This window comes from Halichoerus grypus, chromosome 11 (genome assembly GCF_964656455.1).
Source record: "Halichoerus grypus chromosome 11, mHalGry1.hap1.1, whole genome shotgun sequence".
Classification (NCBI taxonomy): domain Eukaryota; kingdom Metazoa; phylum Chordata; class Mammalia; order Carnivora; family Phocidae; genus Halichoerus; species Halichoerus grypus.
Window position 1 is genome coordinate 34,382,266 of NC_135722.1, and position 72,089 is coordinate 34,454,354.

Sequence of the window (72,089 nt, forward strand, 5' to 3'; positions counted from 1 at the left end):
TTACTACCCACTTCTCATGTCACAATTCCAGAGTAATACCACCCATGGCTCTTTTTCACATTTTGTTTTTAATTCCACATGTTAGACTCATAAAGCAATATGTATTTGAGTTTAAGCAGAAAGGTCCAAGATTACACAAATTGAATTATAATATAAAACTTATAGGAATAAATCCTTATGCATTTGCTGTTCATTTTGTCCCAAACTTTTCCAAAGGAAGTATTCTTAATAACAATCTTGTACAAAATCATAGGTTTTGTGGTTGGAAGATGTGTGTGTGTGTGTGTGTGTGTGTGTGTGTGTGTGTGTGTGTGAAATGACAAGTAATACCCCTTCAGTTTCAAAAAGGTTTATTTGAGATATAAAAGAAATAATAAACTCATCTAACATAAGCTCATACTGTCTGCCAAAAGGGGAAAACAGATAAATTATAACCCAAATGTTAAGTGTTGTTAACACAGTGAACTGAAATCGATTCATTTCATTCTCTGATGTCAAAGAATACAAGAAAAAGAACACAAATCATCATTGCCTGAAACATCTGCATCATATTATATTCATTGCAGGGTCATTTTCCATAATAAACACTCATCATTCCCTGGAAATTTCACCCATTTTAATCCCAACACTAAGTGGATTACATCCGGCCAGTCCATTGTTATTATACAACATTTAATATGGGAATATTGATTAATGAAAATAACCCACCCAAGAAAATGTATGACTTTTAATGGGTTTGCTCCTTTGAAATCGAGTTATAAAAACTGAGAAGTTATATTTACTGACTTAGGGGACAGAGTTGTTCTAAATGCAATAAATACAGAAACAGAGTAAGAGAAAGGGCGACAGTGAGAGAGGGACAGAGAAAGACACCGAAGAGTCTTGCTCATCTAGAAGAGGATATAAGTTTTCAAACATTTATTTATGAAAAAGAAACTACTTGGGCAGATGCCTTAAGAGAAAGCAAATATCCTGTTTAAAATTTGGAAATAAAAACAATTCTAAATAAGGATCACAGAAGCATATCTGCTTCCGAAGCAAATGACAGAGTTGAGAAGAGTAGTATAATTTTTAGAGTCCAAAATATGAAAAATAACTTTTAAATGTAATGCCTCTTCATAATATGGTTGACTAGATCAGGGTTTATTGACTAGTTTTCCTAGTTCTAAAGAATGAGTCAATGAATAACTTTCAAAGCAAAGGCTCCCTTCTAATGTTATTTCTGGGTTTATTTAAATCACTCGTTTGAATCTTCATGAAAGTTATTTCAGAAAGAAATGGAAGGAAAATGGCAGTTAATTTTACTGCATTGGCAGGCATGGAAAAAAATTCAGATATTTCAATATTAGTATTTGTATTTGGTTCTTTTTTTAGTTTTGCTTTTCCTTTTGAAATATCCTGCCAATTTTCTTCTAAACTCTTTAAAGTAGTTATAATAATTGATTTAAAGCCATGGCTGCAATTTCCAATAACTAGGTGACCTGTTGGTCTGCTTCTATTATTTTCCTTTGAGTAAGGTTACATATTTCTATTTTATTTCATATCCGGTCATTTTTAATTATATTCAGAACACTGTGTATTTAAAAAAAAATTCTGGAGACTAATGTATGGATACTTCACAAAGAATGCAAGGTCTTTCCTTTATCTGGCAGTTAGGATATGGGCTAATCTTTCTCATTTCTTCAGGAGTTTAGTTATTCTGGGCTGGGTCACAGTGCAATTCTAACAGTGATTATTCCAACCACCAACCAACCCACCATCCCAGGAGTTTCCTTCTTTTCTTTCTTTCCTTTTCTTCCTCCATTCCTCCCAGCCTACCTACCTTCCTTTTCTTCCTTCCTTCCTTCCTTCCTCCCTTCCTTTTTTTTCTTTTTTGCTTGTTTTTACTTTGATAAAATATCAAAAAGAGGAAAGTTGCAAGAATAATATAAGGGACTGCTTTTACCTTTTAACTGGATTTACCAATGGTTCAGACTTGTTCCACCTGTGTCCTCTTTCTCCCTCCGTCTGTCTGTCTGTCTGTCTGTCTTTCTCTCCCCAACTCCTGGAAAATGTGTTTGTATTTTATGTATTCATTTTGTTTTCTATGAACATTTTCGACCACTTTTTTTTTTCTGAACGATTTGTGAATAAGTTGGAGTCATTGTATCTTTTTAACCCTAAACACTGACTTGTGTATTTTCAAAGCAAAGATGACCACAGTATGCTGCATTTATCATTGATTTAACATCGATTAAGCAATATCGTCCAGTCCATAGTCTTTCGTGACTATACTTTTTAAAGTCCACAATCCAATCCTGTATCAAGCATTGTATGGCCATGTCTCCATAGTCTCCTATAATCTGCAACAGTTTGTCAGCCTTTTTGTGTTTTTCCTGGCTTTGATATTTTTAAAAAGTACAGGACAGTTGTTTTGTAAAATATTACTTAATTTAAGTTTATTTAATGATTTCTCATGACAAGACTTAAGTAATGGCTTTTTTGGCAGAAATATATTTTAAAAATGATATGGTATCTTTTTCAGTGAATCCTATTAGGAGGCTTATGACGACAATCTGTCTCAATGTTAGTGGTTAACTTTGTTATGGCGGTGTGGGCCAAGTTGCTTCGCTGTAGAGTTACCATTCTCTCCTTGTGATTGTGTGAGTTGGAGTCTTCTGAAAAAGAGGATGGGACTAGATGTGCAAGAGGCTATTGGGAAAACCATATTTGAGAAAATAAATGGAAAGAGTTGAAGAAGGCAGGGGGAGGCATTAGATCTGGATTGAAGGAGAGGGAGGAGGATGGAGGTCTGGGCAGGAGACTCAGCTACAGGAGAGTGTAAGAAATTTTCTTTTGAGCCAATGGCAGGGATCTGGGAGCCAAAGCTAGCCTTACAGGGATCCAAGTCTTACAGGGTGAGAGACTTTCGTTGTGGGAGGCAGTCCTGTGCATCACAGCATGTTGAGCGGCATCCTTGGCCTCTATCCACTATACACCAGTGGCATCCTCCCAGTTGTGACGATAAGAAAACGCCTCTAGGTTTCACCAACTGTCACCTAGGCAGGGGATAAAATTGCTTCTAATTGAAGACCGTTGTTTTACACAGGTAGGTCTTCACCTGTCGTCTGATGAAAGTTAGTATCTCTGAAGTCCCACCCTTTGCACACATGAGATTTCCCCTAAAGTTCTCTCTTCTTGCATGATGAGGTATGATTTGTGATTTATTACTAAAGCCTTGCTTACACTCCTTGTGCATGAAGCTTCTTTATAACAGATGTGTCCTCTGGTGTCTAATAAGGAGTGATTTCAGCCTAAAGCCTTCCCCACACTTACTACAGATATAAGGTTTTTCCCTTGAGTGTGTTCTCTGATGTGTGCTGAGAGTTGCCTTATCACTAAAGCCCCGTTCACACTCCCTGCATACAAAAGGCTTCTCCCCAGAATGTGTCCTCTGGTGTCTTATGAGAGCTGACTTCTGGCTGAAGCCTCTCCCACACTCCCTGCACTCAAAGGGCTTCTCCCTTGAGTGGGCCATCTTGTGCCTGACTAGATTTGCTTTCTGGCTAAAGGCTTGCCCACACTCAGTGCAGACATAAGCCTTCTCCCCGGAGTGTGTCCTCTGATGACTGATGAGGTGTGACTTCTGTCTAAAGCCTCGCCCACACTCCCCGCACACAAAAGGCTTCTCTCCTGAGTGCGTCCTCTGATGTGCAACAAGAGTTGACTTATGTCTAAAGCCTCGCCCACATTCTTGGCACGCGTAAGGCTTCTCTCCTGAGTGTGTCCTCTGGTGTGTCCTGAGAGCTGACTTAACACTGAACCCTCGACCACACTCTGCACACATATAGGGGTTCTCTCCTGAATGTGTCCTCTGGTGTGTGGTAAGATTTGACTTATCACTAAAGCCTCGTCCACACTCCCAACACACAAAAGGCTTCTCTCCTGAGTGTGTCCTCTTGTGTTTTATGAGGTACGATTTCTGACTAAAGCTCCGGCCACATTCAGTGCACAAATGAGGATTCTCCCCTGAATGAATCCTCTGATGTTTGCTGAGAGTTGATTTGTCTCTAAAAAGCCTCCCACAATCTCTGCACACATAAGGCTTTTCCCATGAGTGGGTCCTCTGGTGTGTGATAAGGTTTGACTTATCCCGAAAGCCCCGCCCACACTCCGGGCAGACAAAGGGCTTCTCCCCCGAGTGTGTCCTCAGGTGTCTGATGAGGGTCGACTTCTGGCTAAAGCTTCGTCCACACTCCTCACATGCGAAAGGCCTCTCCCCAGAGTGTGCCATCTTGTGGGTGACTAGGTTTGACTTCTGGCTAAAGGCTTGCCCACACTCTGTGCAGAGGTAAGGCTTCTCCCCCGTATGTGATCTCTCGTGTGTGATGAGAGCTGATTTATAGCTGAAGCTTCTACCGCACTCACTGCAAAAATAAGGCTTTCCTCCTGAGTGGGTCCTCTGATGAACAAAGAGTGCTGATTTCTGGCTAAAGCCTAGCCCGCAATTTCCACAGTTCACTACTTCAAATCCCGAGAAATCAACCCACTTTAATACTTTGTCTGTTTCTAAGCAGTTTGCCTTCTCAGCTGAGCTGAGCTTTATTTCCACCGCTGTCTTGCCTTCCCTCAAGCTTATTAGCTGTCTGTCAGGCGGGCTGAAGAAAGCTCTGGAGGTAAACCTCCCCCTTGTCCTCTCAAACAATGATTTGGAGCCCTTTTCTCTGTCTTCATCTTTCACTTTGTCATTGCGGAAGCTTTCGTGAGGAAGTGGTTGCTGCTTCTGCTTCTGATAGGCTGGGCAGAGAGTGCCTGCTAGCAAGCCCGGGCAGATCAGAAGGCAATGATCATGTAGCACGTGTTGGCATAATGGCCGACTGCAGAAGTCCAGAGCGGAGGAGGAATCAGGTTGAATTTCTGGCTTTGCATCTGCCGAACAGGGGCTGGGCAGATGTTCACTCTCCTCTTTCCAGGGTTCTTCCCCCTGCTCTAGCAGAACGACAAGTGTTGGCTTGGGAAATGGAGTTCCCAGGGAGACCAAGTTGCTGTAGTTTTCCAGCATCACACGCCTGTACAGCATCCTCTGAGCGTGGCTCAGCAGCCGCCACTCTTCCCGGCTGAAGTCCACAGCTACGTCATGGAATGACACGAAGGCCGATTCTCTCCTGGCTCTTAGCCCCGAGGCCATTTTTCTGGTCTCCTGAATGGTCTCCCTGAAGAAAAGCGAGGTCTTGTCTCAGCTCAGCTTTGGCTCCTGTGCAGTAGCTACCCCCAGGGCAGTGTCTACATGTCTGTGTAGCTCCCGGATGTGGGGACTTGTCACTGACAGAGAGGCTAAAGCTGGTGGGGACACAGTTGCAGTGTCTGTCCCACGGCAGGTACAACAACTGTAAGGGATGACAGATTAGAGGCAGACTCCTACATCACCTATCTTTCTTTTAGAAGTTTTATAATTTTAGCTTTTACGTTAAGGGTGTGATCTATCTCAAATTCATTTCTGTGTTTGGCATATAATAGAGATCAGTTCTTTTTTTTTCCATATGGAAAGGAAGTTTTCCCAACATTTCTTAAAGAGACTTCTCTTTTCCCTTTTAAGTGCATTTGAAGTGTTTGTTGAAACCAATGGGTTATATAAGTATGAGTCTAATTTTTTACTCTAGTCTGATCTCTGCTATGTTCTGCTAGCTTTCAGTGGTGTCCATACTTGAGCTGGAAGACTTGGCTGCATTTTCAGATAGGCTTGCTTTGTTACTGGTTTCAATTCCACAAAGTTCTGGAATCCAGTCATTTAGAGAATGGCCAAGACTGGGTGACTTCTCTTTACTTACCAGGTCTTTATCCACTGTTTTTTCTCAAGGGTGGGGTGGGGAGAGAGGCACAATTACTTGGCTGAGCTGGGGTTCCTCCAATCTACAGTCCATTTCAACTAGCTCTCGGCATCCTCACTCCTCCCATGGTACTCTGAATCCAAACCTGGCAATGACCCTCAGTAAGAAGTAGCTACTGCTCTCTCCTCTTCTCTGAAGGGTTTGTTTCTCTATAAAATTCAGTTCATTTAGCTTCTTTCAATCCTCCACTCTTCTCTACTTCATAGAAAAATATGATTCTTATATTTTTGGTCTATTTTTCTTGTTGTTACCATTAGAACAAAGCTTTTTCTCTTCTTTTATAGTCTAACTGACAGCAGAAGTATTCCTGGTGGGGAAAAATGAAGGGAGAGATTAGAATTGCTTATGAGGAAAATCAAAAAAGAACTCACATTTTGAATCTTTTGTGTTACCAATTTTTTTCTTCTTATCATAGTTATCATAAATTGGCTATACTTTTGTCTTCAGCCATTGAAATTTACTCATAAGCCTTTAGAATTATCTAATATTTAACTTTAGTAACATTATTCTAGGATCAAATGTCAAAGTTTTACCTTGCTTTTGTGATAGGGGAATAAAATGGAATGATAGAGGTCCATATAACAGTCAAAACAACAGGAGTCACCTTAGCAATTTTTTCTCCTCTTATTTTTATTTGGCCATTTAATATGCTATCCAAACAGGTCTTCTCAATGACCCTTGAGAAAGTTCTTTTCAACAGAGACTGAGGAATACAACAGGTCAGAAGTTTGTTCATTATTTCACAATTAAAAAGGAGCATCATATATATCATTTAAATAAGAAAGAGAATGGTGACTATGACATTATGAAGTGCAGAAATAAGATGATTTTTTTAAAAAAAAAGTAAGCTAGAGAAATGATTCCTGTTGGTTTAAGTGACACAGTGAAGCTTAAAATGAGGACCCAAGAAGCTGACAGCAGTAACATTTAATTTGGGTCTGGCACAGGCTATTGATTCAGAAGTAAGCCTTGGTCTTGGATTCTAGCTGGTGGCATTTGGACAAGTCCAGTTAAACACAGCTTCACTAAATGTACGGATTGTTTGAAACTGTTTTTGTTTTATTAAAGACAGCATTCACTGTGGTGCTCATACAGTCTTTCAAGGCATATAAGAGAAGTGAATAGACAATCTGAAGGAAGAAAAGAGTCTCCTTGTGTGCTTTCCCTGTTTTTCACTTTTTTACCCATATTTACCCTCCCCTAGCAATGTTTGAGCATTCAGACTACACAGGGAGGGTATCTGAGTGGCAGCACTCTTCACATAGAGGGGCATGATTAAATGATAATAATAATGCTTAATAATAAGAATGACAATAATAAAAGAGATTTCTTAATGTTTAATGTAGAAGCCAGCTTGTAGGCATTCAAATACAAGCAAAGATCATCCAAGAATCTAATGCTCACTGTAGAATTCTCTCTGGGTAATATGAAAAGACAAAATGCATATTCTCAGTATTTGAGCCTCAGAATTGATACACATTCAGCCTAAAGCAAGATGATTCTCAAAACACCAGTGTAACTCAAGCTACAAATAGGAAGAGGGAAATAGAGGGAATTCTGTGATCCAATAAGTTTGAAAATGATTTGGCCAATCCATTTATACATGTTTCTTAATTAAAAATCTCAGATACTTCAATATGTCTAAATTCACTCTCAGGCACCAAGATAGAGACACAGGATGTAGTGTTTCTGAAACATATTTGATGAAGAAATTCCTTTCCCTAGAATATCTTATGAGACAATTGTTCTAAAAAACATGCTTCAAAAAAATTGGTGTAATTTCAATAAAACTTATGTTGGGTTTTTTTTGGTCTTTATGTTTTTTCAAAGAACTGCAAGATCTGGAGTTCCTTTTATCCAAAAAATAATCAAATATGTCCAAAAGGAAATGCCTTATTACATTCATAGCTCTTTGAAAATTTTTATGGAAATTGAATCATTTATTTTATAAGAAGAATCCAGATGAACTCAAGATATATGGAGAAAAGTATATAGTATAACATTCATAAAAGATTGGTCTTTGTCCTTGGTTAGTGCTCAAGGGAAGTAAGTTATTAAATAGTGGCCCTTGCTTCCCATATTTTCTACGTGCAACATGCTTCATACCCTTGTCAGGATGTTTTGAGGTAGTGTTGTGTTGTTAGTGTTACTGATATAGATATGTATACGTGTGTGTGTGTGTGTGTTGTGCATTTTAGAACATCTGATGAAACTAAACAGTGAGTTCCATAAGGGAAAAGACCAGCTGTTACAATTTTTTTTTTCAGACCTATAACTGTGCCTATAAAACAAACAGAAGCTTTGAAATAAACCACTTCGTGTGTCTAAACCACTTCATCTAGGTCTTTTTCAAATCAGTATCTTTTGCATTCTACAGTTTCATTTCATTCTACAGATCATTTTCCTATGATATGTAACAATAAATATTTATTAAGTGTATAATATGGCCAGGTGATATAGGCTACATGCTAAGGATTCTTCTATTTCCACTGGCCATTTATCAAGGAGCTTAAAAAATTAGAGCACAATTAATTTCCTAATATGGAGGTAGTTTGAGCTTAATAACTTTAATTAAGAAACCTAAACAGCTGTGAAGAAACCACTACTGCAGTATCATTTAGGTTACTGAGGGCTCTCTGCTTGATCAAGAGAAGTAAAGGCGTTCATTCACCCTTAACCACCTGGAGAGCAATATATCAAAGGTATAATTAGAGAATGGATAGAGACTAATGCTTTTCTTTCCAGGTGAACAATAATAAATGAATGTCAAGTTCAGCACAAGGTTTAGGGATTAAATATAAAGAGCAACTTATAAATATCTCAGGTACCAGAGGACCTCTGAATGGCACACCAAAATTTCAACCAGGGGACCGTGGTGGTCAGTGGTGGGGGCAGGAATAAAGGCAAGACCATGTGGGAAATGAGGGTGAGGGTGGGAGTAGAAGTAGGTTCAGTTAGATCAAATGGCAACAGAGTAAAACTGAAAGAAACTAAAAGAGTGAAATAAAGATTCATATTCTCATAATAGTGCATTGGCAAAGGAATGAAGTTTAATATTTAAGAATGAGTCATAGCGATCCTGGACAATGATCTTGGCAACACTAGTACACAGTACCTTCTATGTAAAATCTGTCATTCTAAGTTTTCTATAGAAATAATATTGTGTGTGTGTGTGTGTGTGTATTTATAATATGAGGTATATGTTATCTTGTTCCTTATCTGAGGAATGAGGCCCTGACATGGTAAGGTTAAGTCATTTCCCAGAGTCTTAGAGTAGAAGACAGAAACAACATGAGACAGAATCTCTTATTATATGATAATTGTCCTTCTCTGCTTGACTTACTTCACTTAGCATAACCCTGTCCAGTTCCATCCATGTCGATGCAAATGGTGGGTATTCATCCTTTCTGATGGCTGAGTAATATTCCATTGTATATATGGACCACATCATTTTATCCATTCATCTGTTGAAGGGCAACTCGGCTCCTTCTGCGGTTCGGCAAACCCTTGTGTTAAGGACTGACTTTCAATAAATCACAGTGTGGGTGTTTTTAAGTATTATTAGTGAATCTCTTACCACTTCTATGCAATCTGTGGTTTAATAGTTACAAAACACAAGTCCACTTGGATTAAAAAAAACATTCTGGGGAAATTAAACCACTTTCCCAAGGTCATGCTCCAGAGCCCATGCGCTTAACCCCTTTACAGTAATTCCTCCCGCTATGCAAAGTGAGCTTGTGTTCCCGGTAGGAATCCCAAGCTACTGCAAGAAGCCAAATTCCAAAATTAAAATAAAATAAATTGAAGTATAATAGCATGGATTAATGTTAAGTACACTTGACTTTCTTTGGAAATGAGCAGGAAATTCTTTTGAATTTAGCCAAACTAAGTGCACAAAGTTTGGCATTTGCTTACTTCCCATGTTAGGCCATCCTTTCCCTCCTAGATCTATCTTCTTTCTTGAACTTTTCTCTGAGTTCCTGCTCCTAATTTTCAGTACCTGATTCCCCATAGATCCATGTTCTACACCAGTATAGACCAACAGTAACTGGTATCAGTTGACCTTTTAATAGTCAGCTTAGAAATAGCAACCGACACAGACATGTAACCACCAATATAGGTTTGAGGTTGAAAGACGTGGAGATTTTGCAATCTGAGATAACACTTCTTAGATACTCACCTACTCTTCCTTGACCCTTTAGCTCTAAAATTCTCTACACCTTTTAAAAAAATCTCACTGTAATATTCCAAAAGACAAAACATATTTATTGGAGGAAAAAACATATATATATATATATATATATATATATATGTACAAAAAAAGAAGAAAGCAAGGAAACCCTCCAAACTCTTCCTATCTGGAGACATCCATTGTTAACCCCTTGGTGCACTGATTTCTAGATCCTTTGATGAGAGATTAGGTCCTCTATCCTCTGAGTCATGACAGCTCTTTGCGCACTCAAACACAATTATTTTGAGCTTTAGTTTTTCTCCACTCAAAATTTAAAAACAAACAAAAGCCAAAACAAAAACCCAACACATTTCTTCTTAGCATTAAATGTTTAGAACCATCCCAATACATCCCAGTGTCATTTTGCCAGTAAAAGGAATAAGAGATATTTTCTGTCCCTTTGAAAAAATTATGATGAAGCAAGGTTTTGTATATCTAGCAGTCTCTCTTACTGAGCTTTGTCTGAGCCAGGAGTTCAAAAGTGAGGCATAACAAAACAGTTTAGAATGTTGACACATATTTAAAATTGGACTTTATGTAATTGTTTGACATATAGCTTTGGGGTAAAAACATAATAAAAATGAGATTTCTATTTATGTTTTGCTTACCTTATGTAGGGCAGTAAAATTAATTAGTTAATTGATAAGAATTTGTGACAAATAAATATTTTATCTTTCCTCATTTTCAAGATATGGTAAATTGATGAATATTTCTTCTAATGAACACTATCCAATAAAAACAACTTGGAATAAAATAATGTAAGATGGTGTGAAAGGAGAATTAGGGAGGCTCATTAAAATCTGTACATCTTCCAAGCATGTACAGTGTTGAATAATTCATTAGCTGTCTAACACATTTACACACCCTTAAAAACCATACAAACTGATTTTATTACTGGGTTTTTATTATTTCATTTTCAAAAAGGATTATATATTTTTTCATCTGTGAGGCTTCTAAGGTTTAAATGCAAAATAATTAACATTGAGTTCTTGCTAATTAAATCAGCAGAGGAGATTTAACTGACCCTATGCTAGGTTCTCAAATTAAAAGACTGTCTCATTGCATTAAACAGAATGCATTTATCACAAATAAACTCTCAGCCTATTTATTTGATATGACAGTTAATGGGTAAAGAAAATGAATCTTCCCAGTGTTGTAGGTAACAAATGCACAGTTGTCTTGCTTCTAATTGTCTGATCTAGAATGTCTGAAGCAAAAAAAAAAAAAGGATATAAACACTATTGTCTTTAAACTGAACTGGAATATAATAAAACCTAAAGAAAGTTTCATTTCAATAAGTTGAGTAGTGCTCTTGAACTAAATAAAAAGAATAAGAATTTTCAAAATGTATGCATAAACATATATAAGCTCTACTCAAACATGATTAAACACCAGGGGATGTATGGTAACTTAAATTATAAAACAGACATAATATTGAAACAGCTAGGGTATCCTGTGCTTCTTTTAAATATCATAAAATATCTCTATCCTAGAAATTCTGTCACCAATTTCTTTTAATATATTCACTTATTAATTTATTTATATTTATCGAATTCCTTTTAATGCCAGCCACTATGCTAAATGCTACAAACATAAGTATAAGGAACAGCATATATCTGTTGGCTCAAATTCTTCCTTGTAATGTACTCTATGGAAAATTTCTGAGAATTTTGAGTATGAGTAAAACAGATATGAACTTATGGATGTAACTTACAATCTGTCTCTGTTAGGATATAAGTCTATTTTGACTGGCACAGAAACTGTACTTAATATCAGTGGCTTAAATAAATACCAATAATAGATTTCTAAGTTTAATTTTTAACATATGCTTGAGAGATTTCCTCTCAAAATTAACTAATTTTAGAATTGACCACATTCATTAAAGTATTTTCTTCATATTTTTAAAAATATCATAAGTTGATTTTCTAAACTGCCATATTCTTAACATTCAACTGAATTTTTTTAAAGTGATTTTTTTTAATGTATCTGCATTAGAATATACTTAGCTAACTCAGTTTCACATGACTTTGATTTGCTACTGAGTATATTTTATCAATATATCACATAAAATGCCTTGATTTTCAAGCAAGGGTCAAGAAAAAACAAATAATCTTCAATGATCCTGTAATAATTTCAGTACCAACATGATTTAAGGTTTGATCAGAGTCAGGAATGTGGATTTGTAAGGCAAACAAATCAAATGCTAAAACAAAGCAGTTTGAGTATTTATAATAACTTTGCTCCTATAATTCTGCAAAAATATGTTTCTATGCCATAGAAAAATGGGGAATGGAAATAGTAATAAATCAGCATTGTTATAGTGGTCTTGGACATCATGCAAGCACCTAAAATAAATTGTATCTTACGCTAACAGAACATATTTCTCTTATTGTTGATATTTCACAATGTTCTCTGACAGTTAAACTAGTTCAGTCAAGTAAGGTCAGCCTAGCAAATAGTAAATATTTTACAGGGTTTCCATTATCAGGAGAATAAACTAGAAAAGAAAGAAGCCCTTCACATATCTTTTGTGATCCGCACCATATTTATATAGCATTCCCCAGCTGTTCCATTTCCCTATTGATATACTGACTGATATTTGTGACATTTACCATATTCACAAAAGAGTGCTTTACCACATTCCATCCCATTCTATTCCATTCCATTCCATTCCAAGTTTTAGCACATGACTGAGGCCAGAGCAAATAAGGGATGTTTTGTACTGTAGTAATGATTTGCCCTGGGTTTGATAATAGAAAATCTGGCTTTGAATCTTAGCTCTGCCCCTTTATAAATACAGATTTCTGGTTACTACAAAATATATTCTCCCATTTCTTTTTTATTTATCTCTTACTAGAATTCTGATTTTGATGTAGTAGCAAAGTGCTCAGATAAAAAGCTGTATTCCCCAGACTTCTTTACAATTAAAAATGACTAAGCCATATATTTCTGGCTGCTGATACTTCAGTGGAAGTTTTTGGAAGGGGCTTGAGAAAGCATCTTAAAATGGTGAGATAAACTCACTTGGCAAGAAACTGTCACCTTCTGGCCATTCCTTTTTCTTTCTAAAAGGAAAACCAGATTCTGGAATTTAAGAAACACTATTATTATTTTTTATTACTATTATTCTTATTATTATTATTTTCACTAGGGAGACAATGGACACAGGAGTAAAGAATTAGGTATATAGAGATATCAAAGTCCAAAATCCTGATTTCATCAGGGAGCCACCATACTAGTCCTAAAATGCCTAATTTTAGACTTCTCTTTCTGTGATAAAGAAATGAAATCCTTATTTTGTTTAAGCTATTGTTTAACTTTGTTGGTTTTTTTTAACTGAATGCAATTGCTATTAGTACATTAGCTTTACCCTCATGGGTATGATATAAAATTCAATCAGAATTTTAGTTTAAAAATTAAAAAAAGCTTTATTCATAAATGAGTACTAATAATTATTTTAATAAGTGAGAGGATCAAATAAGAACAGAGTGGTAGGGGACTTATCACAATGCCTGTCACACAATTTGTAGCCTGTGAATCACCATAATTATTGTTATGTGCTATTTGAGAAGCAGCGTTTTTCATTTCTTTTTTTCTTTTAATTTTTTTCATTTTATATTACACCTGAGACACAAATCAGGCAATAAAAGAGTTAATGACTTGATTTTTTTAAGATAAATGTAATTGTGTTTCTTCTCAGGTCTTTTACTCCTCCCCCCCCCCCACCCCAGAGGGGGAGAGAGAGAGATGGTGGTGGGGAGGGGCTGAGGGAGAGAGAGAATCTTAAGCAGATTCCACGCCCAGCGTGGAGCTGACACAGGGCTCAGTCTCAGGACCCTGAGATCATGACCTGAGCTGAAATCAAGAGTAGGACACTTAACCAACTGAGGCACCCAGGCACCCTCATGTCTTTTTGTTCTTAAATCTAACATACAAATAATCACAAATTATAAACACAATCATTTTGCTGGATGCACTGGCCAGCATATATGATACACGGCTTTTAAAGTTTATTTTTCTAAAACTTGCACTGAATTTAGGCCTTTGAAAAATCCTAAATGCACTTACCTGTTTATGTCAAGATACTGGGGTGGGGGGAGTGCATTAAAATTGGATGAGCTAAAGCTATCATGAAAACAAAAGAGACAGAAAAAAAAGGAAAAAATGAGAGAGAAGAAAGAAAGAAAGAAAGAAGATAGAAAAAAAGAAAGAAAGAAAGAAAGAAAGAAAGAAAGAAAGAAAGAAAGAAAGAGAAAGAAAGAAAGAAAGAAAGAAAGAAAGAAAGAAAGAAAGAAAGAAAGAAAGAAAGAAAGAAAGAAAAGAAAGAAAGAAAGAAAGAGGAGGGAGAAAGGAAGGAAGGAAGAGGAGGGAGAAAGGAAGGAAGGAAGGGAGGGAAGGAAACTATTATGAGTTTAATTTCAGATTCCATGCCTTTTAAATAAATGTTTGGCTTTTTACAAGGCTTTAGAAAGACACAATACTGTCAGTTTATTTAGGAAGAAAAATAGAGTGCAGACTTTTTCCATCTGTAATCTAAGAGATATCCCATGTTCAAGCTCCCCAAGGGTCCTTGTGTCTGTGGTTTGAACCACTAAATCTGTATAAAGAATCTTGGTTTGGAGAGAGGATCAAGCCAAGTTTGTCAAACTGGTTAGGTCAGTTGCAAACCATAAGTAAAGAAATTACCCAGAGGGTCTTCAGGGAGTTTATGATCTTAAACATCACATTTTGAATTTAACAGTCCTTATCTTGCCGAAGAGTCAAAAAACCAGACACATAGGCATCCCTAGAAATAGAGCTTTTCTAGTGTAGCTTTAAATCCACATGTATGTTTATGTTTAAAAACAAAAACAAAAATGAAAACATGAACATAAAATAGAAACTTGGTCTTACAAATTTTCCATCCATAGTTAATATGTTTATTTAAAATTTCACTAATCAATAACAGCCATTATTTTATGCCACTTGACTTGACATAACTATTATTTAAAAATATGTTCCATTAAAAAATGTTCCATTATTGACTTTTTTCTTAGCTGTATAATTGATACTCTTTTTGTCAATGTCTTGTACTTTTAATATACATTTATTTGACACAAAATATGGAAAGATCTTGTTTTCTTTTCACTCTCTTGCTATTAATCTCTTTTTCTCACATTTTAACCCACTTTTTCTATTTGAGTGAATTCCAAAGAGATATTGTCTCACTGACTAGTCATCAGTGTCTAATCAAGACGGTGTTTCAGCTGCCCCAGACTACTCAGGGTCTCTAGCCCTGTTATCCCTATGCCACTAGTTTGGATAGTCTATATTCACACTCTAATAATTCTCAATACATTAAGATGCTAATGAATCTAGTACTCATTTGCTTATTCATTCACTGAACCAAGAATAACCGCTATGCTCGTACACACTCCTTGGCAACCACAGTGCTGAGTAATGGAGAAACAAGAGCAATAGGGCTCCTGCTCTCATGTATTTCTAGGCTGATAGAGAATACAGACAGGAAAATAGGAAATTATAAACAAGTGTGGTAATACCACAGTGTAATTCCTGGTCGATTGAAGCACACAGGAGGTATGCAAGTTGGAGTGTCAGGGAAGATTTCCTGAAGGAAATAGTAGCTGCAGCATAAAGAATAAAGAGCAATTAACTAGGGAAAGATAGGGTGGTGGGGCAGATAGCGATATAGAACATTCTGGGCAGAAGGATCAGAAAGAGCTTAGCAGATGTGAGAAAGTAAAATTAATACTATATGTCCTGAGAGAGAGAGAGAGTCTGGTAAGAGTAAGCACAGGAGGGAAACTCTAATAGAGGCTGGGGTAATGAGCTGAAAGAAAACCTCAGAGGGCATTACATTGGTAAACAATGTAAATAATAGAGATGAATGTGACTTAAGTTAGAAGAGGGGTCTGGTAAAGGCCTCTAATTTTCTAGGCTTCCGTAAATCAGCCACAGAAGAATGGTCAATAGAGCATAAACACAATTCTCCACATTAGTGTGTTTTTCAGACTCTTAACTCTTTCTAAGGTGCCTTCTTTCATCTCTCTCCAAATTTCACACCCTCTTTGATGTAGCCATCAAATGCATCCTCCCTCATGAAGCCTCCATTGAATTAACTGAATAAATGTATTTCTCCTTTCTCTGATTCTGTACAACTCTGTTTAGTTATTTTTCCCCCTTATATAATATCTTGAACACATATTCTTGAGCTGTATATATTTGTAAACTTACCTTCCTCTCCCACTAGACGAGGAAAGGTCTTAAACATCTTAGAATCCCCTATAATATGGTCTTTCATATTTTTATTATTAAATCACACATTATTAAATTAAATAACACTAATTAGGCATGGGGGAAAACATTAAAAAAGAAATGTTATGGTTTTTCATAAGGCTTACACATTATAACAAAACATTATTTCACCAAATGTGTAAGCCTGTTTGGGGTGGGGAGGTTGGAAACTCACACAAGGTTATTTTATTTGTTTATTTTTTAAACAATCATCTGATTCTTAACTGTCAGTTTAGCTGATACTACTGAAACTATAATGTATGATCGAATGTATTTTTTCAGTTGGAAGAGCACCACCATTCACCATTGATTAAAAAAACTGAAGAAAACACTAACTTGTAGGTGGATTAAATGGAAGAACAGACTCAAAGAAAAGTAATTATGTCTACTTGTGAACAGCATTTCTTTCTCAGGAAGATGAGATTAGCCACATATTTGAATTCATTTCTTTAATCTGAACACACTGGCTTAAAATAATTTGAAGACAACCGTTCAACATATCTGGGGAACATAAAAAATACTTTTATTTTCTATTTAGATAAGATTATAGCTTTAGATAATTATCATTCCTTGTTTATTAGCAGAGGGTCAAATTCCCTTATCATATAAAAAACACAAAACATAACAAAACATAGAATTCCACATACACTAGAAGTCGTAATTATTGATCTTGTCTCACACACACACACACACACACACACACACACACACACACTCCCCAATTTGAATCGAATACTGTGTCATTGAAGTTGACAATTTATCAGTGTAAAGGCAAAGTGTACTTCATGTGTAAGAGTACAGTAGTAATTATAATCACTGAGCACTAAAAGTACCACACCCTCCGCATGTATTATCTTGTGTTTCTCTTATAACTATACAGAGCTCTGTCCTCTTGCTGTTTCAGTTTTGCAGATGAACAAAAGCTGAGGCCAAGACTGCTGAGATAAATTGCTCAAGGACACACAGCTAGAAAAGAGCAAAGCTAGAATATGCACTCATATCAGTATGACTTCAGAATCCAAGTTCATCACCAATATGTGCTCTAACTTTAGGCTCCACCCTGCCGTGCAGGGAACAACAGTACTTCTCTGTCGAAGCCTCTGGCCCTTTAGAGCCTCCAGCTTCCCTTCAGTTTTGTTTTGTTTTTTTCATCCTTTACTATAACATAAAACCAGATTTTTTTGAAAAGTTAAGAAATTATATTTTTTAAAAATCAAAATCCAATCAGATTGGTATTTATTGTAAATGAGTATGTCCTATTTAGTCCTTTCTATCACTTTAACAAAAGTAAAGGAAGTGTAAAATCTGAAGATTAGGGGCCTGCAACTTTGTGCAGAAAGAAATTGTTTTAGCTTTTGCTTTGTGTATGCATGTGTGTGTGTGTGAACAAATTTATAGATTTCATACTCTGTGAATTTGAAAGAACCTTAAAAAAATCTGATTGAGCTGACAATCCCTCAATTCCCTTGAACATATCCCTGTCAAAAGATGATCTAATAGAGATGGGGAACTCGCTACCTGTCAAAACCTACAATTTTCATCTCTGGGTAGCACTAAAATTCTGCCTCCTACTGAACGCAAACTCATCTCCCTAAATTCTGGCATTTGATCTTGATTATACCATTATGAAGCCAAAGAGAAGAGTTTACAACTCTTTCCTTCGTGATTATCTTTCAAATATCTGAGACTGACACAACATCTTCATCCTGTCATCTAATCTTCTTCAGGGTAGACATATCCAGTTCCCTCATCTCTTATTCAGAATGCTTTCCAAATGTCCTCACAGCCCTGAATGGGTTCAGTTTGGGTTTTATTTTTTCTTAAAACTCAACAGCCAGAAATGAATAGGATGCTAAAGATGTACCCTTGGCCAGCCAAGTGGGAGTCCCAGTTTCTTTTCTGAGATACTGTTTTTCTATTAATTCCGAGTTGGATTATATTAATTTTCTTGGCAACTAAATTCCACTCGTGTGTAACCAAATGATCAGTTAACTAAGATGCTTAAGATGTTTTCAATATATGCTACATGCAGAGGCACATAAGATACAAGATAAGGTAAATTTTAGTCTATTGAAATCCTTTTAGATTCTGAATCTAATAATCCTTGATGGCAATGAATAGCCAACACTGAGACTTATGAGCATTTTGGTAGACAAACTCAGATACCCCACCAGGCATTCATAAAATCAATAACATGTCATCTGTTAATTAAAATATTTTAAAGAAACAAAGTCAAGATTTTTTTTGGTAATTTAGTGAAAACAATAGGGATCAAATTGTATTTTCAAAGGACTTAAAAATAGGCTAAATTGAAACACTTACAAAGGAAAACATTTTCCTAATAAATACTATTAATAAAAATTAAATCAGTAGTTTAAAGTTATATACACAGTATGAAGCCTAATATTTCTTCACAAAACAATTTCACATTTTATCATTTCATCTTAAATGTACACCTTCTAAAATAAACTTTATTTTATTACGAAACCTAGTAAGACATTTCAAAACAAGAAAAATTAATGTGTTACAAGCCTATGACCAAACAGATCCGAATTTTCATTTTCTTATTTTTTTAAGCTTTTCATTCTCTTGTTTTCTCTTAGTCTTGATCCAAATACGTGAATAATATGTACGCATATTTTAAAATATTTTCTTTACTTCTGTGACTGTATTTCACAGGATATGTCTGACATTTCATACATCTATTTTTAGAATGTTCAGGAAGTAAATCAGCCTAGTAGAAAAATCAAGCTCTGCCTACCCGAATGATTTCAGTTTTCTGAAGTCGCAGTTCTCAATTTAGCCTTTCATGTTCTCCCTGTTGGCACTTTAGGCTGGATACGGAGCTGAAGCGCGGCCATCGGCACTTCCGTGTCCCATTTACAAAGAAAAGCAAACATCAAACTTCCCGTCTTCTGTATGCGACAGAGCACTTGCGCCAGGAGGAAAAACAGTTTCCGGTGTGGCCTGCCCAAAATCTTTCTTCTTCAGAACTGTAGACAAAAACACTCTCAACGTCTTCTCAGTCCCGGGAGAGCCAGAGGACTCTCAGGACTATGGGAGTTTTACTCATCTCTTCTCAGAGAGAGAGAGAGTTACCACTCAGGGAAATGGTCTGTTTCAGTAACTTAAATGTGAAAATTGATTTTTTTAGCATTTAAAATGTAAAAGTGGGGGAGGACACAGAAATGATGTGGGCACGGATGTACCGCAGCCCAGCTCACAACTGACATTCTCATTTGGGTCTCTGGGTATCTGAAACAACGTGCACGGAATGGTAAATAAACCTCCAAAAGAAAAAAAAAAAAAAACTACCTTTAAACAAGAAGGTTTTTGAAAAAAAAGAAAAAGATTTTTGCTATAAAACATATCTGGAATTATGAGAAGAGTCTTTATATTATCCCATAGCTATGAAGTGATCTAATTTACCTAAAGGCTTCAGTCTAAAAATCAGTTCCTTGTTAAAGATTTTGTATGAGTACTTGCCTCTTCTAAGAATTTAAGAATTTAGAAGTTAACATCGGCATCTAGACAAAAATGAAAGAGAGCAAACTTCTAATGTAATGAAGTTTCAGATGTACATATTTTCTGTTTTGTATAGGAAATGTATATATTCCCTATTTTGTTTTTCATGAGCTTCATTTTAGTAATGGGAGAAATAAGGGGCTATACTGAATGTGCATTATGAATGAAGCAATTTCAGTGCATTTTATCATTTATTTGTAATTATAAGTATTAAAGGTATAAATACTCCCATTTTGAAATTAGGCTGTTTTAAGCAGGTCAAGTAACCCGGATAAAATTAAACAGTTGATAAGCTTTACAGCTGAATTTTAATTCAGATGCTTTGATACTAAGTCTGAAAACACTTTTGGCTTTGATATATAAACACTAAGTATATTTATACAAGTGTCCCCCAACACACACATACTTAAGCTTAAAACAGCGTTGGCAGACATTTTTTGTAAAGGACCAGAAAGGAAGTATTTTAGGTTTTGCTGGATGTATGAGCTCTGTCACAGCTATTCAGTGTTGCCAATATAATGTGAAAGCAACCATGAGCAATATGTAATCAAATGAGCAAGGTTGTGGTCCAATGAAACTTTATTTACAAAACTGGTTGAAGGCCAGATTTGGCTTATGGGTGGTAGTTTGCCTACCCCTGGCTTAAAATAATGCAAAACCTGGAATAAAGTTTTTACCTTCTGCCACAATAACATGAAAAATAATTGAAATGTTAACATAATGTAACAAGGAATAATTGTATAATAGAATTCAAAGTTAAAAAGCAAGAGAAAAACAACAGCAGCAGTTTAGAGGGAGCAAATAAAAAAATATCTAAACTCTTCCTAATATTTTACCTATAGTTTATGCAGGTTTCAAGAGAGAAGCTGAATTGAAAAGCAACAGGAACTTAACAGAGACAACATACATAGTGAATTAAAACCAGGAGAGGTCAGGAACATGGGACCAATATGCAGAAAGAAAATCTCAAAAGTTCCTGTGGTAAAAATGCATTATCTAGAAGGAGAACTGCGCATCTGTAGAAGTCAAGGTGGCTGGAGTCTCGTGTGCGGAATACCATAGAAGAGAGGGCTACACAAAAGAGAGCTCCAGAGATCTGCAAAAACAGTCATCCTAGAGCTCTTAGCTGAGAATGATTCACATGTAATGGTGAAGAAACTAACCCAGACCAGTGAAAAAACAATCTATAAGGATTATATTTCCACTTAATCTGAAACAAAACCAGAGTCAGGAATAATTCTTGTTGTCACAAGCCAAAATGGAAAACAACTCATGATTCAGAGAGCATCAAGTAGAGTTATCAGAAGGGTTTTGGCCAGGTAGTGGGGCAAGATTAGTCATAAACTCAAGGCTGCGCTGGTTTCATCGAACAGATTTTAAAAGCAAGCCTCTAGGGAATCAAATGTTTTCAAAATAACTTAAATGTGCTTCAGAACAAGATCAAGAATATTTATAGGGATATGAAAATATCCAATACCCAAAAAAGCAAAATTCACAGCAGTTGGTATTCAATAAAAAATTATCTGTATGCAAAAAAGCAGACAATCCATAAGAAGGTGAAAATTTAATCAATAGAAAGAGACCCAGAAATGGCACAAATGATAGAATTAATAAACAAGAGCATGCAAGCAGTTATTATAACTATATAACTATAACTTGAACTATATATGGCTCAAGAAGGTAGAGGAATGCTGAGATTTTGAATGGTGGATGTAGAAAATCCAAACCATAATCTAAATCGGACTTTAGACAAATAGAAAAATAAACACTGTCTGAAATAACACATGCAATAGCTGAGATTAAAGGCAGATCAGTTACTGCAGAAGAAAATATTAGTGAACTTGAAGACATTACAATAGAAACTATCTAAAATAAAATACAGACCAAGAAGAGAGAGATTAGAAAATAAAATATAAACAGCATCAGAGAGCCATGGAACAATTTCAAACAGCTTAGTACACATACATATAATTGGAATCCCTCAGTGAAAAGGATCAGGAAAAATACTTGAAGAAGTAATACAAAAATATCTTCCAGTTTAATAAAAACTATAAACCCACAGATCTAAGAAGCTCAATTAATCCTAAACACAAAATATATTTTGGAATTTTTCCTTCGGACAGTTTCTTAAAAACATAGAATAAACAGAAATATTACTTAACTTTTTTCCATCATTATAAAAGCTTTTATTCATTTTTAAGTTTATTGTACAACTAAATTATTTTTTCCCAAGGGAATCTACATGGATATGCATTTTTAAGTTATCATATATAAAAATGATGTTTTGTCAATCACACATAAAAGAGCATTTGGATATAAAGCAGTTGGGATAACTAATTCTTCACCCATTTACGTCAACCTTTACTCATGTATTTTGTAGGTTAGTGTTCCCATAAATTAAAATGTTAAAATTAGGAATTCTATATACTGAGGTAATGTCCATCCCCTAAATTTCTATATACTGAGGTAACTGAGGTAATGTCCATCCTGCATTTCCTTTTATGAGGACCTGCCTAATAAAACAAAAATTTTCTCATCCTTGCCAACATAATTACTTATTGTGAAAAACCAAATTGTTTGCATCCTTGATCTTTCCTCTTCAAACAGAAATATCAAAAAATACACACAATTGCATATTTGAATCCAACAAGGAATATTCTTTTACTTTAGGATTCATCTTACAGGAAAGCAACGTAACATGCCATTCAAATTGATAGAAGATGTCAAAATTTTTGCTTTATTATTATCATCAGTTCTATTTTTGCCCTTTCTAAGGCTTTGAAAAAAAATAAAAACAAACTTTAGCACGAACTTCACTATTCTTTAAAAGAATTATTTTTATTTACAAGACTATATATAAGTGCAATTTATCATTTCAAAAGTTTTTTGTTACTTTAGGTCTAAAAATCTCAATTCACTTTCTGGTACTGTGACAATTGCCCCAGTTACTCATGTTCACATCATCTTTTTTTTTTTTTTTTCCACTTAAAAGTGGGGAGAGAGTTCAACTCAGTCAATCTCAGTAGTGGTGTGACATCAGCTGTCAAATAAGTCACTCCTAGAATACAACTGTTAGAAAAAACTTTGAGTTTTCCTAGTTTTTATATTTGTAGAGGTAATAGAGGCATAACCACATGATAATCTAACTTAGGAGCTAGTCTTAAAATTCAATATGAAAGGAGCAACTGAGCAGTCTTTCCCATATCTTTAAAAATTGTCCCAAATACAACTCTTTGGAACCAATTCAAGTATCCAGTCATAATAAAAATAATCTTGGGAAATCGACTTTACATGGACAATTGTATCCAAAGGTTCAAGGGGCTATGAAGTGATAAGAAAATAATTTATTATCAGTTTTCTCACTGAATGAGGAAAAAAAAGACCTCTAAGTTTTATGTATTAATGGATCCTGAGATTAATTTGGGGCTGTCTATAAAAAGAAAAACAATGCCCAGCTAAGAATGTATATTGGAAAAAGATCACACAGGGTGTATAGTATTGTTCGTCCTGCTCCAGATGACAAAATAAGAACAAATTAGTGACAGTTATAGAGGAATTTGTAGCTGATTAAAAACAACTTATTTTGGGGGCACCTGGGTGGCTCAGTCGTTAAGCGTCTGCCTTTGGCTCGGGTCATGATCCCAGGATCCTGGGATCGAGCCCTGCATCGGGCTCCCGGCTCAGCAGGAAGCCTGCTTCTCCCTCTGCCACCCCCCTGCTAGTGTTCCCTCTCTCGCTGTGTCTCTCTCTGTCAAATAAATAAAATCTTTAAAAAAAAAAACAAACTTATTTTAAAAACTCTCCAGAAGTTTCAGATAGAGGTTTGGTGGATATTTATTTTCCATAGAGGGAACTGAATAATGGGTAGGAAGTTGGAGGACAATGAATTATAATTCTGTTTTGAGGGGCACCTGCATGGCTCAGTTGGTTGAGTGTCCAACTCTTCGTTTTGGCTCAGGTCATGATCTCATGGGTGGGTGGTGGGTTTGAGCCCCATGTCAGGCTCTGTGCTGGACAGGGAGTCTGCATGGTGATTCTCTCCCTCTTCCCCTTCCCCACTTGCATGTGCATGCATGCACTTTTTCTCAAATAAATAAATAAATCTTTAAAAAAATTTCTGTTTTGAGTCTAAATGTCACTCTAACAAAGTTGTTTCCACTACTTAATTTTGTCTATTTAGTAAAATGAAATTTGCTGATAATTCTCTTAACCTAATTCTAAAAGAATGTGAATAATGGATTTATTTTTTAGCTTAATACTGGGAAAATGTTTTGAAATAACATAAAACCCCCAAAATATTCCTCAATGACACATCCTAAGAATGGTTTTGGTTCATATTTTTGAAACAGAATGTATGCTGCAGCTTCTATTTTTAAATATTTACTCCAGAGTGACTTTTATAGGAATTATTAATAGAAAATCATACCATATATGAGTTAGTGTAATGAGATTGATATATTGCACATCAAAGCAATGAAATTGATTCACAGGTATTCATAAACCCTAAATCATTGAAAACATTTCATATAGAAGTTTGAATATTAAAAAGAAATCTTACAGACCCAATTTTAGTTCAGTCATTAGAATAGTCTTCTTAGGATTTTCTAAACCAGTGCTTAGATTTCTTCTCCTGATCTCTCTTTTCTGAGCAACTGCAATTTTGTTTCTTATTATTCTGAATTTCCCAAGTGATAACACATAAAATTGCCATTAACAGCAATATGAATAGTTATTTGAGCCAAAAATTTTAGAGAAAGTCCTATAATTGATCTCGTTCAAAGGTATCTGCTTTAGTATAAAAAGGAAGAAGTTCATGGAAATAATTCTTATTTCTATTGTGGCTGTGCCTGTGTCTGCTTCCCGAGTGAAATGCTGACCATCCATGCACACTTCCAGCTGGACTCAGGGTAATCCTCAGGGTCTGGCATATCTGTTGCCAGAGGACAAGGTCAGTTAGACAGAGTTATTCCAATTTTAAAATAAAACAAAAGTATATTTAATCTTTATCAGATATCTTCATAGTCCGGAGTGGTTTCTAGCAGGTTTTTTAAAGCAGAGTGATCTAAAACCTTCCTTTCAGAACTGTGTTAAATAAAATGAGCCAAGTGAATGTTTTTGTTCTTAAATTAGTCAGTTTTCTTGGACAACTATTTCACATCTATCTAGTATATCATCTCTCTTAGAAGAGAAGATGGGGCAGAGGAGATAAACAAATTCCTCCCAGCACGAAACAAAGTAAACAAATGTAGTGTTTGGGGGTTTTTTTGACAAAGTATCAAACTGTTAAGAATGCCATTACTTGGATTTTTGATGACTGTTTACTCTTTCAGGAGTGATGGGTACATAAAGGAAATACATTTATCTTTAATTTTGTTGGAGCAGACACTTGGCAGTATTATCATTTATACATTTACCTTGAATCCTATTCCAGATCTTTCTTCCCATGGTGCTGGGAAAACCTAGCTGAAGATTAACCTCTTAAATAGTCAGGGACAAATAAATGTAATCTGCATTAATCTTCAGCATGGATCTATAAATAACTACTAAACTGCTAAATGTGACACAGCCATTCATCAGAACTGTGGACCAAATCTTTTTATGACTGGAATCGACTATTACCTAATTCATTATTAAGCTAATTAACTAGAATATTGTATGGAAACAGTTTTATGTTGTCATCTATTACACTTTATAAAGAGCACTCTTCCAGAATGTCCCTAGGTAAATATTTTAATTAATTTTGGAAATTTATTATCTCGTCCCACTTCCCCTGCCCAATTGCCTTATAATATCTAAATGGGATTAGTGTTTTCCAAGAAGAAGTGTATCTCGTGCTTTCCTTAGTGCCTGTCCCTTTCTAGTTAGTCCTTTAACTTCCACCTCTGTATCCCAGGAAGATAGCTATACTCATGAATTGCAGCAACACACACACACACACACACACACACACACACACACTACCATATAGTATACATATTAGTGCATTTTTATTTTGTTCATAACATCACAAGTGCATATCAGAATATATTTTGTATAATATTTAGGTAGCTAAAGAAACATGCATGGCAAATTAACATCACTGATAGGTCAATAATCTTATGTAATAAGCCTATTATATTTCTAAAGGATGCATTAGACTTAAGCTAAACAAATAAAGTACTGTTTTTCTTATGTATCAAAAAATGCAAGGGCAGGAAATCCAAGGATGGTGAAGCTACTCAATATTTCAAGTTCTACCTTTATTTCTGTTCTGCAATCCTTAATATATTGGTCTTTGTCTTTATGTCTGTCAGTTGACACTAAGGGAATAAATAGTATATGAAAAACTAGCATTTGCACACATATCTGTCTGGTTCCAAATTATATAACCTCACCTCCACCCAGCCCACCCCACCCACAAACACACATACCCACTCCATGAAAATATAGCATCACTGTCTTATGTAGATCATTAGATAGATGTAGAAATATATTGACATTTAAATTCCTCAAGCTAAAAGGTGAAAGTGAATATAGGTACACACTCCTCAATGAATAAATGTTAGAACAAAGATAAAGAAAGATGATAAAAAGACAAAAGTGTTGATGAACTTCTCACTAGAGGCGAGCTTTTCCTGAGTCTTTTTTCAGGAAGTCTCAATTCTGAATTATTAGGAGCATAGTACACCAGTAGGTAGGTAGGTTAACTGAAATACACTACAAAATTCAAGCTAAGATGTTCCTTATTTACTATTCTTTTCTTTTTTTTAATTTTTTTTTGACACACAGGGAGAGAGAGAGTGCAAACACAAGCGGGGGAGTGGCAGGGAGAGGGAAAAGCAGGCTCCCTGCTGAGCAGAGAGCCCAACATGGGGTTCGATGCCAGGACCCTGGGATCATGACCTGAGCCAAAGGCAGATGCTTAACCAACTGAGCCACCCAGGTGCCCCTACTGTTCTTTTCTACAGGCAGTCATCATACGGACTAAAATATCTGTGAGAGAATGCCTCCTACTCACTGCTCATTGTTTTACTTTGTACTTTGTGACAGCTACACAGGTTTTATTTTTTAGTCAGATTTTTTCTTTATAGTTTTGCTTTGTCTTTATGAAACTATATCCATTTAAGATTTTAGAATGGGGGCGCCTGGGTGGCTCAGTTGGTTAAGCGACTGCCTTTGGCTCAGGTCGTGATCCTGGAGTCCCTGGATCGAGTCCTTCATCGGGCTTGCTGCTCGGCAAGGAGTCTGTTTCTCCCTCTGACCCTCCTCCTGCTTGTGTTCCCTCTCTCGCTGTGTCTCTCTCTGTCAAATAAATAAATAAAATCTTTAAAAAAAAAAAAGATTTTAGAATGGGACGATAACCATGCTACAAAGATAATGAAAAACATTAGTCTTCACATTCATCTTTCCCCAGCCTCCATCCCTCTGCTATTCACTGAACAAGATACCACACTCAATAAAGTCTTGTGGAAGACAACCAGAGTACTTAGCCTGGGCTTTATGTAAACACTGAAGGATAAAAATAGAGATGATTTATGCAGTTCAGTGTCTGTGACATTATGTTTCTATGCTCTTAAAAATACAAAATTTAAATACTATATTTATTTCAAAGATAAACATTTCTTATGGTAAGACTGCTTAGATACTCATTTTACACATCTATCAAAGTATTCTAAGTGTCTCTTGTAGGTATAATATTTCCTTCTATTTTGGAAAATATTAAAAGTTCCATTTAGCTTTAAGAGTGTGTGTGTGTGTGTGTGTGTGTGTGTGTGTGAAAAGTGATGGTCAAGTCATATAGATGATGGTGATGATGATGACAATAAAGCTAAGTTTTATTGAGTTATTTCCTATGTCACACAGATTGTGTAAGCACGTGCTACAGATTAACTTCATTGGAGATGGCATGCACTTCACAGAAGCTAGTTAGAGTCTGGGGTAGCGTAACTGGGGTCATGGTAGTATAAACAAAAGGATAGTTGGAGTTACAGTTACAAATTCATCTCATGAAGATCAGTATATTGATAAGCTTTCTATGTATTTATCATCTTGGCACTATTTGATTAGTTCTTTTGAGTTAGGTCTATATAGAACATTAATAAATAAAATAAATTTTCTGAGAAGGAAAGCACTGTTAACTTACTTTATTATTTTTCCCGTTGTTATAGATATTAGAATATTTTATACAATTTCTCTTTCATGAAAATATATAGAATAAATTGCAAAAAATATAATTGGTACAGTATATGCATTAAAATTTAATGATACATTTATAATTTGTCTTCTCAAAAGTTATATCATTTTTCACTCCACCTTGACCACATATAAGAATTCACTTGTGGGGCACCTGGGTGGCTCAGTCAGTTGAGCATCCAACTCTTGATTTTGCCCAGGTCATGATCTTGGGGTCTTGGGATAGAGTCCGTGTCAGGCTCCACTCTCAGCATGGAGTCTGCTTGGGATTCTCTCTCGTCCTCTCCTTCTGCCCTTCCCCCCAGAAATAAATAAGTAAATCTTAAAAAAGAAAGAATTGACTTGTGACTACTTATTGGGTCAGCACTGATTTTTTTTAATTTGCAAAACTGTTATATTAGAAAAGATTGTACTATTGTTTTTATTTGTACTTCATGCATTATTAGGAAGGTTAAGAATATATTCATATATCTGATTCATTTTTATTATATTTATGATTTTTCTATTCATATCTTTAGTTCTTCTATAATGATATATAAATCATTTTAATTATTTAGAGCAGGGTTAATATGTGTAAGACCTTTTCCTACATTTTATAGAAGAATTGTAAAGAGATGAACAACAAAAAAACTATATTAGCATATTTGTGATAAATATAAATAATTACTCTTGAAGGAAACAAACACACAGGTAGCTCAACATTATGTATATTTTTTAATCTAGCACAGCTTGCCTTATTTAAAAATAAAGCTAGACAGCAAAATAAAAGTTTCAAATTGTAAACTAAAAACTGAGGTAGATCCTACCTATATAAGGAAGAAAATTTATTTCATGGTGCTTGAAAATATGCTAACTCAATGAAGATTGAAACATCCTTAAGAAAAAAATGATCTCTTTATTTTTAGTATCTACTCTCTCTTTGTCAATATAAATACACCTCTAATTTCAATACATATATCCTCAACTTAAACAAAACATATCCCTAATAAAATAGCCATCTTGGGACCAAGTCATTATTAGAATTTAGAAATGTTTTTAAAAAACATTCCAAGAAAATAAGTAAAACATTCAATTAAAAAATTATAATAAAAAGATTTTTACATACATATGCAAAAGTCTTTTTCAGAAATAACCAACATTATTATTTTAGAAAGTAGGCTTGTATTTAATTTGTCAATAACATTTATTTATTAACTACATCACTGTAAATCCAACAATTTGATTGTATCCAAACTGGTAGCACTGAAAACGTCAACACATTGACTTGTTTCATAGAGCTTAGTACAAACAAATCGAAGAACCGAGGTCAATCTTTATGTAATTTGTGGTGGGAAAGGTCTTAAAGGGAAGGTTAGAAATTCAGTTGATCGACTTCCAATGTTCTGTGTCACCAAAGGTCATGCAAAGAAATAGTCACTTCCATATTTTAACTCTCTCCTGATGACATTACCCAACATGTTGCTCAACTTTGACTAAAGACAGTCCTACGAAATAATTCTTTTACAACCTGACATCATGAAAATATCTTTTCTTGGTAGAAATCAATATGCCTTTATTCTGATTATTATACCAAATGATTTATATTAGCTTACTGAATGTTCCTGTCTGAATTTTCAGAAATGAATTTTAAAAAAAATTTTTTTAAGATTTTATTTATTTATTTGAGAAAGAGAGAGCATGAGCAGGGGGAGGAGCAGAGGGAGAGGGAGAGGGAGAAGCAGACTCCTGGCTGAGCAGAGAGCCAGACATGGGGCTCGATCCCAGGACCCTGGAATCATGACCTGAGCTGAAAGCAGACACTTAACCAACTGAGCTACCCAGGCGCCCCAGAAGTGAATTTAATATTCAGTTACTTTACCCCTCAGGGATGTTTCTCTCTCCTCCTTTTTATGATCTTTATTCTCTGCTGCTAATTCTTCAAATACATATATGTGCACGCATGTATGTATATACACGTGTGCATCTATTTAATTTGCACTTCAAATCCTTTCTACAAAAAGATGTCATATACAATAAAGTGTATGTATATATATTTTTAAATGTATGTATATTTATCATAAAAATTAACAAAGTAAAATCACCTCTTAAATCTTCAACTCGAGCCTGACATTTGGAAAATATAAAGATATGAACAAACAAAGAGGGCTTAATGGGCAGGATATTTTTAATTCCCCCACCCCCACAATACTAATGTCTTTTGCATTGAATAAAGTTATGACTTCTAAAAATCTAAATAAATTCATATTAGTTCAAAAATTTTCCTTCCATGTATCATGTACTGGAGAAATAAAGAAGCTTAGGAATGATTTTACAAAAGAGAATAGGAAAATTTTATGGTATGGTAAAGGGTGGAGGTGAGTGGAAAAGAACAGGGAGAGAGAGCACAGATAAATGATATAAACGTGTTCAGGGAACTATAGACAGATTCAGTGCCATACCCATATCTCATAAAATCCCTAATCTCTGCAATGTGGATTTTATTAAATACGGTTTTACATATGCACATACCAAGAGTGAGGGAAGATGTTTGAACAAATTACCATAGACAGCTGGCAAACATCAGTAATAAAACTGTAACCAACAGAAAGTTATTATTTATACAAATATTATAAGAGTCCCTCATGACATGCTCTGGCAGCACAGAGGAATGATGGTTAGGTTACTGAGATGCATGACTACGTTCACCTAGAGCTGATGATACTGAGATAACAAATATTTATCTAAATTCCAAGCATGTCCTTCTAAAAGGATATCAACAAAAGAGAGAAGAACGTTTAGAAAGAAAATAAACTTAGATCTCAAAATGTTCATCGTAAGTAAAACCAAGTTTAAAATAAGTAGGCAAGCCCTGAGTGATGGGCGCCAGCAGTATGAAAGCGTTGCCGCGGAGAAGCTTCAGGAGGCTGCGGAAGGGTACACCTCCATGTTTGCTGTCCTCCCGGGGGCTGCAAACTGGAACAATGACACCCTGCGGCAGGCGAAGCAGGGGTCAGCGGAGTGCCGGAGGCAGGTGCAGTCCCTCACCTGCACTCAAAGGAACTAATGAGTGCCTTGAACGCCAGGTGCATGAAATGGAAGTGAATGCCATTGAAGCTCACTACCAAGACACACTGGCCGCCTGCGGGATGAGATTCAGAACATGAAGGAAGGTCACCTTTGGGAATACCAAGATCGACGTAATGTCAAGATGGCTCTTGACAGTGAGATTGCCACCTACAGGAAGCTGCCGGAAGGCAGGGGAGCGTCAGGATGGCTCTGCCCCTTCCGAACGCTTCTTCCCTGAACCTGAGGGAAACCCATCTGGATTCACTCCGTCTGGCTGACACTCAGAAAGGATACTTCTGATTATGACGGTTGAAACTAGAGATGGACAGGTTCTCAATGAAACTTCTCAGCATCACAATGACCTTCAGAGAAAATTGCACACACTCGGTGCAGCAATATATTACAGGCAAGAATAAAAAAGAAATCCATTATCTTAAAGAAACAGCTTTCAAATGCCTTTCTGCAGTTTTTCAGGAGCACAAGATAGATTTGGAATAGGAATAACCTCTAGTTCTTAAGAACCAACACTCCTGAAAGATTTAGAAAAAAGTTTACAGCATAATCTAGTTTATGAAGGAAACATGCTAGAATACTTTTTCGAAAGTATTCTTGGATACCATTAGAACTAGTTTTTACCAACAAGTGTCTGACCAACTTGTTTCTGTTTCAGTAGATTTTTGGATTAGAACTAGTTTTTACCAACAAGTGTCTGACCAACTTGTTTCTGTTTCAGTAGATTTTTGGAAAACTCAAAAATAAAATAAAGTAAAATAAAATAATAAAATAAGTAGGCAAGCAATAATCACACACATGTCCAATAAAAAGAATATAACTGGAAGAGACAGCTGTCTAACATGGATGAAGAACAGAAATCACTTTTGGAATTTGTGACTAATTCCCCAGGATGTAATGAAAAATATATGGACATTTCCACATCCAAAAATAGATGAAAAATCTGCAAGAAAATCTGCAAGATAGGAAAATCTTATGCAGGAAACAACCTAATCAACTAAATGTTGACCAGCAGGAGGAACAGACATCAAATGTGAAGGTGACATGGCACTGTGCTGAGCTGGTCATGTACAAAGAACACTGAAATCCTTAAATAAGAATTTGTAAATATAATTTCAAATGTGGTACAAAGAAACTAGCAATTAGAATTCCTGGCATATTTGCTCAAAAATTAAGGTGAAATTGCTACATTGACTAAGATTTTTCCAGAGAGACCTGATTAAGTGTGTCTTGTTTCTCTGTTTTGAAGTTCTTTGGAAAAATTAAAAATCTTGAGCAGAATTTTTGATAAAAGTAAAAAAAAAAGATCTCAAATCAGGGGCGCCTGAGTGGCTCAGTCGGTTAAGCGCCTGCCTTCCGCTCGGGTCATGATCCCAGGGTCCTGGGATTGAGCCCCACACATCAGGCTCTGCTCCGTGGGGAGCCAGCTTCTCCCGATCCCCCTGTGTATGTGCACACGCGCACGTGTGCTGCTCTCTCTCTCTCAAACAAATAAACAAAATCTTAAAAAAAAAAAAGGCCATAATTTACTTCACTGATTAGTAGAAGAAACTCCCCTATATTTGAAGTTAAATATGTATATCAGAAAAAGATAACATGGAACAAAAACAGATAATGTTCTGAGTATTATCAGAAACCAGGGAGAATATTGTAAAGAGGAAATGGGATCTTGGTTAGACATCATAAAACTGAGATCTATTAAGCTAATAAAGGTTTTGAGGGGAATCTAATTTAAAGCATTGCTAAAGTCACCATTTCTTAGATGTATGAAATATAAATATAAATATAAAAGGCTCAAAGAAAGAATAGGACTTAACATATAGGAAAACTTTCAGGTGTGAAAATGTTTCATCGCAGTCAAGTGTAATTTTTAAAGCATTTAGGTTAAATTGAATGAGTACTGAAGTATAAATAATATAATTCTTCATATAATGGTAGGGTAGTAGCAATTACATATCAGCTTGGAATTACTCATCACTAGACCTGAATCCCCTCACTCAGTGGGATTAAGAAAAAAAGTGAATAAAGCTAAAAGATTTTTAAAAAGTTCAGTATTTCAATCTATAGACTCTTGAAAATAAGAGAAAAATGGCATTTCTACTAATGAATTGTGTTCATGTAAAAAAAACTGTCAGTAAATAATCCCAATTTCATACATTTATGACAAAAACTTTAAGTAATAAATCAACATGCTAAATATTAAATCTTTGAGATGTTAATTGAAACCTGAGTAATTGAAAAGAAAAATAAAAACTTAAAATCATAAGGAGAAATACATGTCAAGCATTAGGGCAAAAGACCAGTGTGTGTGTGTGTGTGTGTGTGTGTGTGTGTGTGTTTGGGTGCTTGAAAATCAAAAAAAGTCAAAATAGTAGGAGATACCACTATAATACTCACTGAACTTTCCATATTAAAATAACTCTGGATTTTAAATTTGAAAGCCAGATTTTATAGCACATTTTAAGGAATGTGATTCTAAATTTTATCAATAGGATAGTAACAATTTTAGTTGGGTGAGAGTTGGAATGTTTTTGTCTTTGAGGACCACAATAATTTTTAAAGACTATTTTTTGGACCACATCTAGAAACATTTTCTATCTATCTATCTATCTATCTATCTATCTATCTATCTATCTATCTAGGCCTTTGTTCATCTACTACTGAAGTCATCTACTATAATATAATATACATAATTTTAGGGACAGCTGAAGTATAAAGAAATAAAATACTTGTTGAACTACTCTGTGCAGAAGGAGCATTGCCTGGGTGATGAAGAATTGGAGGGGATGTCCTTGCTGATATTTGTAGCTGCCCTTAATCTGTATGAGCTCACTAATCATTATGGTTCTTTCAGATTCCAAATTTATTTAAGATAATTTGGGAAATGACATCATTATAATTGTCTCCTTCAAATCAAGGGTGAGTTTGATTTAACAAGACTTTTGGACACTTACCCTGAAGCAAAGATTATTATTCATGGTGGCTTCATATAAAAATCTTGAAAGCTAAGAGATGGATTCTTTCAGTTTAGCAAAGTCAGGGAGATTCTGCACTCTATTTTTTTTTTGTCCCTGCTCCCATGATTTCCAACTTACTGCATAAGCTTTGTAAACTAGTTTATAGAGGTTCAAATGCTCAAAACTGAATGATCTTTGAGATCATAACTTTGGAACAACAAAAAAAGGGTGAAATGCTTCCCTTTTGGTTCTACAAATTTAATGAAGAATATATTTACATTGCATGATATTTGAGACCAGGATTTCATATCCTTTTCAGGAGCCTAACTTATTGCTGCCTATCATTTTAATCTCAAAAATTGCTTTTCAATACTTTATAACTAAGATGGTGGACTGATTTAATTTAATTTAATTTTTTTTTTTTTTTAAAGATTTTGTTTATTTATTTGACAGAGAGAGATACACAGCGAGAGAGAGAACACAAGCAGGGGGAGTGGGAGAGGGAGAAAGCAGGCTTCCCGCAGAGCAGGGAGCCCGATGCGGGGCTCGATCCCAGGACTCTGGGATCATGACCTGAGCCGAAGGCAGACGCTTAACGACTGAGCCACCCAGGCGCCACCGGACTGATTTAATTTTAGAACTGTGTCGTCATCCTCCATGGGTGCTAAGCCAATGAATATGAAGCAGTTAATGGACTAACGTGCAAACCATGCTATTTTCTATTCAATAAATGTATCAGTGCTATTGTGCATAGTGGATCTCAGGAAAAGGACTGATTATCGTTCCACCTTTAGGTACTTAAAGTCTATATTAAAGATTCAACCTCTGAATTGAAATGAAAAGAAAAAACTAGATAAACTTTAAACTAGATGTCACAATAGTTGATAGGGTAGAATCTTTCTATAGAAGAGGGTGTTTGAGTTGGGCCATTACTGGTTAATCCAGTCTCATGCCTTTACACTGGGTGGTCGCTGTAAGAGGCCAACAGTCAGGACTTAAATTACAGTATGCAGTCTGTAATAACTATGCTTTATTTTAAAATATTCTTTATTGTATTCTTTTGCCTAATGAAATGTAGCAATTAAAATCTCTAACACTTGGCAGAAAATGATGAAACTGGCCAGCTAAACTCCTGAAGCACTTCCAGAATCCAAGATCATTAATATGAGAGCCAGAATTATATATCCAACAGGTTTTTTTTTTTTAGTGTAAATTACATTGTCTCATTCTTGTCATAAACAGCAGCAAAAAATCAATTCAACCCTTCTCTATCCTTTTGTCCCACCTAACGTGGAGCATTTTGATAAGTTTTCACACAAATAGTATCAATCTCAAAATCTTTACCTTGTTTAAACAAAACCCACCTATAAATAATAGCCGCACTTTTAGCTAATGTTTTCTCATGCACTGCTTCTAAAGTCCAAGATTCCAGATGGTTTATTAAGATCCAAAGTTTGATGCGGGCATATACTTAGAACCAAATCAACTAAAAATTACCCACTCAGAGAAATTAGGTAAAACCTCATTTAAACTATTAAGGTAATAAGTTATTTCATTTGGTTAATTTACTTGTAAATCCTAGTTACCAAGATCCTTAATTGCAACCAAATAAATGATGTAAATGTGCTAATCTGATAGGTTAAGCAACATGACCAAAATCTGCATTGTAATGCATTGTTAAACATAAATTATCAAAGTTAGAAAGTAATCAGTTTTTAGAATTAATCTAAATTCAGAGCTTGATTTATATCAAGGTATTTGCAACTTGTTGAGTGAACTGATCTAACCACAAATCATTATTCAAGTTTTTTTATATATCGATCTCCTTATTATGATTTGATTCAAAAAAATGGCAACAGTGCTCAAGTACTGGGATTACAGGAGGCTTTAATTTTTGTCTTTATACTTTTCTGTACTTTAAAGATTATTTAAAATGAGTATATATAATGTGGTATTCTGGAAATGAAATGTTTCTCTAAAAAGAAGGAACTTATTTCTTAGGGTTGTATATTTGAGGAGGTTGAATAATATAAGGTATGGTTCACTAGGACATATAGTGTAGACCAGAATTATATTCTTAAAGAGTTTATATATAAGAGTAAATAGAATTATATGAGAAATATATATACTGAAAAGTTTACTATTAGAAGAAATATATATAATGGAATATTACTCAGCCATAAAAAATGAAATCTTACCATTTGCAACGACATGGATAGAACTAGACAGTATTATGCTAAGTGAAATAAGTCAGTTAGAGAAAGACAAATACATGATTTTAATCATGTGGAATTTAAGAAACAAAACATGAACATAAGGAAAGTGAGGGAAAAATAAAGTAAGATATAGTCAGAGAGGGAGACAAACCATAAGAGACTCTTAACTATAAGAAAAAAACTGAGGATTGCTGGAGGGGAGTGGGTGGGGGGATGGGGTAATTGGGTGATGGCCATTAAGGAGGGCACTTGATGTAATGAGCACTAGGTGTTATGTGCAACTGATGAATCACTAAACTCTACCTCTGAAACTAATAATACACTATATGTTAATTAATTGATTTTAAATAAAATTTTTTTTAAAGATTTTATTTATTTATTTGACACAGAGAGAGTGAGAGAGAGAGAGAGCATAAGCAGGGGGAGTGGCAGGCAGGCAGAGGGAGAAGCAGGCTCTCTGCTGAGCAAGGAGCCCGATGCGGGACTCGATCCTAGGACTCTGGGATCATGACCTGAGCCGAAGGCAGCCGCTTAACCGACTGAGCCACTCAGGCGCCCCTTAAATAAGATTTTAAAAAAGAATAAATAGAAGGCAATACATATGCAAACATATGGCAGATTCACCCTATAACTTGATGATGGCTGAAAGCTGGTCAGGAAGAGACTTCTCAGAGACAATCAGATGTTCTGCCTTGAAAGAAAGAGGAAGTATGAATTGGATGGCTAGTGATGCAGGCAGGCTGGGTCTGAGAACCCTGGGGTGTCCCACAATACCAGCCAAAATACTCCTTGACTTCATGCAGGATAGAAATCAAATGCAGGCCAGAGAAAGTGAAAGCGGAGTTTTATTAAATAGCGTAAGTGATAGAGTAGAGCAGATGGAGTGTCTGGGAGACTCAGAAAGGAAAGGAGAGTGAGTTTCTCCATCGCTTGGGGTTGGGAGTTTATATTAGAAAGAGGTCTAGAGTATGTGTTCCTTCAGGAACCTAAGGTAGGGTCTGATCAAAGGTGAGTGACAGGTGAATAACAGGTGTTCTTTAGGGGGTATTGATGATCAGCTGAGGTTTGTTTGCAGCTGATGACCTGGACCATGTTTGGGATCTGGCTCTTCTTAGGTGTTGTCATGTGTTTGGGGGCCTAGGATAAAACTCAGAGAATGATTAACCTTCTTGCTTCCGACTTGGAGTAGGAGCATAGCTTCTTTGGCTTACTCACATATAAAATATAGAACAGGAGTCAATGGGGCCTAGCAGAAAACCAGCAGAGATGGAACCTTTCTAAAATGGAGTCCCTGCAGCTTCCCTACCTCAGAAGCATAGGAAGAAGATGTGTCAGGTTAAGATTATTACATGGATGAAAGAAACAAGGTAGGAAGTAACAGTTTGCTTGTGTATGTGTATGTGTGTGATTCACAGAGAAAGAGACATAGAGAGAAGGTAGAGAGAGAGAATACGGTAGATATAAATGAAGTAATTCCTAGATGAATAATTAAGAGTAACCAGAGGATATTTTAAAAAATGTGTTGTTTACTCCTTGAAGTCAGAAATCTGGAATAGTTTTACTATGTATAATTTGTTTGAAAGGTATCATAATTATATGAGTAGGACTAAAACTAGAAATGCAACTGAAAAGGAATTTCTTGTTGTCAAAAGTATGATCATAACCCTCATGGGACTCTATTAAAACATACCATATTGTCCCAAGGTATTACATAAACACCAAAAGACATAGCATCTTATAAAAGTTGGAATAGTGTTTAGCGGTCACTTGAGAATACAAAAAAATCTGATTGTTTTCTCAAATATATATATATTTAGCACACTTGCAAGACTCAAAAATGATACATGCAGAGCATCAAGAATCCTAAGACTTAGACTCTGCCCTCAAAAGACTTTCTGCCTAATGGAGGAACTTCTACTTTACTTCTCCTGCCTGGGATTGCTTAGAGATATACTTAACATTATCAGGAGTATGTTAATATCTTTAAATCATATGATTAGATGCACGGTTCAGATTTTTTATTTTTAGGAAAATGGAAAAACACCCAACAATTTGACGTAGATGCTTGACAAGAGTTCTCTAGGAACTCTTAAGTGAAACATACTGATATTCATGCTACAATCTATATTTTCTTCTATAAGATGATATATGTTTTGTTTTGTTTATTAAGATTTATTTATTTGAGAGAGAGCATGAGTGGGAGGGGCAGAGAGAGAGAGGATCTCAAGCAGACTCCGTGCTGAGTGCAGAGCCCAATGCAAGACTCCGTGGGGGGAAGGGGGGACTCAATCTCACAACCCTGAGATCACTGCCTGAGCTGAAACCAAGAGTTGGATGCCTAACTGATTGCACCCAGGTGCTCCTAAGATGATATATGTTTTGACACAATTTTTAAAGGCAGGTACACTGAAGATGATGTGCTTGCTTTGATGACATGAGGGAAAGCAAGGTGGTTCTATGGTTTTTTCTCATTGCACCTTTTTCCGTGTCAGGAAAATTTTCCTTTTCCAGGAAAATTATAACCTTTTATTAAAACCTATTACTTTTCATCTTTGTAAGACAAAAACAAAACAAACACTAGACTAGTTATTAGGTACTCGAAGTTTACTATGTAAAATCTAATTTGCTTCCATTTTTTTCTTGAAATAATACAAAACAAAACAATATTTCCAGCACTTCAGTTGGCAGAGATGGAAAGATTAGTGGCAGAGGGAAAATGTTCATTCCTAGGAACATTTTACATTTTTTGTCCAGAAAAGTAACCCTCCTCCCGCCAAAAAAAATCACTGGCATATTAATATCTTCTAAATAAAGAAGGAATAAAATTCTACAATCTGACTCTTCAGAATGATATAAAACAAATCACAAATAAATGAATGCTTATAGAGTCATATGAAGTGGTATGTAGAAACCTTATTTTGTGAATAGAACTAAGGAAAACTAGCTCAAATTTATTTGAGAGTATTTCAGAAAAGTTAAACTGGAACTGCTTCCAACAGCAGACTTACTTGCTTGATACTAATGTTAGATTAAGGGAGAAAAAGAGATGAGCCTGAGGTATCATCAACATATAACATTTCCTTAAAATAGAATACAAATACATGTGTGGTATGACCACTACAGATCTGAGGGCCCAGGAGAGATCCACCCCCCCACCCTCCCGCCAAGTTGCCTCCTCTTGGGAGGACTATAATCGATCATCTGCTGAAGTCACTTGCTTGATGCAAAAATTACCAAAAATTGGTAGAATTTCACTCCTTGCCTGTGATGTCCCTTCATACTTAACAAACCAAAGAAACCAACGTTGAACCACAGCATAAAGGAACAAAAAGTTTCTGCAGAATAAAACACAAGCCTTTTCAAGCACCCTACTGGTCCTTTTTTCACCAAGAACTAAAGAACGCTTCATGTTACTTCTTTGAATATCTAAGCATTTTTCCTTGCGAAGTAAATTATTGGCTGTCTTGGAATAGCAATTTAATACTGCTACAGAATGAAGTCATTTTAAAAAGTGCAGTCATTCTGTGCTGTATCTATTAAACCAACAAATGTTTACTTTCTTTGACCACGGTTATTTGTGCATACCTTAAATGAGTTTCTATATTGGTTACATTATTCATGTCATTAAATTGCTTTTTACTGACTTTACCTGCCACCTCCTGAAGGGAAGAGCCAATTGTCAAGATTAAATAGCTTTCTTATCTCTATGGGATTTACCACTTCAAAAAAAGCAAAATGCTTGGCTTTTGCTGAAGGCTGAATATTGAGTTTTCCTGCTGGACAACAAAGAAAGTCTCACCAGGGCCCTAATACATGTTCAATATGGGGAAAATTATGGACTAATAAGTGCAATAGTGCTTCAGCTACTAAAATTGTTCATGAAAAGGTTGGGTTGGGCAAAACCATTAAAATTTATAAGATTTCATACTTAAATGAAGACTTTTTATCCCTGTCGATATATTATTATATAATGACTATCATTTTTCTAATTGCAGTTAACACATTTCTTTAAAACAATGCTGATCTTTTGACCTACTAAATAAAAAACAGCAAATACTGAGGAATATAATATACTTTTGAACCAAGATCTTCAATCTCACATTCCCCTAAATTTGAAAAGAATTCAATACTGGCTAAGTGGATATTATGGATATTGCTTTATGTAGAACTTAGGTTACAAGAAGTTTTGAGCTAGAAAACCACCTGTTATTGGTGACCACTGAGGAGCTAAGCAGTTTTTAGTGGCATGAAAATGAACTTGCCACTTAGTGCTAACAGCAGTTTTTGCAAGTGGTTCTTGTTTGAACCTGTGTGGTTCAGACTCTAGCCGGCATCATAACTAAATGCGTATAAGAACTCTTGAACGAAAAGAAGAAGGGGAACAGGAGGAAGAAGAGAGGGAGGAGAAAAGAGAGTGGCCTTGTATTAGAGTCAATTAAATCATATCTTCTTTTGCAAAATGGAACATGGATAGCACTATACTCATTTTCAAATTTGCTTACAGGGATGGAGCACCGTAAATATTCAGTAATATAAATAATTAAACAGTAACATACCGACAACATATACTTTTATTCTTTGGGTTTTGTTTTTCAAGACCATTCTTTCATTTTGTTTTGTTTTCTTGATGAATTGACAGTGGAGGACAATTTAAGAAGAATCTATCACAGTCTTCACATAAATTTTATATTTCAGAAGTTTCCTGTCCAAATTCACTAGTAGGAATGTCTACTCAATTTTTTGGTGCTAATAAATATGTAAATTTTTAAAATAAAGACTTTGTCCTTTATCTTGTAAAAATTCACAGTAAAAAATAATTATGATTATTTTTCTTCACCTACTTTAACCATCATTAATATTTTGGCAGTCGGGAACTACAAAGATTTCTGAGAGAGTTAAATTATAAGATGCTCAAAAGGCAAATATACTATTGCAACTCTAGGAATGTGATTTCCTCTGTCTTGAATATTATTGCATCATGAGCGTTTACAAATTATATTTTTATAATAAGTTTTAGCATATGTTGAGAAACATCTGCCTAAGTGAACAATTTTGAGCATTTCTTTTTTTTCTAGAAGAACATCTATGTGATTATTAAATTTCAGCTCTAGAGTTAGAAAAAAGGGCAGAAAGTTCCAAAGAATAACTGTGATTTAAATTTGCCTGGTTCTCTATAGAGTCAATTGAAAAATAATTAAATACCTATAAATGGAGCAAGATATAATGATATTGAGGAACAACATGCTTTCTTTGAAACAATCCATATTCTATTAACTTTATTGAAAATAATGTATATTAGTGGCATCCTATTTTATTTTGTGAAGGTCAAGTAGATTTCATGTGCAAAGAAAGACAAATCAGAAAACTTGAGAATGATCCAACAATCCTTACACTAAAAGGAAAACCCAGTTATGCTAGATTGAATGATAGTGAAAAATTCCTTTCTTCCTTTTAGGTTCTTTGGCTGGCTAATAATAAAGTTGAAAAGGACAGATTAACAAGAGAAAAACAAATTTAGTTTCATACATATGGGAGCCCGTAAAAATATGAGACTCCTAGGCAGGTAGGTAATTAAGGTTTATATACCACCCTGAGCTTAGGAGAAGGGGGTGGAGGTCTGGGACTTCAAAGGTGAGGAAGACAATTCACAGGAAGATGAGAAGAGCAAAAGTTTGGTGAACAAATGGTTCCCATGCCATGCAGAAAAGTCTTTTGGATAAAAGTTATCCCTGGTAATAGTTCTCCTCTTGGTTCAAGCCCCCTATCTAAATTCTTGTAGGCAGTTTGCGGGGGAGGTACAAAGCTTTCCTGAGTCTGCTGGGTCTTAACTGCCTTCAGCTCAAAACAATCCACATGTCAATGTACCTCACTTGGAGGGGCAGATTCTGCTTCGCCTCAGGTGTACTGAACACTATGTGCACATAAGGAAACCATTCTAGGTCGAGGAAAGAGCCAACAAAATGCATTACAGGGGACGGTTTCTAGCACTCACAGGAGACCTAGAATAATACCAGTTCCCATAAGCCATAGTGGAAAACCTAATAATTCACATGGCAGTGTGCTAAGAAAGAACTTGCCTTCGCAGTGGAGAAAATTAACCCTAGACTGACCATCCTTCTGGTCCTACCTAGTAAAACATAAAAGCAGGACATAGACGGATCAATCTGTTTCCAAATAAAGGCATTCTAGAACAAGACTCAGGAACAATTTTAGAAATCTAAAAATATGCAGTACCAAATAACGTTACCTTTACAATGCAATAACATCCAATACAAAATTACCCCAGATATTCAAAAAGGCAGGAAAGCACAATCCATAATGAGAAATTCAGTCAATCCAAACTGAGCCAGTTACAAATGATTGAATTAGTACATAGGGATATTAAATTCATTAGTACAATTTTATTACATGTCTTCAAGAAGATAGAGAAATCATTGAATATACTAATCGGAGACATAGGAGATATAATAAAGCCACAAATCAAACTTCTAAAGATGACTATTTGTTTCTCATTAACTTCCACGTCCATAGAATTAAAGCAGTAATTTTATATAAGCCTATAAGCCAGTACAATAGCAGGTAGTCAGATGCCGAAGTTGAGCCCTTGAAAGGTGACTAATCCAAATTGAGATATGCAGCATAAAGTATACAATAGATTTTAAAAACTTAGTTTGATATTTTATATTGATTACATATTGAAATGATAATAATGTTGATATTGCGTTAAATAAAATATATTATTAACATTGACTTCACTGTTATCTTTTTACTCTTTTAATGGCTACTATAAAAATTTTTAAATGCCTGTGTGCTTGCATGTGTGGTTCACACTATATTTCCAATAAATAGCACTGGTCCCAGAGAGGCGGAAACTGGGCCTTAGACAGGGAAGATGACCTGTCCATAATCACTATGGAAGATACTGCAAGGGCTGATACCAAATTCAAGTCACTTGACTCCGCATCCATAACAGGGGTCCTCTTGATACTGTCCTTCAGTGATGATTCCCAATTCAAGGATGCACACATACTATGTACTCAGATATACGATTATAAAGAACATGAAAGAGAAGGGAGTTTCACAGGGCCTGAGTGCTCTTTTCAGCAGAAATTGTTCCCTGTGTAATGATCATTGTATTTCTTTATTTTATTTCTAATTTGTATCTATAAGCATGAGATAATTATGGCCTTATTAAAATCTCTTTTGCTCAAATGTGTTTTAAAATTTTCATAATAGAAAGAAAGGCTAATTAGGGATGTAAAAACTGCTGAGGCATAAGCTGTAGCAACCAAAATTTCAATGATAAAGCATTGTTAAGGGATTAGCACAAATTAGTTTTAGTGAGTAACACTAGGCACAAAGTGTCTAGAGTTACGTCTTCTGGTTGAGAGAAACCATCCACATGATATTTACAGATTTAAGAATGCTGCTTCAATTATGTCCTTTTCTTAGTTGGGAAAGTAAGAAATCCTCTGGAGAAAGCTCAGATCTCCTACCTAGAAAAATGTACACATACATAATCTTTGAAGTTGCAAACAATTTCAAAGGGCTTATGCTAGCCCATCTTCTGACTTTTAGATTGCTGAGGCACAGGTTAAGAACTTCTCCATCCTAGAACAGGAACCATATGATCCTCTCAATAGATGCAGAAAAAGCATTTGACAAAGTACATCATCCTTTCTTGATCAAAACTCTTCAGAGTATAGGAATAGAGGGTCCATACCTCAATATCATAAAACCCATCTATGAAAAACCCACAGCAATTATCATTCTCAATGGGGAAAAACTGAGAGCTTTCCCTCTAAGGTCAGGAACACGGCAGGGATGTCCACTATCACCACGGCTATTCAACATAGTACTAGAAGTCCTAGCCACAGCAATCAGACAACAAAAAGAAATAAAAGGCATCCAAATCAGCAAAGAAGAAGTCAAACTCTCACTCTTTGCAGATGATATGATACTTTATGTGGAAAACCCAAAAGACTCCACCCCAAAACTGCTAGAACTCATACAGGAATTCAATAAAGTGGCAGGATATAAAATCAATGCACAGAAATCAGTGGCATTCCTATACACCAACAACAAGACAGAAGAAAGAGAAATTAAGGAGTCAATCCCATTTACAACTGCACCCAAAACCATAAGATACCTAGGAATAAATCTAACCAAAGAGGCAAAGAATCTGTACTCAGAAAACTATAAAATACTCATGAAAGAAATTGAGGAAGATGCAAAGAAATGGAAAAACGTTCCATGCTCATGGAGTGGAAGAACAAATATTGTGAAGATGTCACTGCTACCTAGAGCAATCTACACATTCAATGCAATCCCTATCAAAATACCATCAACTTTTTTCAAAGAAATGGAGCAAATAATCCTAAAATTTGTATGGAACCAGAAAAGACCCTGAATAGCCAGAGGAATGTTGAAAAAGAAAAGCAAAGCTGGTGGCATCACAATTCCGGACTTCAAGCTCTATTGCAAAGCTGTCATCATCAAGACAGTATGGTACTGGCACAAAAACAGACACATAGATCAATGGAACAGAATAGAGAGCCCAGAAATGGACCCTCAACTCTATGGTCAACTAATCTTTGACAAAGCAGGAAAGAATGTCCAATGGAAAAAAGACAGTCTCTTCAACAAATGGTGTTGGGAAAATTGGACAGCCACATGCAGAAGAATGAAACTGGACCATTTCCTTACACCACACACAAAAGTAGACTCCAAATGGATGAAAGACCTCAGTGTGAGACAGGAGTCCATCAAAATCCTAAAGGAGAACACAGGCAGCAACCTCTTCGACCTCAGCGGCAGCAAGTTCTTCCTAGAAACATTGCCAAAGGCAAGGGAAGCAAGGGCAAAAATGAACTATTGGGACTTAATCAAGATAAAAAACTTTGCACAGCAAAAGAAACAGTCAACAAAACCAAAAGACAACAGACCGAATGGGAGAAGATATTTGCAAATGACATACCAGATAAAGGGCTAGTATCCAAAATCTATAAAGAACTTATTAAACTCGACACCCAAAGAACAAATGAGCCAATCAAGGAATGGACAGAAGACATGAACAGACATTTTTCCAAAGAAGACATCCAAATGGCCAACAGACACATGAAAACATGCTCAACATCACTTGGCGTCAGGGAAATCCAAATCAAAACCTCAATGAGATACCACCTCACACCAGTCAGAATGGCTAAAATTAACAAGTCAGGAAACGACAGATGTTGGCGGGGATGCGGAGAAAGGGGAACCCTTCTACACTGTTGGTGGGAATGCAAGCTGGTGCAGCCACTCTGGAAAACAGTATGGAGGTTCCTCGAAAAGTTGAAAATAGAGCTACCATACAATCCAGCAATTGCACTACTGGGTGTTTACCCCAAAGATACAAATGTAGGGATCTGAAGGGGTACATGCACCCCGATGTTTATAGCAGCAATGTCCACAATAGCCAAATTATGGAAAGAGCCAAGATGTCCATTGAAAGATGAAGGGATAAAGAAGATGTGATATATATATATATATATATATATATATATATATATATATACACACAATGGAATATTATGCAGCCATCAAAAGGAATGAAATCTTGCCATTTGCAACAACGTAGATGGAACTGGAGGGTATTATACTGAGCGAAATAAGTCAATCAGAGAAAGACATGTATTATATGACCTCACTGATATGAGAAATTCTTAATCTCAGGAAACAAACTCAGGGTTGCTAGCATGGTGGGGGTGGGAGAGATGGGATGGCTGGGTGATAGACATTGGGGAGGGTATGTGCTATGGTGAGCACTGTGAATTGTGTAAGACTATTGAATCATAGACCTGTACCTCTGAAACAAATAATACATTATATGTTTAAAAAAAGGAAGAAGAAGAAGATAGCAGGAAGGGAAGAATGAAGGGGAGGAAATTGGAGGGGGAGATGAACCATGAGAGACTATGGACTCTGAGAAACAAACTGAGAGTTCTAGAGGGGAGGGGGTTGGGGAGATGGGTTAGCCCGGTGATGGGTATTAAAGAGGGCACGTACTGCACGGAGCACTGTGTTATACTCAAACAATGAATCATGGAACACTACATCAAAAACTAATGATGTAATGTATGGTGATTAACATAACATTAAAAAAAAAATAACTTCTCCATCCTACCTTAGTGCCCCTACTCACCAAGCCTAAGCAATAAGTGCCAGGTTAAAGGTGCATTATGTAACTTTTTTTCTGTTTAATGCTTACAGGTGATTGGAATAAATGCATAAAATAAGTATCCCAGAGGGAAGAACAGTCTGTCCTAATATTATTGGTAAGAAAAACTGAAAATAAAGTGTTACTGATTTGAAAAGAAAAGAAGCAAACTGGAGATGCTATATTAACATCACCTAAAGTGGACTTTATGTGAAAAAGAAAGAATATTACCAGAGATATGAGGGAAGTTTCTTAATGATAAAATCGTCAACTCATCAAGAAGAAAAACCCAAGAATGTTTGCCTCTCAGAAAGGTACTTCAAAGAACATGGTGAAAAAAGTTGACGGTACTAAATCCCTAATCCATAGTTGGGGATTTTTATAAGAATATCATTTTGATTATTACTATCACAGAAATTAACTTAATTTACATTTATGAAATACCTCACACACCACATGAAAAAACAAAAACAAAACACACACACACACATTCTTTTCAGATACACAAGGACTATTCACCATGATAGATTATATGCTGGACAATAAAATATATCTCAATACATTTTACATGATTAAAATCATACAGTACATTCTCAGGAAAAATGAATTAAGCTAGAAATTGGTAACAAAAAGATATCAGAAAAATTCCCAAGTGATTGGAAATTAAGTAGAGTACTTCTAAATAACCATAGGTCAAAGGAGAAAGCATACAAAAAATTAGTCAATATTTCAACCTGAATTAAACAATAAAGCCCCCAAATTTATGAGGAAATGTTAAAACAGTTTTAGAGGAAAATTTATACTTAGATTTAATACTTAAAAAATAAAACAATTTGAAAACAATTTAAAAGACTCTACCCTAAGAAACTAGAAAATGAAGAGCAAAATAAACTCAGAGTAGGTATAGGAAAGAATATAATAAAAAGAAAAATGGGAGTAAATGAACTAAAAAATAACAAACAAGAAAGGAAATTAACACAGCCAAGAGAAGCTTTTTTGGGGGAAAAAACGGAACTTGAAAAATCCCAAGAAAGACTCATTAAAAAAAAAATTACTAAAATTATGAAGGAGAGGTTATGGCTATTATATCTATAAATATTACAATTTTAAAAGAAAATATGAACATCTTCACGTGTCCCCAAAATTCAGCAATTTAGATATAATTGATACTCTTCTTTAAAGAGCACAACTTATTAAAATGAATTTTAAAAATAGAAAACCTATATATATATCTCTCTCTCTATGAAAAATTGAATTATTGTCAGTCTTTCAAAGAAAACTAGGCACTAATTAATTCACTGCTATATGCTATCAAACATTTAAGAAAGAAATCACACCAATCTTACAAAACTTTTTTCAGAAAATAGAAAAATATATCATTTTCCAAATTATTTCCTGAGACCAATATAAAGTAGTAACAAAACATGAAAGGAATATTACAACAAAAGAAAACTACAAAGCAATACCATACATGAACATAACAAAAATTCATCAATAGGACATTAGAAATAAAACCTAATGGGGCGCCTAGATGGCTCAGTCAGTTAAGCATCCTACTCTTGATTTTGGCTCGGGTCATGATCTCAGGGTCATGGGAACCCTGTGACCAGTTCCACAATGGGTGTGAAGCCTGCTTGGGATTCTGTATCTCCCTCTCCCTCTGCCCCTCCCCCACCCCCCACTCGCTCTCTGTCTCTGTGTTTAAATAAATAAATAAATAAAAATAAAACCTAGCAATATCTAAATGGCAAGATATTATGACCAAATTGAGTTCATCCCAGGAATGCACGATTGTTTCAACAATCAAATGTGAAACTGTTATTCACTATAATAACAGTACAAGTAAGAAATATGTAGTTATAATAAATGAAATAAATGACAAAAATTAACATTCATGTGTAAAAACTCCCAGCAAAAGTAGGAAAAGAAGATACTTTCTTAGTCTGGTAAAGGGACCTTATAATTATCAGAATACTTAATGGTGAAATATTAAATGATTTCTCCCTGAGATTGAGGAAAGGTAAGGGTGTCCACACTTCACACTCCTATTCAGCATGTACTAATGAACCTAGTCAAATGAAACAAGTTAGTGAAATAAGGCAAGAAAAAATTAAAAAGCACATAATAATTAAAAAGAAAAACACACAACCATCTTTATTCCCAGATAAAATAGTTGTGTATATAAGACATGTTTAAGGACTCAACAACAAAATATGTAGAAATACTATGCCAATGTCACAAAGTTGAGGGATACAAAATAAATATTCAAGATTTTATATTTCTGAAAATTGGCAACAAACAACTGGAAAATGTATTGCCATTTGCAATAGCACCAAAATACATAAATTGCATTGGATCAAATTTAACCCAAAATGTGCAAGTCTGATACACTAAAAATTATAAAACATTGCAGAGAGAAATTTTTTTTTTTTTTTTAAGATTTTATTTATTTGAGAGAGAGAGCGAAAGAGAGCAGGAGCAGCTAGCAGCGAGGGTAGGGGTGGGGGACAGGGAGAGGGAGAAGCAGACTCCCCGCTGAGCAGGGAGCACAACATGGGGCTTGATCCCAGGACCCCAGGATCATGACCTGAGCTGAAGGCAGATGCTTAACTGACTGAGCCACCCAGGCGCCCATGCAGAGAGAAATTTTAAAAGATCTATGTAAATGAAAGATATATCAGACTTATTGCTTGGAGGATTTATAATTGTTAAGGTGTCAATTCTCCTAAAACTTTTCTTAAGATGCATTGCTATCTGAATAGAATTCCAGTAGACATTTTATAGGACCTAATAAACTGATTCTAAAATATGTTTAGATATACAAAGGAGTTAGAAAAACAAGCATTTTGAGAAAGAACAAATTTGAGACATTGCATCACCTGATTTCAAGAAGTTCTATAAAAGTATCTTAAAATATATAATCTCAAGTTATCATAAATAGATAATAGGTCAATGAAACAAAATAACAATGCCAGATATAGACCCAGACAGGTACAGTGAAATGCTTTTCAACAGACTCCAATGCAATCCAATGGGAAAAGAATCACTTTTTTAGCAAGTAATGTTGAAATTACTTACTGAATATCCATATGGAAAAATAAAACAAACACACAAACCAAAAAACCCCTGACCCCTATTTCATACCAAATACAAAAAATGAATTTGAGTTGATCATAGATGTAAAGATAAAGGCTAAAATGGTGATGTTTCTAGAAGTGAATATGCAAAGTAGTTTTATGACTTTGTGGTATGAAAATATTTGTTAGATAAGGAAAAAAACTACTAATCATTAAAAGATGATTTTGTGGATTTCACCAATATGGAAAAATACTTGCTTTGCAAAGAGCATGATAAATAAAATGAAAAGGCAAACTGCAGATTAGAGTTGCTAAAATTAAGAAGATTAAAATTCCAAGTGTTGTCCATGATGTGGAACAGGTAGATTGCTCTTACCTTGCTGGTCGCACTAAAAAATGATGCAAACACTTTGAAAAACAGGCGGCCTCTGTTTCATAATGTTAAACTATACCTATTTTATAACCCAGCAATTACAGAGAGAGAGAGAGATTCCCAAATATCTGAGAAAAGATTTACAAGAATGTTCTTAGCAACTTTATTTTCTAAAGCAAAGGCTGAAAACAATTCAAATGCCCCATGAGCAAGTAAAAGGATAAAATATATTGTGGTTTCTTCCTACAATGGAATATCACTCAGCACTAAAAAGGAACAATCTCCTGATTCGAAAATATGTGTGAATTTGAGACTTTTTACAAAGTGAAAGAAACTGCACAAAGTGGATATACTGCATGATTCTATTTATAAAAATTTAAAGAATAGACAAAATTAAACTATGGTGGCAGAAATAAGATAAGTGTTTACATTCGAGTGGGTGTTTCCTGAAGAGGGATACTCAGGGAATTTCTAGAGTGATGTACATAAATACTCTGTATCTTAATTTACATATGTTTGCCCAAACTCAATCTGACTGTACACTTAAAATCTGTGTATTCTCTTACCTATAAATAATACCTTTAAAAAACCACACCTGGAGTCAGTGAGAGAGAATCAGTACTCTAAATGTGTTTCTAACTCTAACTGGCCCTGTTTGCTGTTTGTTTAGCTCAGGTGAGAGGACACAAAAGTGAAAATATATGCATTCTTTCTCCACACCACTTAGCCTCCTCCAGAAGTTAAATCAGGTCATTTCAGAGTTCTGTGCATTCTTTGTTCTTTCTTTCCTTTCTCTCTTTCTCATTCTCTCTCTCCTCTCTCTCTGTCTCTCTCTGTCTCTTTCTTTTTTGTACAAGGTTTCAGGTATCCCAGAACCACTCTGCCTTCCCTGGCTCTCTATACCCTAAAACCAGACACCTGCGTTAGGAGGCTGCTGCGGGGACATGCCCTGGTAACAATTTCCTCCTTGTATCTTGACTCTATTCCACTTCTTTGGTCTCTGTTACTTGTAGACAGTATGCTCACTACTCTTAGGACTGGAGAGAAACATGTCTTTGGTAAGAAAAATCCTTTGTCCCTGCACAGGAAGCCGTCCTGAAGCTTCCTCCAAAAGGCCTTTGCGACCCCAGTAGATCAGAATTCCGATCCTAGCAACTCTCCAATAGAGGCAGGAGATGCATAGAGCTGAACTGTGTGTCTTTAGCTCCCGTAAGTGACCTGCAGTAGGACCAGCCTGACACGGGCAGCGCCCCTCGGCTCGGGTCACTCCCGCTCCGGACTCACCTGGTGCTGAGGCCCAGCGCCGGCAGCGGAGGCAGCGGGAAGTGCGCGGGGCTACACTGCATGCGGGTCCCCTGCCGGGGTCCTCCTTCCCCCGCTGCCTTCGCTCTCCTTCCTCCTCCGGGTCCTGTCGCTCCGCGGTGCGAAACCGACGATGGGCCCTCTTCAGCGGCCGACAGACAGAGACGGACTAACCGACCCACATCACTCTCAAAACCAGGAGCCGGGTGCCTGGAATCCGCTTCGCCAGTGATGTCACTGGCGGCCTAGGAGAGCCCTGCCCGGGATCGCTGGGCGCCGCTGCTCCCGAGGCCGGAGGGTGCGCTGTCTCTCAAGCCGTAGAGGGAGGGGATGCCCAGCGATGGCCCCGCGCGCTCGGGTCGCCGGGCAACACACCCAGTGAGGCCGATGGTTTATTCCCGCTTCTCCAGAGGCTGGGGAAGGTCGGGCTGGGGGAGAAGAGAACTCCAATCTGTCGGGAGTGGAACCTGAGTACTTACTCCACAGGAGGTGACACCGAGTTCACTGGGAAGGACTATCAGAGGCTTAGAGTCGCAGGCAGGTGTCCCTCACCTGATTGCACAGTGTTTGGAAGAACAGTGTTCTAAAGAGGGTGTTTAAAATATTGTTTTGATTAAAAAGGCATAGTAATCTGAGGCAGGCTCTAAAGGGGGAGAAGGATTTAGGCAGCAGGAGTGAACAACATCCAGAAATGTACACTAAGGCCAAATGGCATTTGCCAACTCCATACCTGGGCTCCTTTCCTTTGGTGAGACTCATCACATAATCAAATAACTGAGGATTCTAGAGGGGAGAGGGGTGGGGGGATGGGTTAGCCTGGTGATGGTATTAAAGAGGGCACATACTGCATGGAGCACTGGGTGTTATACTCAAACAATGAATCATGGAACACTACATCAAAAACTAGTGATGTAATGTATGGTGATTAACATAACATAATAAAATAAAATTTAAAAAAGAAATAATCAAATAAAAAATACATCAGTAATTAATGCAGAGTGGTGGGATTGCAGGACTGGGGTTACTATGCTTTTTATTTTTTATCTGTTCCAAATTTCCTATAAAAATGCAGCCCTTGACTTCTATTTTAAAAAAAATAAATTTCTTTTTTTTTTTAATTTTCAAGTTGTTATTTGTTGGGGGCAAATGCATATCCTCTCCTAGTCAAAGCTTTATTTTGAAGAGAAGGAGTTTTGCTAACCCATTGTCTTCTTCTAATGAGATTTAAACTTAAAACATAAATACAGAGCAGACATAATGTCTTTAATAGCCATTAAAATATATGAGTAGTTTTGCAAGCTGTGTACCTGCCTTTGGGTAACAGTAAAATTCACAACAGATATAATTAGGCATATACAATTGGACTCACATGTGAATTCCCTATTATTTGGGAGGGAAACCACAGCACACTTTGTTAACAGACTCTGGAGACTTCTACTTCCAGAAAAGATGGGGACTCTCATCTTCATTTACATTTACGTTTAAAGTTACATTTAGATGTAATTTTCTCTATTCTTCTCACTAATTACAAATAAAAACCCTGGATGTTATATTTTTAAAAATCATATTAGATTCTTAAAGGCAGAGACTATAAGGGTTAGCAAGAGGGAGATCTTTGCTGTGACGAACTAGTTCTGCATCTGGATTGCATTTGTAGTTATACCAGTCTCTCCATATGATTAAAATGAGATGGAGCTTGTATTAGTTTTCCTATGGCTGTAGAAACAAATTCTCACCAACCGGTTTGGCTTAAAACAACAGAAATTTATTCTTTTAAAATTCTGGAGGACAGAAGTCCCAGATCAGTACCACTGTGCTAAAAGCAAGGTTCTAGGGGGAAATCTCATTACTTGCCTCTTCCGGTTTCTGGTGGCTAGAAGCATTTCTTGGCTTGTGATCACATCTCTTTTGCTTTTCACCATTGCTGTCTCTTCTATGTTTGTCCGTAGTCACCCACAGCTTCTCTCTTCTACTGTGATTATCATTTAGGACCCAACTGGATAATCCAGGATGAATTCCTTCTTTCAAGATCCTTAACTTCATCGCATCTTCTGCGTTATTAGTTAATATTTAACTCTTTTGCAATCTAAAGTAATATTTTTAGATTCTTGGGATTAGGAATTGAATATGTCTTTGGGAGGCCATTTTTAAAAACTTACCGCAGAACTATGCACACACGTTGTAGCAATGTCGAGTTCCTAGTATTGATACTATACGATAATTATGTAAGACAAAGCCATTGCGAAAAATTGAGTGATGGGTACGAGGACCTCTCTGTAGTATCTTTCTAGGGGATGTGAAAATATAATTATTTCAAAATAAAAAAGTAAAAACAAAAGTAGGTCTCTATGGTAAAAAAAATACATCTTTTTAATGATAGCTTTTCTTAATGGCCATTTAGAAGGCAATCATTTGAAATGCATTCTCTACAAAGGCATATGAATAGTGTCTAGGATGAAGATGTGTATGAGAGGAAATAACACCAAATGTGTACACTTTTGATTGTGTGGCACATTTATGTTGTTATCCTATGTGCTCGATGCAAAAGGCAAGTATTCCAGACATTTTTACCAATTTTTTCTTTTTCAGAAGAAATTATCACAAAAAGATCAAGTAATTTGCTCATGCTCCCTAAATTGCTAAAATAGTGCATATGGCCTTCAACATTCACGTGCATTACTTCGAAATTTGCACTTACTTGATATTCTTTTTTTTACTAGTGAAAGAAAAGATTTGCCCCCATCTGTGTTGGAATTACTTTCTACTAGACAATACAGCATAAACAATAATCCTTATCAATCATATTAACTCAAGAAATATCAGAATGAACTTTTCTTAGATTCGTTTGCACAAAATGAGTCCTGAGTATGTTACTGCATCAGATGTCCTTAAATAACTCTGAAATTATTTAGCCTGTTATCTATTTCCAGCAAGAAAAATAAAATTCATCTAATTTAGAAGACCATAGGAAAGCACATCTTGGAAGATGAGCCTAAGTGAGGTTTTAAAATTTCTGCAATTCTAGATGTTCCTGAATTCTGATGCCACTTTGCCTCTCTTCTTGGGGACTTATAAGGCCATAACTTGTCATCATCTAATGTAATAAGTCACCAGTCACAGGGATACTCAAATCCATAAGTGACTTTTTAGCATCAGAGGATTGGTACATAAGTTTTAAACATCCACCTGTTACTCAAATACTCAGCAGATAGCTTCCATACTATACTGAGTCCAACACAGATGAACAATAGCTCTTTGTAGAACCTGCACATTAGTCTGTGACAGAAAGCAGAATATGTTACCCTAAAATATGCCATTTTGACATATTAATGATTCTGAATCAAAGTTACTTAAGAAATTACCAGTGCATAAAAGACACTCTGACCCTCCTTTTCCCCCCCTGAAATCAGGAAATGAAGTCTCTTTATGCCAGAGTTAGCAAATTCAGGACCAAAAAGGTCCTGTCACATCTTCACTAATTTGCTACCCCAAGCCCAAACACACACCTTGTCACATCTTCACTAATTTGCTACCCCAAGCCCAAACCCCTTTGCTTTGCCAATTTTTCACAAATGTATTGTTTCCTTGTCTAAAAGGTATTAAAACCATCTGCTTTGGTCACTTCTGGGAGTCTCATATCTTTGGGACTCCTGTAGGTACAAAATTAAATTTGCTTTTCTCCTGTTAATCTGTCTTGTACCAATTTAATTATTAGGCCAGCAAAGAATCTAGAAGGGAAGAAGGAAAAAGTTTTCTGTCCCTACGTCTATATAGGTGATTTCAGGAGAATCTAAAAAAATTACAGAGAGCCCACTCTCCATAATCTAATAGGATTGGGAGACAATTACATCAATCAGGGTTTCACTGTAAATAATTCCATCTGGGGAGTACGATTTAATTTGGGGAATGTCTGAATACATAATCAGGTTTGGCCCTGGTTTTGTTACACCTATTCTTTTAATTTATCTCTTCTCTTAAAGTGAATTATTCATTCTCTTAATAAATGCTTATTAAAACATGCTATGTATTATGCACTTTATAACATAAGTTATAACTTACTTAGCCTGTAGAATTTAACCAGTTGTGTTATTTGCTAAATTCTACTGAATTGGAGATCTATAATTAATTTTCAAGGGCTAATTATACTCCTTTACAAGGAGCAGTAACTTCTATATTATTCTTTTCATGTATAGGATAGTATTCAATGACTATGTGGACTGGAGAAGAGACTGAGAAGTTACCTAAGTTTCCAGAGGTCATACAGCTAAAAGGTAACAAAGCCTGACTTTAACCCAGATCAACACCTTTTTGGTTTTCACTTTTGCATTTTTAAGCCTAAAGACATAATGTATTAATTGTCTACAATTTGACTTGTTTGACAATTTGAATTGTTTGACTTCAATCTAAGTCCAGTCTTATTTTTGTTTTTCTATATATCACACCATCTAGTAAATTGCCTCTCTCAACTTACACTACTCACTGTATATGTATATATAAATACACATATATACATATACACACATATATACATATATGTACATACAAATATATATACATACATATATATTAATATAAGCATATAAACCAAATACATAGTTTAAATACCTAAACTTATTTCTTTAAGGATCTTAATGTTCACCAACTGTTGTAAGTGCCTTGTATTAGAGTTATAATACCTGCTACTAGTGCGAAAGCTACACAATAAAGACATTATCTAAGCTTATCTTAAGCTCTTCTGATTTAAAATTTTTGCAATGAAAAAAAATAAAATAAAATAATAAAATAGAACTTTTGTAGTGAAATATGTTGATATGGCACTTCACCAGCTTCCCCATCTTTAAAACTGCCTATTTTCAGGTTTTACTGAAGACACTATCCTGTGTTTTGTTTTGTTTTAATTTACTCACTTAGAAAACCTGCGGTATTAGGACAGCATTAAAGAAGGCATTAATACTCACTATATCAAGTCTCCATTGATAGATTGAGTTATGCAGTTGCTTCAGTACGTCTTGTAATTCATCCATAAAACCTAGAAATAAAATAATGTGTGTTATAGATCTCTGTGGTATTAACCAAGAAAGGTAACGGATCTGACTCAAACTGCGGGTCATATGATTCATGAAGTCAGATCACACAAATGTGCCTCAAAACTGAGATCTCATGCAAAATCCCACCCAAAGGTGCCCTCACACAAATATCATTATCACCAAATACCTGGTACTCAAATAGTTTTAACTGAAGAAGAAAGAAGTGAGTTATTGTAGTGTATGTGTGTATATGCATACGTACATTTATACATACATGTATATTTGTATATTTGTTTATACATACATAAATATAAATATACTCTAAATACATGTATAAATACAAATGCAAATATAATATAAATATTATAACTTTTTTCTTTTGCTTGTCCTATCTCCATTATCTTACTTCTAAAATAAACACTGATTTTCCTTCAAGAAAAAATAATCCTCATTTTTCTTAATCCTTAATCCTTGTGTTTGGTTGTTTATTTGTTCTCACAGTTTTATTGAGGTATAATTGACAAATAAAAATTTTGTATATTTAGATTGTAAAATGTGACTTTTTCAAGGTGTACAGTGTGATGGTTTTATATGCATATACATTGTGAAATGATTGCCATAATCAAGTTAATTAACATACCTGAGACCTCATGTAATTACCATTTTGTGTGTGTAGGTGTTAAGAATACTTAAAATTTACTCTCTTACAAACTTTCAAATATAGAGTACAATATTAACTATAATCACCATGCTGTCCAGCAGAACCTCTTGTGTTTAAATGGGTTAAAAACACTAATTTTTATTTCATTTTTTTTTGTTATTTCAAGATTTTATTTATTTATTTATTTATTTATAATTTTTAATTCCAGCATAATTAGCATACAGTGTTATATTCGTTTCAGGTGTGCAATATAGTATATCAACACTTCTAATCATTACTCAGTGCTCATCACAATAAGTACTTTTAGAAGCATGTGTGTGCCGATTGGCATATTCTCTCTCAAGTCACAAAGTAAGAGTCAGGCACAGACTTTTATGAGGATCGATTTATAGTACAAAAGCCATCATAAAATATCCCGTCAACCTCTGAGGACTTTCCAGACCACATTTGAAATTCCATTGTACTTTATTCTTTCTGGCTTCTGTGCCACAGTGATGGCAGCTGTGTGGTCCATTTCACTTTCCCTCCTCTCTTTATAATGTGGGATTTCACTCGATGGCAAAACCTATGTTCCTTCAGTTAAATGAGTCTTCAAAGTTCAGTTCCATACTAAGCCTTGTCTTGCTGTTTAGTTTCGTCTTCATGATGTTCAGTTTGAGATTATAAATACTGGGACTTTGTATGTTTCCATGCATTGCCCCATGAGATGATCAAAGACACATTTCGTTTTATGGTATTTGTGGTCTGTCAGGTGATTTTAAAAGCCATGAAACATTGAAGTCTGTATCTAAATCAGGTCTTTATTTTTTAGTTGATAATATGTCTTACTATTACATCTGCTGTATTTTGTTTCTGTGCTGTCTAAAGAAATCAGGCTGCCCCTAAAGAGCTACCTGGAATTATACTGAGACCTCAGCCATTCACGGAAAAATCGGAAGGTTCAAATGGGGAATGTGTCTCTTTGAAAAGAACTGATTGGACAAGGTTTTGGTTAAAATTGAATACAAATGTAATTGAAAATAAAGCTTGGTCTTTATAACACTCTGACACTCTCAGAGCATGCAGGACATAAAACCAAGTAGTATTATACTGTATGGAAAATGAAGCACAGAAAGTTAAATATCCCCAAAGTCACCCTGAATGATGATCAGTGAGCTGGGATTGTGATACAGAACAACAAAATCCAATTTACTCGTCTAACTGCCATAAGTCCTCTGCAAGCACTCTTTTTATCGAGTACTCCTATGTGTTAAGCATTGTACTAGGTGTTGTGGGGACTAGAAGGATTAATAAAATGTGATAACTCACAACCTCATGGCTACCTGGGATATTTTGCTTATGTCCTCCCTCTCCCCTTCTTTACTTAGTCAAGCATGAACTATTTATTTTTTAAAAGCTGTAAATGATTTTAAAGATTTTATTTATTTGAGAGAGGGAGAGAGAGAGAAGCAGCACGTATATGTGGGGGGGAGGGGCAGAGGGGGAGGGAGAGGGACAAGCTGACTCCCCTCTGAGTGCAGAACTAGATCTCAGGACCCTCAGATCCTGACCTGAGCCAAATCAAGAGACAGAAGCTTAACTGACTGAGCCACCCAGGTACCCCATAAAGCTGTAAATTATTTTTAATAATTAGGCTCTAGTTTCCTCCTCATGCTATTTGTATTTGAGAAATGCTGTAATCTGTTTTTACAGCTGATTTCAAAACAGTTTATTAGTGATACAGATATCACTTTTCTAAAGAGATTAGAAAAACTCTAGAGGGAGACTGGAGAGTAGAAGTGGACTCAGGGTCATAGTCCCAAAAGACTGAGATAATGTAGGTACTTCAGTATTATGGATAGCAGGGAGATGTCTGCTTTTTGCTTTAAGTTCCTTCCTTAATTCTATCTTAGATATCAGTAGAATCAGCCTTAAGAAGGACAAAGTATTGAATAAATTATTCCCTCAAAAAAGTATGTATTACTGAAATTAGTTGATTTCATTATTTTAATTTTATAATGTTCTGGTAGGAAGTGTTGTATATTAAGAAAGCATAAATGCCCAGCATGACTGCAAATAGTCTGTATTAGAGGGAAAAGAAAGTAAATTGGAATATGTTGAGCTCTGCTTTGTGATGTGCAGTGTACCAAATCTTCATCTTCTAAATATTTTTTTTTTAAAGATTTTATTTATTTATTTGAGAGAAAGAATGAGAGAGAGAGAGCACATGAGAAGGGGGAGGGTCAGAGGGAGAAGCAGACTCCCTGCTGAGCAGGGAGTCCGATGCGGGACTCCAGGATCATGACCTGAGCCGAAGGCAGTCGCTTAACCAACTGAGCCACCCAGGCGCCCATCATCTTCTAAGTATCTTAAAGGTGACTTACCCTCCTGACATTTGTGAAATTTCAGAGAAATTACAGATCTTCAATGTTTTACACAGCTGGTGGAACTGGGATTTGAAAATAGAGAAGAAGTAGATTAGATGATTGAGGGAAAGAAGTGCAATTGTTAGCAATGTGGTTGGGCTGGGTAATTTCTTGGTCTGTAAAGTGAGCGTGATTAGTAACACCTTACCATAGCGTCGCTGTGAGGATGATACGGGATGATGATTGCAGACCTCTGTGTACAGTGCTAGGCACACAGTACATGCACAATAATAATTTCTACTGGAGATGATGATGTTGGCAACAGCAGGTGGTGATGCCCAACATTCCTTTATTACCAACTACTCCATAGAGGCCTGGATTGGATTTGGCCCTCCCACTCACTCGTGAGAAGGAAAGTAGCTTCTGACAGCCAGGACTCGGTCTAGTGGACACGTTAGACCATGCACTATTGTTGAACATAAAAATACCAAAGATACCACATCAGATAAGGCCACTTATGACCATGATAAAGTAAGACAAAAATAGGATTACTAAGTAATCACGTAGTAATACAGACAAAAAACAGGAATATTGTCTAAACCAAAAAAAAACCCACCACCACCACCAACAAAAAACCTCCATAATTCATTTCTAATATGAGTACTGTTTCTTTACAAATTATAGTTTTAAATTTACCTTATGCTTCTTTACTACTAGAATTATAAAAATATCAAATCATAGAATTATCCTTCCTTCCTGACAGCAACAATCCACAGAAAAGCTTAAAACACAGATTCAAATCATGCCTTTAAGACACCCGTATAGTTCCTTAAGGTCTGAGTTTTCCCTCATTGAGCAAACCAATACGCTCAATTTTATTAAACTAAAGATGTAAAAAATAAATTAATTAATAAAATAAAATAAAGATGTGTTTCTGCTAGTCTTTGGAAGGCCATGGGTCACATGTCCTTCCCCGTAGTTAATAAACACTTAAATTTAGTAAATTTAGTAACAAGAATTTATCTCGAAACTGTTACATACACAACATCATTCTCTATGCAAATATGATTTAGACCTGGTCCCTGACCACAGCCATCTTGTAACTCAGTGGCAAATAAAGACCTAACTATTGAACAAATCTAAATGAAATGAATACTGCAATTCGATTTAGTACAACCAGCATTTATTGAACATCCAATATATCCCATGAATTAAGCTGTAGTCTAATTATTACCAACATACTATGTGATTAAAAGTTTGTAGGAGTTTTATTTGATATAGTTCCTGAGGACTAGGAAGATTTTAATAGATGAAGGGAAAAAATAATAACTGTGAGACTAGGCTTTTGAAAAATCATAATTAAAGGCACAGACAAGAATGCAGGGTTATTTTTCAGAGAATAGCAAGTGTCATTGTTATTGGTGCTTATACCAGCTTTGGTTGGGCCAAATAGAAGTTGATGAGGCTAGAAATGTGTGTTTGGGATGATAATGAGGTATTAAATGGCATAATGGAAAATTGTAATGATAAAAGATGAAGGTCAGGACACTACATAGGAGGCCATTTCTAAAATCCGTTTCAAAGATGGAAAAGAACAGAATTTAAATTGTTGCCTTAAGAATACAAATAAGCATATATGGAAAATTATGTTAGATTCTATGCTCATTACTGAAGGAGATTCAGATATAAATAAATACATTGCATTTGACATCAGGGGCTCCTAGTCTAAGTTGACAAGGGGATAGATAAAACAATGATAGTAACTGCTATAATCCAAAGGGGAGAAATGTTACAAGAGACATTCAAAGAGGGAAGATTGTATTTAGAACATCTCAGAGTCCCTTAAATCACAGCATGTGCATCACTTTTTCCAGTGATTACAAATATCATTTTGCAGGAGTTAACCATCAGGAGCTCCAAAATTGGTTGGGCATCCTTAAATAACATGACTGTATGCTGCACACTTGCGACAGTCATGCAATTTTCTCTGTGGGGCTCTGATGGCAATTCTCATGCAGACTACTTAGGAAGCAACAATGTCTTCCTGAAACTACTAAGTAGTTTTGTTAAAAACATATTGGAACTATTTTTTGCTGTTGGTGTTCTTATTGCTGCTGCTGTTGTTGTTTATGGGCTTGTTTAATATAGGGCTCTAATTAACCAACAGAAATGTTTCATTAAGTCACAATCCATGTGTAGGGGAGGAAAAATAATTTTTCCTCTACCCTTCTAGGTTCTTGACTGAGACAACCTCTGTAGTAAAAAGCAGATTAAGAGGAGAAAAACAGAAGTTTAATGACACATGGGAAAGAAAACTTACCCAAGAAAACTGAGTAACTCTCTGAAATGGCCAAAGCCACATCACCTTGAATACCATCGCCAGCTAAAGACAGAAGATTGGGGAGGGGGTGCAGTTATAGGAAGTTACCAGGAAAAGCACTGTGCATAAGAATGAGGTTGTTATGCAGATTTAAGCCATTGCCTTTTCCATTGATAACTTTCTAGATATTTAGAGTCATCCTTCTCCTCCTGGTAGAGAGAGAGCGAGAGCGAGAGCGAGAGAAAGAGAGACCCTTAAAATGGAGATTTTCCTTATAAGTGTAAATGTCTCTTATGAAAGGGTAACTTCTACTCAGGTGTCAGAGCTTTTCTTATGCCTGCTATTTCTTAAAAAAATAACCACTTCAAGATAATCTTTTTGCCAAAGAGGCATATTTTGCAGTCGCAAATTGTTCCTCCTTTCACATGACATTCATTAGGGCTCCTATGTCTCCCGTATGCCCTAATTCCATTGGTTGTTAAATCTTATTGAGTCTACCTGTTAAGTAGCTCTTAAAATTATTCTATTTCTGGATCATTATTTCCCACTGCTCTAGTGTGAGTCGCACTCTATGTAAATGCTATTTTTCAGGTGAGTACTGAGATGAAAGCAGAGATTACAGCACCAGAATTCAATCAGGATTTTTTAAAAAAACATATATGTAATATGTCCAACATTATATATATGTAAAACATATATGTAATATGGTAAAACACCAAGTCCACAAAATAACAGTGTAGTCATAAAAGAGATGGAGCATTGGCCAGAAGATAAAGGTAAGTTGAATCACTCAGTGTTCCATTAATTCATTCATGAAACATTCATTGTATACTTCCTAAGTATCAGGCATTTGGAATTCAGTGATAGCCTGATTTATTGATGGCTATGATCTTAAAAATGCAATATAGTTTAGGCAATTGCTCATCTGTACATTCCCTAATTACTAGAAGACTGTATTCCTGATAATATCCTTTTTCTGTGTCTATTCTAAGTGATTTCTGTTGAATGTTTTCCATTTAACCCTTAATACATTTTATCTACCTTCCTTACTATGTTCTGTGCCCCAGGATTTTGACTGTTAAGGACAATATCAGGCATTCTTGCCATCTAGCTTCTCACAAAATTCAATTAGGTACCAGCATGAATTCACAAGAGACAAGAAGAAAGTGAGACTGGGATATTTATTCTCTTTATCTTTTCCCTATGAGGTCTCCTGTGTCCCACCATCCATGTAACTCTCCCTCTGAATTCTGGTAACTACTTTCTACCCATGTTCCTAGACTGGGAGCAATGCTCTTATTTTATTATTACTTCCCTCATCTCCCGAATATTTGAAAATAATCATTTTTTTAAAGATTTATTCTATTTATTTGAGAGAGAGAGGGAGAGAAGGAGAATGGGAGGAGGAGGAGGGAGAGGGAAATAATCTCAAGCAGACTCCCTACTGATCATGGAGCCCGACATGGGGCTTGATCTCATGACCCTGAGATCATGACCTGAACCAAAATCAAGAGTCGGATGCTTAATCAACCGAGCCACCCAGGTGCCCTGAAAATAATCATTTTTTAAAAATTCACCAAAATAATCCAGCTTGACTTTGTCATCAGTTTCATTCTAAGACCCAGATTGCTACTAGTTTAGAATTTGGTATGTTTTTCAACTAGGCCCAGAGTTTTCCTTATGCAATTCTTGAGTATTATTCTTAACTTTTTTGGTGTTTTAAAAAATATTTCTTGGGCGCCTGGGTGGCTCAGTCGGTTAAGCGACTGCCTTCGGCTCAGGTCATGATCCTGGAGTCCCGGGATCGAGTCCCACATCGGGCTCCCTGCTCAGCGGGGAGTCTGCTTCTCCCTCTGACCCTCCTCCCTCTCATGCTCTCTGTCTCTCATTGTCTCTCTCGCAAATAAATAAAATCTTAAAAAAAAAAAAAAAAATTTCTTAAATTTGATGTCTGTTTTTCCTTACTTTTCTTCAGATTGTGTGTGAGAACAAGTTTATGTAGCTTAAGGGGTATGATTATGAATGATGTTAATTATCCCTCAGGAGGATATTCCAAGTCTCCCCATTTGTCTCCAGTCTTTCAACTTCTAGATATCCCAAATCTAATCCAATTTTAACAGTACCTCCAGAGTCATCTTTTTTAAAACATGAATAATTAAAAGCCTTGGAAGTCTGAGGTTTTTTCAAGGAAAGTTTCTATTTTTTTTCTTTTAAACCTCCTTATGTAATTTTGACCACAATAAATATTTAAATATTACAATATTTTAGAAATTAATATGTAATCATAGTTAAAAAGGAATTCAAATAGGGGTGCCTGGGTGGCTCAGTTGTTAAGTGTCTGCCTTCGGCTCAGGTCATGATCCCAGGGTCCTGGGATCGAGCCCTGCATCAGGTTCCCTGCTCTGCTGGAAGTCTGCTTCTCCCTCTCCCACTCCCCTGCTTGTGTTTCCTCTCTCTCTGTGTTTCTCTCTGTCAAATAAATAAATAAAATCTTAGGGGCGCCTGGGTGGCTCAGTCGTTAAGCGTCTGCCTTCGGCTCAAGTCATGATCTCAGGGTCCTGGGATCGAACCCCGCATCGGGCTCCCTGCTCCGCGGGAAGCCTGCTTCTCCCTCTCCCACTCCCCCTGCTTGTGTTCCCTCTCTCACTGTGTCTCTCTCTGTCAAATAAATAAATAAAATCTTTAAAAAAAATAAATAAATAAATAAAAAATAAAATAAAATAAAATAAAATCTTAAAAAAAAAAAAGGGAATCCAAATATACTTAAATTATACTCCTGTCCCTGATGAAGGTACTGAGAAAGAGATAAGCTTAATAACTTACTTAACATTACAGAAATAATAAAATAATCTTGTGTACTCTTTACCATAGCACTAGAATTTTTTTCAAATCTGAAATATTAATGAGTCAACATAGAAAATATAACCTCATTAGCGTTTTTCTTTCATCCTAATAAAAACCTACTTTGTAAAGGCTGATAATCTTGAGACCATAATATGAAAGTAGTTAGAAATGCACTCATAGATCAATGATTACCCATTTGGGTTATATAACACAAATTGTACATTGATATAGTATCTATGTGATACAGATTATTATTTTGCATACTTTTTTTAAGTTTGTTATCATGTTGACGATGTAATTGTAGTTTTCTTAGGTTTTAGCAGAAGTATCAACAATGTTTCCAGGAATGAGACTCTTTAAGAGAGGTGATTAATATATTTTAAGTTTATTTGGTGCTTTCAATATTTCAATAGTTATAGATATGATCTACTTCTATACAGAGCCTCTTTATTACTATCATTATTTCAAATACAGAATTTATGCACCATAAATCATGTTTAAAAGTTTGAAATATGACACATTCCTCTATTTGTTATATTTTGACAGTAAAATAGAAGAATCATTATTTAGGAGCCATAGGATCTAAAGATAGATTCACCGTAAGTCCGGTGAGGCACGTGTTAGTATTCCTATTCTCTGAGTCAAATTTTCATCAATACTATAGCATCAACATTTATAAGTTTTCTTTTTGAAAGTTGAATGAGGAATTATAAAATTTGAACATCGTCTATGGAATCAAACTGAATTGGTTGAAGATAAATAAAAAGGAACAACAAACAGAAGGGAAAATATGGGAAATACATTCCATAATTTATTTCCCGAATGTGATCTTTACAAATATGTATCTTTAATTTCAAATGTTATTTTATCTGTGGTTTTGTTTTTGAATGATTTGTACTCATTTGGAAATCTAGATTATCTTGCCTCTAATCTCATGAATTGTTTTATCCTTTTCCCCACATTGGTAAGTTGTTTTGTTGTTGTTTTGTTTTGTTTTGTTTTTTAATACTGATTTGATCGTGTCATACTCTACATGTCTCTGTAGTGTCAGGGAGCGAGAATTCCTGTCCCCTTCAAAGTCTTTCTAAGAATCAAATCAACATGAAACAGATCAGCAGGAGAAAATCAAATTTAATAGTGTACATATGGAGAATCCACATAGACATGGAAATTCCAAAGACAGGCAAAATTATATATATATATTTCATCCTGAACTAAAGGTGTAGGGGTCTGGGGCTTCAGAGGAATGGGATGCAATTCACAGGGCAATACGTCGAAGAGCAGATGTTTGGTAATTAGATATTTGCCCTGCCATATAGATGGATTACTCTGATAAAAGTTATTTCTGCTAATAACCTTTATTCTGGGCAGGACTCCCAATTTAGATTCTTCTATCTGGTTAAGGGAGGGGGAAATTTTTCTCTTGAGGCTGCAGGGTCTCCATTGCCTTCTCAGAATAATCTCCATGCCAAAGTGGCTCATCTTGGAACTGCCTTCCCTTAGACCCTGCAATAGCACAGACTATAAAATCAGAATTTGCTTAGCACCAAGACTGAGACCAAGATTTGGTCAACAGTTGTCGACACTATCCAGTATCCATCACTCTTCTGAAGGCCTACAAATCTACTTGCAGTTTAGCAAACACCTGATGTTCATTCTCAGCTTTGTACTTTCACACATGATGATTTCTTTGTTTGGAATATCCTTTCTCCATTTAGTTCTATTCAGGTTTGCCTGCCCTTAAAGACATAGCTCATTCATCGTCTAATTTACTATGTCATTTGTGATCATAACCTCTCATTGCCTTGCCAATTTACTACTTGGTGTATCTTATTATTATTTCCATTAGATGGTAGAATCCTCTCTGGTTTACTTCTTCAGACTGTGAGCTGAACATAGAGAGACAGCATCTTTTATCCCCATGTCTCAAACACCTAGAAGAAAAATCGGACTCAAAAAAAAAAAATATATATATATATATATATAGGCATTCAGTAAATGTATATTAGATAAAGGAATGACTATCTCTGAGTGTAAAGGCAACAAAAAGTGTTTTTTTGATTTACCATTATCAGTTTAGGGTAAGTTGTTCAATAAATAAATATGTGAATGGCTAACAGTATTGGTAGTGAGAAAACAAGGATTCATGATACTTCTAGCTCTAAAATTCAATGATTTTAGATGTGATTATATATGAAAAACCATTGGAGAACTACAACACATTATAGTTTCTTTTCCATAGGTCAAGTCTTCCCTATATGAAAACTCTTGAGCTAGCTCATAATTACAGTACCAGTACCTAGAGGATATCAAATAGAATAAGACATTTTAGGGTCTCTTGATCCTCATTATTCTTGGTTTTGTGAATAGAGGTCAGCACAGATTCTGGTCTTTTAGCTATATTAACAATAATCAGAGAAAAAACAAACTATTTTTCAAAGATATATCCTTGAAATTAAACAAAACTATTTTTATTATTTTATTTAAAATGTTTTACTTCATCCATTCATCTGTCGATGGACATCTTGGCGCTTTCCACAGTTTGGCTATTGTGGACATTGCTGCTATAAACATCGGGGTGCACATATCCCTTCGGATCCCTACATTTGTATCTTTGGGGTAAATACCCAGTAGTGCAATTGCTGGATTGTATGGTAGCTCTATTTTCAACTTTTTGAGGAACCTCCATACTGTTTTCCAGAGTGGCGGCACCAGCTTGCATTCCCACCAACAGTGTAGGAGGGTTCCCCTTTCTCTGCATCCTCACCAACATCTGTCATTTCCTGACTTGCTAATTTTAACCATTCTGACTGGTGTGAGGTGGTATCTTATTGAGGTTTTGATTTGGATTTCCCTGATGCCGAGTGATGTTGAGCATGTTTTCATGTGTCTGTTGGCCATTTGGATGTCTTCTTTGGAAAAATGTCTGTTCATGTCTTCTGTCCATTTCTTGATTGGATCATTTGTTCTTTGGGTGTCGAGTTTGATAAGTTCTTTATAGATTTTGGGTACTAGCCCTTTATCTGATATGTCATTTGCAAATATCTTCTCCCATTCAGTCAGTTGTCTTTTGGTTTTCTTGACTGTTTCTTTTGCTGTGCAAAAGCTTTTTATCTTGATGAGTCCCAATAGTTCACAATGGAATATTATGCAGCCATAAAAAGGAATAAAATCTTGCCATTTGCAATGATGTGGATGGAACTGGAGGGTATTATGCTGAGCAAAATAAGTCTATCAGAGAAAGACATGTATCATATGACCTCACTGATATGAGGAATTCTTAATCTCAAGAAGCAAACTGAGGGTTCTGGAGTGGTGGGGGGTGGGAGGGATGGGGTGGCTGGGCAATAGACATTGGGGAGGGTATGTGCTATGGTGAGTGCTGTGAATTGTGTAAGACTGTTGAATCACAGACCTGTACCTCTGAATCAAATAATACAATTATATGTTAAAAAAAAAAAAAAAAGGAAGCAGCAGCTAGCAGGAAGGGAAGAATGAAGGGGGAGAAATCGGAGGGGGAGATGAACCATGAGAGACTACGGACTCTGAGAAACAAAAGGTTCTAGAGGGGAGGGGGGTAGAGGGATAGGTTAGCCTGGTGATGGGTATTAAAGAGGGCACATTCTGCATGGAGCACTGGGTATTATACGCAAACAATGAATCATGGAACACTACATCAAAAACTAATGATGTAATGTATGGTGATAACATAACATAATAAAAATAAATAAATAAATAAAATGTTTTATTTCAAACATAATAAACGACACTGTCCCTGTTACTAAGCGTCTAGCAGAGAACAAAACAAAGTCCCTACTCAAGAGATTTCATGGGAGATTGAGATTATATATAGGTTTTAAAAAATGTAGCTGATATAATTTCAGTTACTGATAAAAACTATGAAGAAAATAAATAATAAATTAGAAATGTATAAGATTAAAGAATGAAGATGAGTTGAAATTATTTTTTATAAAATTATCAAGCATATATAATATAAAAAGCAAACAGTTAAGTGTTTTCATTTTTTAATTTAATCATCATAACTCCCAATGGAGAATTTTTAAAATTCTTGTTTTACAAATAAGAACTTTGAGACTCAGAGAAGCCAAGCAGCTGGTTTATAGGCACACAGAATGATCGAGGTAGAGTTTGCATTAAACTGCAACTCTTCAGGAGACTAAGAACCAGGTAAATTTCAGGAGATCCTCCATACTTTACAAAGTCTCATTTTATATGAACTTCCAGCCATCTTTTACCATTACCAGCAAGGATAACCCTGAGCTGCATGGACTTCAGATGGGTCATAAAATGGAGCACTAACCAAATGTCTTTGAGAGCGGAGCTGAAAAAGGAAGGGATAAAAGGCTTTTCAAAGGCCGCAGATAAAAGAATTCTCCAGTCAGCAGGGAAATCACCTGAAAACAAAGAAAGGTGGCTCTTTTGTCAGCTCAAGACTGAAGCACTGCAGTAGAAGTAGGAGGACATAAATCAGGGGGAAAAAAAAAGTCCAAAAAATCCCAAAGGGAGGGATTCAGGTTCCAGTTTTCAGACTTCATTTTATTCTATATAAATATAGAGCAAGAAATAAAACAGATGGCCAAATATTGCAGTAGTTTTATGAATGTTATCAACACTGCATTAAACATATCTGCTTTATATTTTTATACCACTAGATGGTTTGAAAAATACATTTTTAGCATTTCTGAAGCATGCTGCCTATATTAGTTTGCTAGGGCTGCCACAATAGAATACCACAAACTGAGTGGCTTAAAGAACAGAAATGAATTTTCTTAAGGGTCTGGAGGCTAGGAGTTCAAGGTCAGGGTGCTTGCAGGGTTGATTTCTCCTGAGACTTTTCTCTTGGCCTGTAGATGGCCATCTACTCCCTTTGTCTTCACATGGTCTTCCCTCTGGGCATACCTGTGTCCAAATTTCCTCTTATAAGGACACCAGCCGTACTGTTTTATGGTCCACCCTAATAACCTCATTTTAATTGAATTGCCTTTTTAAAAGTCCTATCTCCAAATACAGTCACCTTCTTTTTTTTTAAGTCTTTCTTTCTTCTTTCTTTCTTTTCTTTCTTTTCTTTCTTTCTTTCTTTCTTTCTTTCTTTCTTTCTTTCTTTCTTTCTTTCTTCTTTCTTTCTTTCTTTCTTTCTTTCTTTCTTTCTTTCTTTCTTTCTTTCTTTCTTTCTTTCTTTCTTTCTATTAGAGAGAGAGAGCCCGAGTGAGGGGAGGGAAACAAGGGATGGGGGAGGGGAGGGAAAGACTCTTAAGCAGACTTCGTGGTGAGCACGGAGCCCTATGCAAGGCTGATCCTACGACCCCCAGATCATGACCTGAGCTGAAGCCAAGAGTCAGATCCTTAACTGACTGAGCCATCCAGGTGCCCCAATCCAAATATAGTCACCTTGTGAGGTACTGAGGTCATGTGAATTGGGGGCGGGTGGGTGGGGGGACACAATTCAGCCTATAACACCACTCCTCCATACATTTCTATTTTGAGAATTGAAGAATAGACAGAGAAGTTGGAATCACTGAATTTTAGATGTATAAGTGATCTAAAGATTATTATAACTCAATCCCAGAGTTAATGGATAAAACCGGATCTGCAAGAAGTAAAATGAGTCATCCAAGATAAAAGAGAGCTTTTCAGCTGGGCACAAAAAGATTGAGATTAAGAAAGAGATGGCATTAACAGAGGGAAAGGCTAGACCAGTCAGTAATGAAACTAGGAAAATTAACTATGCAAATAGGAAAGAAAAAGTAAAATGAAACATAATCATGGTTAATTAAAAAGCTGAGTATACATTTAATTTCTTAATTAAAGACTGAAAGAAAACTCTTTTTTATTGTTATGTTAATCACCATACATTACATCATTAGTTTTGATGTAGTGTTCCATGATTCATTGTTTGCATATAACACCCAGTGCTCCATGCAGAATGTGCCCTCTTTAATACCCATCACCAGGCTAACCCATCCCCCCACCCCCCTCCCCTCTAGAACCCTCAGTTTGTTTCTCAGAGTCCATAGTCTCTCATGGTTCATCCCCCACTCCATTTCTCCCCCCTCTATTCTTGATGGCATATAACGACTTAAACCCTCAAGGACAATATCAGCACATTTAAGATCTTAATATGTTTTTTGAATGACATGGCTCACTATTCATTCCATCCCACATCTGAGCCTTGATGGCTCCCTAGGAAACTCCAAGATAGATGAGTCAAGGAACACACCAGATAATCTTTGAGGAAGACAGCAACCAGCTCTTAAATGGATGTGTTATCTGATTTTTAGAAAACATTGTGAACTTAACTGGGCTTATATATTTCCATTTCACAGATGGTAAATTAAAATTCAGAGATAGGGTCAGTATTTGCCCCATGTTGTACAGTTACTGAAACTGAGGTAATTTAAAATAATTCAATAATCAAAAATCTTGGCTAAGCATTTCCTTTTAAAATAACAGTCACATTTTAACCTTCAAGTATTCTGGTGTCACACAGTTTTAAAATTGTTATCTAGTCCTCTCTTAGAAATTAATTGCTACTCTAAAAACCCAAATCCACAATCTTTTGCTTCTGAAGAGTAGCATGTTGCCAGGTTTGGACAAATAAAAAGCATTTCAGCTTTAGCAAAAGCCGCATAACTCTGATTCATTCTAGCCAGCACCAAGCATAAATTGCCTCATCAGCTCACCCTAAGTGCTTCAACTCCAACATGCAAAGTCCTCGAAGTACAATTTTTCTTAATAATTTATTATATTCATGAGACTGAGATTTCTGCCCAATTTCACTGGGGCATGAATCTGTCATCTGTTCTTTAAGCTTATTTCTTTTTATTCTTTTGAATAGCAAGTGCAGTCAAATGTAGCATGCATGACTCTCTTTAAATAAGATGCATTGAAGAATTTATAGATATTTAGTGGAACACAGCAATTCTCTTATATTGATTTTTCCTGTAAGTAAAACAGACTTTTAATGCAGGGGTTGATCAATCACAGAAATCTTTCCACTGGCTGGCTGGCTCTGTGTTGTTAAAACAAAATTATACTAGATCAGGCTGCCAGAATTAATCTCTCCAACTATCACACCCCCATTATGGCTCTTTGTTTTAGAATATTTATATAAAAGTTTAACTCAAATTGTGAGTTTCTTGAGGAAAGGAGCTCTTCTTATCATTTTTCAAATCTCTCATAATTTCTCATGGCCCTAATGATCAAAATATAAAACTGAAGTGATTTTCCAGATACCAAAGAAAAGAAGCTTAGGGTATAGATTATTTTCCAAAATAACTGACTTGTAGAAGGCTTAACTCTTACATATTTTTATTTGACAGATTAAAATAACTGTAATCTATTGGTGTGCCTACTACGTACCAAGACCTGTGGTATGGAATTTGTATAAATTATGTTACTGAATACTCATGACAGCCCTGTGGAGTCGATATTACTATTTTCCTTTTAGAACTTAGGAAACAAAGTTCAGAAAGAATACATAAATGGTCCATGGTCCAAATCCTGTTAAGAGTCAGTATTGGGATTCATGTATATTTGGTGTTCAAAAGCAGTGCACTCAATTAGCTTGCCTACAGTGGTTGAACCTATGCAATGTACTTATAC

At 35.8% G+C, this 72,089-nt stretch overlaps 1 protein-coding gene and 1 pseudogene across 2 annotated transcripts; one reads left to right on the plus strand and one right to left on the minus strand.

Annotated features, from left to right (window-relative positions):
* Positions 1 to 333: 333 nt before the first annotated feature.
* LOC118520698 (uncharacterized) lies at positions 334 to 51,665 on the minus strand. 2 transcript variants are annotated; one of them, XM_036068838.2, is made up of 2 exons: positions 51,252 to 51,665; positions 334 to 6,174 (listed from the first exon to the last, which is right to left on the minus strand). In XM_036068838.2, exon 2 carries the CDS (start codon positions 5,165 to 5,167, stop codon positions 3,248 to 3,250), a length of 1,920 nt encoding a protein of 639 aa, XP_035924731.1. In that variant the 5' UTR covers positions 5,168 to 6,174; positions 51,252 to 51,665; the 3' UTR covers positions 334 to 3,247. The 2 variants fall into 2 exon arrangements, with proteins under 2 accessions (XP_035924731.1, XP_035924730.1); XM_036068837.2 differs by lacking the exon at positions 51,252 to 51,665 and adding an exon at positions 19,154 to 19,370.
* On the plus strand, positions 30,893 to 31,654 carry LOC118520699 (vimentin pseudogene; annotated as a pseudogene).
* Positions 51,666 to 72,089: the final 20,424 nt, after the last annotated feature.

Excerpts from the sequence above, each read along its gene's own strand:
- LOC118520698 (XM_036068838.2), bottom strand. The coding sequence starts at position 5,167 with ATGGCCTCGGGGCTAAGAGCCAGGAGAGAATCGGCCTTCGTGTCATTC.